Raw genomic sequence first — 71941 nt, 5'->3', positions numbered from 1 at the left:
TGATTTTTTTTTCCTGGTTTTCTATTTTTTATTTTATTGACCTCCACTTTTACTCCATATTGTTTTCTTCTTTCGGATTGCTTTGGATTTGCTTTGTTCTTTATCTAATTTCTTCAGATTATTGATTTGAGACTTTTATCCTTTTTTTTTTTTTAATGTAGACTCCGTACCCATTATGAAGCCCAGTGTGGGGCTTGAACTCACGACCCTGATATCAAGACCTGAGCTGAGATTAAGAGTCAGATGCTTAACCAACTGAGCCACTCAGTCACCCCTTTTCAATTTTATTTTAATTTTTAAATTTTTTACAATTTTAATATAAGCATTTAATGCTATAAATTTCCTTCTTAGCACTGCTTTACCTGTACCTCACAAATTTCAAATATATTTACATTTTCAATCAGTTCAATGTATTTTTAAATTTCTCTTGGAACTTTTCTCATTGATCCATTTAGAAGAGTGGGATTTAATTTCTAAGTGTTTAGTGATTTTTCCCCCATTTTATTTCTGATATTAATTTCTAATTTTACCCATTATAGTCAGAGAACACACTGTGGGATTTTATAATACTTTAAAATATGTTGAGTATTATTTTGGTTTATGGTCTAGGGTGTATAGTCTTAGTGAATATTTTATGGGTTTTTTTTTAATTTTTTATTTATTTATGATAGTCACACAGAGAGAGAGAGAGAGGCAGAGACACAGGCTGAGGGAGAAGCAGGCTCCATGCACCGGGAGCCCGATGTGGGATTCGATCCCGGGTCTCCAGGATCACGCCCTGGGCCAAAGGCAGGCGCCAAACCGCTGCGCCACCCAGGGATCCCATTTTATGGGTTTCTAAGAATAATTTTGTTATTTTTGGGTGGAGTGTTCTATAAATGTCAATTAGATCCTGTTGATTGATGGTGGTGTTAAGTTTTTCTATATTCTTACACTGAGGGAGCATCTAATTAACTGTCTGGGCTCAGTGGTCTCTGCTCCATGAACATGATACTGCTGAGTTTGGGGGGTACGGAAGAAATCTGGGGCTCTATACTGAGTTTGTCAAAAGACCTAGTTTGAGTCAGCCCTTGTGAAGTAAGGACACAGGCTTAGCACCTCTCCTACTTTGAAACCTCTATTGTGGACTCATGTAGACCTAACTTGAACCTCTGTTAACTCCTTCAAAAGTTTAAGGAATTGGGTGGGACGAAATACAAGATTATAAAAATTTTGTGGAAAAAAAAGAAATTATGGTATCATTAACTTAGAAACTTAATTTTATTTTAAAGATTTTATTTATTCATTTGAGACAGAGATACCAAGACAGAACATTAGCAGGTAGAGGAGCAGAAGGAGTGAAAGAAGTAGACTCCCTGCCAAGCAGGGAGCCCAATGTGGGGCTTGATCCCAGAACCCTGAGATCATGACCTGAACTGAAGGCAGATGCTTAATCATCTGAACCATACAAGTGCCGCTAACTTAGAAACTTTAAAGTTTCTGGTGCAAATGAAGAATATGTTAAGTACCAATGTTCTCACTGTTTTAGATCTTCACAACAATTGTGGCATCATTCTAGAGTAGGCTCCGGAACTCACATGGGGCTTGCACTCATGATCCTGAGATCAAGAGTCATGTGCTCTAGGGCAGCCTGGGTGGCTCAGCGGTTTAATGCCGCCTTCAGCTCAGGGCTAGATCCTGGTAGATCCAGGATCGAGTCCCAGGTCAGGCTCCCTGAATGGAGCCTGCTTCTCCCTCTGCCTGTGCCTGTGCCCCTCCCTCTCTGTTTCTCATGAATAAATAAATAAAATCCTTTAAAAAAAAAAAAAAGGTCATGTGCTCTACCGACTGAGCCAGTAGTTAGGTATCTGCTCCCCAGCACCCCCCCCCTTTTTTTTTTAAAGATTTTATTTATTCATGAGAGAGAGACACACACACACAAACACAGGCAGAGGGTAAAGCAGGCTCCATGCAGGGAGCCAGACGTGGGACTCGATCCTGAGTCCCCAGGATCACGCCCTGAGCTGAAGGCAGTGCTAAACTGCTGAGCCACCCAGGCTGCCCTCCCTAGCACCTTTTGTTGCCATTTAGTAAGTAAAGGAGTCATGGATCCAGGTCACATAAATTTATTATAAGGCTCAAACCCACAGAAATGGAGACCACAGAGAGAAAAGCCTGGAAATGAGTAGGTCTAGGCTCAAGTCCAAAGCTCTCACAATTTTTAACCTCCAGCTACCCACTCAACATCATGGTCTCAGTGTCTTTGCCTGAAAGGAAAGGAGTTGTGTGATTTGGTGGTTTCAACTGGTGGTCAGAGTGAAATCATTTCAGAATTATCCTTAGCCTTCCCTCCACTCTAATAGGCCATCATCCTTTGTGTGTTACTCTGTCAAGGTCACACCCAGGGATGGCACCAGAGAATTATATTTCACTGGCTGAGAATTGTAACCTATATCTGCACATAATTGTGGGGCAAAGGCTTGTGGCGGCAATAGCCGATGTAGAGTGTTCCAGGTGTGCGGGAACAATGTTGTGCTGTAAATATAACTAACTCAGGGGCAGCCCCGTGGCTCAGCGGTTTAGGGCCGCCTTCAGCTCAGGGTGTGATCCTGGAGACCTGGGATCGAGTACCGCATCGGGCTCCCTGCATGGAGCCTGATTCTCCCTCTGCCTGTGTCTCTGCCTCTCTCTGTGTCTCAAATAAATAAAATCTTAAAATAAATATAACTAAGATAAAGGAGAGGCTGAACAAGGATCAGACACTCTCCCTGTTCTGCTCACTTCGTGTCTGTTTAGAATAGTGTGTTTAGGGGCACCTGGGAAGCTCAGTTGGTTAAGCATCTGCCTTCTGCTCAGGTCATGATCCTAGGGTTCTGGGATGAAGCCCCGCATCAGGCTCCCTACTTAGCGGGGAGTCTGCTTTTCCTTCTCCCTCTCCTTCTCCTCTACCTACCCCCCCCCCACCCAACGCCATTCCACGAGTGCTCTGCAAATGAGTAAATAAAAAATCTTAAAAAAAAAAGAATAGTATGTTTAAATTGTAATACCAGAGTCATTTGGACAGATATAGAATGAGATAACCCTGAAGTCATTCAATGTAAAATAGACTAGTGATTAATGCCTGAAGTCATTTTCTTTACAGAGCTGAACTTTCCAGACCTTTCCCCGCCTACATCTCTGCTTCCTGCTTTTCCTCCTCTTTCTTCTCATTCATTTTAAGGGTAAACTACTGGTGATGCCATGTGCAGTTAATCATTCCCATCACCCCAAACAAGCAGCAATCAGTGGATATCGAGATAGTGGCTATTATATCAGTACCATCTTTCCTAACAGATATGACAGCTGTTGAAAGATAAAACGCGGGAAGACTTTCCCAATGCTTTTGATTGGCACTTCCCTTCTCAATCTCACTCCTCACAATGCCCCTTTGTGTACTTTTAACTTAGAGTGTGCAGGGTTGGGGGGGGGGGTTGGTCTTTTTCCCTGCCACAACTCTCAGGAATAAATTACCCGAAGTTAATAAACAGAAGACTCCATTGTACAGTTTTCCTCATACTTTGCTAGTGATTCCAAGTGAAGTTATTTAAATGTCAAATAATACACTACCATTGAGAGCCATCATCTCTATGTTCTTTTAATCATCCATTCTAATTTAAAAGTCAATTTGAATCAATTTTTTAAAGTGAGCCTGTGCTCTGAAACATGTATATTTATAGTATATAAACCCCATGCGGGATCCCTGGGTGGCACAGCGGTTTAGCGCCTGCCTTTGGCCCAGGGCGCGATCCTGGAGACCCGGGATCGAATCCCACGTCAGGCTCCCGGTGCATGGAGCCTGCTTCTCCCTCTGCCTATGTCTCTGCCTCTCTCTTTCTCTCTGTGTGACTATCATAAATAAATAAAAATAAAAAAAACATGTATGGATGCATAAGTATACACTCATATGTTATAAAACAAAAGAAAAAAAGATGAAATATTGTACAAAAGGTTTTCATTAATGTAACAAACTTCTAAGATATTTTAATAATAATCAGTATGGTGATTTAAAATGTTTATTTGTAAAGGCATTGGCTTATTCATTTCTTTGTTCAGTTTAATTTGATGGTGGATTTCCATGGCTCTAATAGCTGAAAAATAGCTGTAATAGCTGTATATGGGTTCAAATGGAAGAGAAATATTTTGCTTCTGTCATATATACTTTTTACTCCATCGACAAATTATTTAAATGTTTTTGCTGAAATTTGCATAGAAAATTTCCATTTACCTGGTATCAAAATCGTTTATGTAAACCAGTTAGAAATTGTTGCATAACAATACCTTTCAAAATAAATGGAAACTAGATAACTTTGAAAGAGGTTAGAAATTTCTTTTAACTTTCATAATATGTAATATGTAAATATGAGAGAATCGTATGTGAGCAATATTTTACTTCAGCAACAAAAACACAAGATGATGAATAGTTCCACTTCCAAAAACCTATTTTGAAACCTCATAATAAAGGTTCTTTTAAAACAAATCCATTTTTATTCACTGTGAACAATTTTACTCATTAAAAAAAATCACTTTTACTTTGAAGATGTTCATTTTTCTAAAACTATCTGCTAGGTAGCATACTTCTGCCAGCCACTGATCACAGAAAAGGTAGGAAATTTAGGACACTTGCCTTTATATAAAAGGAGAATGGATAATATTTTATATGCTACAATTCTCTTAAGTACTTTGACAGTTGTCAAGCAGTGAGCACCTGCATAGGACAATTTTTTTCTTTATTTTCATTTTTTCTTTTTCAAAAATAATTTTTAAAAAATATTTTATTTATTTATTCATGACACACACACACACAGAGAGAGAGAGAGAGAGAGAGGCAGAGGCAAAGACACAGGCAGAGGGAGAAGCAGGCTCCATGCAGAGAGCCTGACGTGGGACTCAATCCCGGGTCTCAAGGATCATGCCCTGGGCTGAAGGCGGCACTAAACCGCTGAGCCACCTGGGCTGCCTTATTTTCATTTTTTAAATTTGTAATTTTTTTGGAATATAGTCGACACAATGTTACATTAGTGTCAGGTGTACAACATAGTGATTCAACTTCTTTACGCTATGCTCACTGTAGGACAAATGGTTTTAAGTATTACTCCCCTTCTCATTTCAAAGTATTGCTATGTTTATACTATTTAATGGTTTTGATTTTATGAAATAAACCACAATGATGCCATCACGGGTTGCATTATGTTAAACATGCATGAACAAATACAGCTTGCAAATGATCAGCTGCGTTATTTCATGTGATTGCCATTCTTTCCCTCAGGATCCTTCCCTTACATTTATTTGTGATACCCAGACCCTGACAAACAGATGTACACTGTGCTAGCGTCACTCTTTTATATCTAAATATAGTGAAATTTAGTGAAAGCTCATTTTTACATATTTCAAGGTAAATATACAAGCAAATCTTTGCATTTTCCTCCTATATAGCTCTCACTAAAGTAACCTTGGTTCCAAGCATTGTAAATATATCTTCTACCTATACTACAAGACATACTACTTTCCTTTTACTGATGTGGAAACCACGTGGCTCTGAAAAATTAGTATGCCTACATTCCTCAGGGTAACTCATGTGAGCTGCTGTAATAACCAATTTAAATTTCAGTGGTTTAATAGAATACGTTTTTTTTTTTTTTCCTTGCAGATGTGTTTGGTTAGGTGGCTCCCCTGGGTAGTTTTCCTCCCAGGGACTACTTAGGAATAGTCTCCTCCCACGCTGCGACTGTTTCAGCTTGTCCTGCTGTCATCCAGCCAGTAGATGGGGCAATGAGAGAGCAAGTGTGTTTCAGACGATGAGGGGCACATCACTAATGCTCTTTGTCCATGGGCAAGAGCTAGTTACATGGCTGTACCTACATTTAAGGGGCTGGGCAAGCCCTTCATTGCACCCGGGGAGAAGAAATAGGTTAAGAGAGCAGACCTTTCCACAGTCTTCACAATTCCTTTTTTTTTAAATAATAGATTTATTTTTATTGGTGTTCAATTTGCCAACTGACAGTGCTCATCCCGTCAGGTGCCCCCCTCAGTGCTCGTCACCCATTCACCCCCACCCCCCGCCCTCCTCCCCTTCCACCACCCCTAGTTCGTTTCCCAGAGTTAGGAGTCTTTATGTTCTGTCTCCCTTTCTGATATTTCCCACACATTTCTTCTCCCTTCCCTTATATTCCCTTTCACTATTATTCATATTCCCCAAATGAATGAGAACATACACTGTTTGTCCTTCTCCGATTGACTTACTTCACTCAGCATAATACCCTCCAGTTCCATCCACGTCGAAGCAAATGGTGGGTATTTGTCGTTTCTAATGGCTGAGGAATATTCCATTGTATACATAAACCACATCTTCTTTATCCATTCATCTTTCGATGGACACCGAGGCTCCTTCCACAGTTTGGCTATTGTGGACATGGCTGCTAGAAACATCGGGGTGCAGGTGTCCCGGCGTTTCATTGCATCTGAATCTTTGGGGTAAATCCCTAACAGTGCAATTGCTGGGTCATAGGGCAGGTCTATTTTTAACTCTTTGAGGAACCTCCACAGTTTTCCAGAGTGGCTGCACCAGTTCACATTCCCACCAACAGTGTAAGAGGGTTCCCTTTTCTCCACATCCTCTGCAACATTTGTGGTTTCCTGCCTTGTTAATTTTCCCCATTCTCACTGGTGTGAGGTGGTATCTCATTGTGGTTTTGATTTGTATTTCCCTGATGGCAAGTGATGCAGGCATTTTCTCATGTGCATGTTGGCCATGTCTATGTCTTCCTCTGTGAGATTTCTGTTCATGTCTTTTGCCCATTTCATGATTGGATTGTTTGTTCTTTGCTGTTGAGTTTAAGAAGTTCTTTATAGATCTTGGAAACTAGCCCTTTATCTGATATGTTATTTGCAAATATCTTCTCCCATTCTGTAGGTTGTCTTTGAGTTTTGTTGACTGTATCCTTTGCTGTGCAAAAGCTTCTTATCTTGATGAAGTCCCAATAGTTCATTTTTGCTTTTGTTTCTTTTGCCTTCGTGGATGTATCTTGCAAGAAGTTACTGTGGCCGAGTTCAAAAAGGGTGTTGCCTGTGTTCTCCTCTAGGATTTTGATGGAATCTTGTCTCACATTTAGATCTTTCATCCATTTTGAGTTTATCTTTGTGTATGGTGCAAGAGAGTGGTCTAGTTTCATTCTTCTGCATGTGGATGTCCAATTTTCCCAGCACCATTTATTGAAGAGACTGTCTTTCTTCCAGTGGATCGTCTTTCCTCCTTTATCGAATATTAGTTGACCATAAAGTTCAGGTTCCTTGGGTTCCCTTTCTGGGTTCTCTATTCTGTTCCATTGATCTATGTGTCTGTTTTTGTGCCAGTTCCACACTGTCTTGATGACCACAGCTTTGTAGTACAACCTGAAATCTGGCATTGTGATGCCCCCAGCTATGGTTTTCTTTTTTAAAATTCCCCTGGCTATTCGGGGTCTTTTCTGATTCCACAAATCTTAAAATAATTTGTTCTAACTCTCTGAAGAAAGTCCATGGTATTTTGATAGGGATTGCATTGAACGTGTAAACTGCCCTGGGTAACATTGACATTTTCACAATATTAATTCTGCCAATCCATGAGCATGGAATATTTTTCCATCTCTTTGTGTCTTCCTCAATTTCTTTCAGAAGCGTTCTATAGTTTTTGGGGTATAGATCCTTTACCTCTTTGGTTAGGTTTATTCCTAGGTATCTTATGCTTTTGGGTGCAATTGTAAATGGGATTGACTCCTTAATTTCTCTTTCTTCAGTCTCATTGTTAGTGTATAGAAATGCCATTGATTTCTGGGCATTGATTTTGTATCCTGCCACGCTACCAAATTGCTGTATGAGTTCTAGCAATCTTGGGGTGGAGGCTTTTGGGTTTTCTATGTAGAGTATCATGTCATTGGCAAAGAGGGAGAGTTTGACTTTCTTTGCCAATTTGAATGCCTTTAATGTCTTTTTGTTGTCTGATTGCTGAGGCTAGGACTTCCAGTACTATGTTGAATAGCAGTGGTGAGAGTGGACATCCCTGTCTTGTTCCTGATCTTAGGGGAAAGGCTCCCAGTGCTTCCCCGTTGAGAATGATATTTGCTGTGGGCTTTTCGTAGATGGCTTTTAAGATGTCGAGGAAAGTTCCCTCTATCCCTACACTCTGAAGAGTTTTGATCAGGAATGGATGCTGTATTTTGTCAAATGCTTTCTCTGCATCTAATGAGAGGATCATATGGTTCTTGGTTTTTCTCTTGCTGATATGATGAATCACATTGATTGTTTTACGAGTGTTGAACCAGCCTTGTGTCCGGGGGATAAATCCACTTGGTCAAGGTGAATAATTTTCTTAATGTGTTGTTGGATCCTACTGGCTAGTATCTGGTTGAGAATTTTTGCATCCATGTTCATCAGGGATATTGGTCTGTAATTCTCCGTTTTGGTGGGGTCTTTGTCTGGTTTTGGATATTAAGGTGATGCTGGCCTCATAGAATGAATTTGGAAGTACTCCATCTCTTTCTATCTTTCCAAACAGCTTTAGTAGAATAGGTATGATTTCTTCTTTAAACGTTTGATAGAATTCCCCAGGGAAGCCATCTGGCCCTGGACTCTTGTGTCTTGGGAGATTTTTGATGACTGCTTCAATTTCCTACCTGGTTATCGGCCTGTTCAGGTTTTCTATTTCTTCCTGTTCCAGTTTTGGTAGTTTGTGGCTTTCCAGAAATGCGTCAATTTCTTCTAGATTGCCTAATTTATTGGCATAGAGCTGTTCATAATATGTTTTTAAAATTGTTTGTATTTCCTTGGTGTTGGTAGTGATCTCTCCTTTCTAATTCATGATTATATTAATTTGAGTCTTCTCTCTCTTCTTCTTCATAAGGCTGGCTAATGGTTTATCTATCTTATTAATTCTTTCAAAGAACCAACTCCTGGTGTTGTTGATCTGTTCCACAGTTCTTCTGGTCTCAATTTCGTTGAGTTCTGCTCTAATATTTATTAACTCTCTTCTTCGGCTGGGTGTAGGATCTATTTGCTGTTTTTTCTCTAGCTCCTTTAGGTGTAAGGTTAGCTTTTGTATTTGAGTTCTTTCCAGTTTTTGAATGGATGCTTGTATTGTGATGTATTTCCCCCTCAGGACTGCTTTTGCTGCATCCCAAAGATTTGGAACGGTTGTATCTTCATTCTCATTAGTTTCCATGAATCTTTTTAATTGTTCCTTAATTTCCTGGTTGACCCTTTCATCTTTTAGCAGGATGGTCCTTAACCTCCACGTGTTTGAGGTCCTTCCAAACTTCTTGTTGTGATTTAGTTCTCATTTCAAGGCATTATGGTCTGAGAATATGCAGGGGACGATCCCAATCTTTTGGTATCGGTTCAGACCTGATTTGTGACCCGTATGTGGTCTATTCTGGAGAAAGTTCCATGTGCACTTGAGAAGAATGTGTATTCAGTTGAGTTTGGATGTAAAGTTCTGTAGATATCTGTGAAATCCATCTAGTCCAGTGTATCATTTAAAGCTCTCGTTTCTTTGGAGATGTTGTGCTTAGAAGACCTATCGAGTATAGCAAGCGCTAGATTGAAGTCACCAAGTATAAGTGTATTATTATCTAAGTATGTCTTAATTTTGGTTATTAATTGATTATATTTGGCAGCTTCCACATTCGGGGCATATATATTGATGATTGTTAAGTCCTCTTGTTGGATAGATCCTTTAAGTATGATATAGTGTCCCTCTTCATCTCTCACTACAGACTTCGGGGTAAATTTTAGTTTATCTGATAGAAGGATGGCTACCCCTGCTTTCTTTTGAGGACCATTTGAATGGTAAATGGTTCTCCAACCTTTTATTTTCAGGTTGTAGGTGTCCTTCTGTCTAAAATGAGTCTCTTGTAGACAGCAAATAGATGGGTCCTGCTTTTTTATCCAGCCTGAAACTGCGCCTTTTGATGGGGTCATTAAGCCCGTTCACGTTCAGAGTTACTATTGACAGATAGGAGTTTAGTGTCATCATGATACCTATTCAGTCCTTGTTTTTGTGGATTGTTCCACTGAACTTCTTAAAGGGGAATTTTAAGAGTCCCCCTTAAAATTTCTTGCAGAGCTGGTTTGGAGGTCACATATTCTTTCAGTTCTTGCCTGTCTTGGAAGCTCTTTATCTCTCCTTCCATTTTGAATGAGAGCCTTGCTGGATAAAGTATTCTTGGTTGCATGTTCTTCTCATTTAGGACCCTGAATATATCCTGCCAGCCCTTTCTGGCCTGCCACGTCTCTGTGGAGAGGTCTGCTGTTACCCTAATACTCCTCCCCATAAAAGTCAGGGATGTCTTGTCTCTTGCTGCTTTAAGGATCTTCTCTTTATCTTTGGAATTTGCAAGCTTAACTATTAAATGTTGAGGTGTTGAACGGTTTTTATTGATTTTAGGGGGGGATCTCTCTATTTCCTGGATCTGAATGCCTGTTTTCCTTCCCAGATTGGGAAAGTCTTCAGCTAGGATTTGTTCAAATACATATTCTGGCCCTCTGTCCCTTTCGGTGCCCTTGGGAACCCCAATTAAACGTAGGTTTTTCTTCCTCAGGCTGTCGTTTATTTCCCTTAATCTATCTTCATGGTCTTTTAATTGTTTGTCTCTTTTTTCCTCAGTTTCCCTCTTTGCCATCAACTTGTCTTCTATGTCACTCACTCGTTCTTCCACCTCGTTAACCCTCGTCGTTAGGACTTCTAGTTTGGATTGCATCTCATTCAATTGAGTTTGGATCTAAATTCTGCAGTCATGAAGTCTCTTGAGTCCTTTATCCTTTTTTCTAGAGCCACCAGCAGCTTTATAATAGTGTTTCTGAATTGCCTTTCTGACATTGAATTGTAATCCATATTTTGTAACTCTGTGGGAGAGAGGACTGTTTCTGATTCTTTCTTTTGAGGTGAGGTTTTCCTTCTAGTCATTTTGCTCAGTGCAGAGTGGCCAAAAACAAGTTGTATTGGGAAAAGGAGAAAAAGAGAGAAGAGAAAGAAGGAAAGAAAAGAGAAAAAGAAAAAATAAAAAAGGAAGAAAAAAAGAAAAAAAAGAAGAAAAAGAGAAAGAAAAAGAAATAAAGAAAAAAGGGTGGGGGAAGTAAACAGAAATCAAAAAGCAAAAAACAAAAACAAACAATAAAAACAAAAACAAACAAACAACAACAACAACAAAAACCCGGGGGAGTATCTTCTGATTCTGTAGACTTTAAGTCCCTTGACTTCTCCTGGAACTGGTCCGTCCAGCTGGTCTTCTGGGGGAGGGGCATGCTGTGCTGATTTTCAGGTGTTAGCACTTGGGGGAGCTGCTCTGCCCCTGCCTGCTGCAGGGCTCAGCGGGGGTTGTTTACCCCGTGAGGCCCCAGGAGGAACAACCCCAGTGGCTATGGCAGCTCTGGAGCCCCGGATTCAGCCTCCGCAGGAACTACGGGGCTCTCCGTCCGCAGGGCCTGGAGGCTCCGGGCGGGGCCGCTGATGTGCTCAGCTCGGGGCAGGAGCGTCCTCGCTGTCCTGGGCCCTCCCGGCCTCTGCCTGTCCCGGGGGAGGCCGGATCCTGGGCTGTGTCCCGGCGCCCTGTGCTCCGGGGCCTGCGCTGTTGGATTCGCGCTCCCGCCCCGCAGCCCCCTCCGCGGAGCCGCCGCCCGAGCCCCTCCGAGCTGCTCAGGCCCCGCCGTGCGCGCTGCAGCCCTTAGGGAGCTCGGCGCACTCTCCCGGGGCGCAGGTGTCTGTTAGTGTCCCCGGGAGCCCGAGGGCATCCCCGCCCTCCTGGGTCCTGCTCTAACTCCCTGCGGGCCCCTTTCCGCCCGGGAAGGTTGGTGCAGCTCCTGCTCCTCCGGGACGGGGCTCTCCTGTCCTGGGGACACTCGCCCCGGCCCTAGCCCGGCTCCTCGCGGGGCCCCTCCCCCTCGGAGGCCTTTTGTTCCTTTATTTCTTTTTCCCCGTCTTCCTGCCTTGATAGAAGCGCGAACTCTTCTCACTGTAGCATTCCAGCTGGTCTCTCTTTAAATCTCAGGCCGAATTCGTAGATTTTCAGGATGATTTGAAGGTTATCTAGGTAATTTGGTGGGGACAGGTGACTTGGGGACCCTACTCTTCCGCCGTCTTGCCCCAGTCTCCGATAAATTTTTAAATATGTATTTTTTAATCAACTTATAGTTGACCATGTCTCAATAATATAGCTAGAAAAGTGTAAGTCAGAGATTTGAACCCAGATTATCTTTAATGTTTTGCCTAAATGGTCCTGAAATAAACAAGATAAAATGAAAAAAAAAAATAAACGTACAACTCATCATAGATTGTATAAGTAGAGGTTAATCATCGAGTGTTATTATTAATAGTGTCAGATAATCATACGACAACATATATAAATGCTTTTGATTTTCAAATACTTTCAAGTGTATTTTCTTATACGAATTCCACTTGAGGAGAGAGATATCTTTACTCTCATTTCACAAATAAATAAATTGGGGGGTTAGTGAAGCTAAGTTACATTTTTTACGTAGTAGGAGGAAAATTTTTCTGACAACCAGAGCTATTATGGACGCAGTGAAGAACCTGGCAGCAGGTCCTCATACGAGGATGTTTAGACAGAACTGGACGAGTGAGTACCTGCCAGAGATGTCGTCCTGTGGGAAAGGCTTCAGTGGGCAAGAGTTTGGAGCAGAGGATTTTTTTGTGTTCAAGGGTTAGGGAATCACGGGATGCAAAACTTGGCAAACCTTGGAGCTAATTTACTCCACCCTCTTCACGAGTAAGAAAACTGAGACCCAGGAAGGTCAACCCGTCCAAGCTGGCATAAGCTATGGAAGTTAGCTATAGGTCACTGATCTCAAAACTACACTGAATGATTTTATGAGAACCTTGGGAATCTTGGGAGAAAAGGGGAAGAAAGAAATAAGTGGAGCATATGGTTGGCATAATGCCTCACATCATCACATTTTTTTCCCCATGGGGAATAGGAATATTCTTTCCCAGAATAAAAGTAATTGGCAAGGGAGATGCTTCTTTTGTGGTCAACAACACTTACTCATCTCTCACTGTGTGCAGGAAATGGGTAGTACAAAGAGGTAGGAGATATGGAGCTCATGCTAAAGTCTCATCCAAGCAATGTGTGATGGGCAGAATAACACCCCCAGAGAGTTCACAATCTAATCCTTGGAAGCTGGGATTATGTCATTTTACACAATGGAAGGGACTCTACAGATGTGACAAAGATTATAGACTTTTAGATGGGCAATTATCCTGTGAGCCCAATCTAAACATCACAGGAGTCCTTACAAGCAGAGAAACTTTCCCAGTTGTGGTCAGAGATAGTGATAGAATAGGGGTCAGAGAAAAACACATGTGATGTGGGAAGGGCTAGACTGATGTGATCCATTGCTGGATCAACCGAGAAAGGTGGGAGGTGTCTAGAAGCTGGGAAAGCCAAGGAAACAGATTTTCTTTAAAAACTTCCAGGGAGGAACACGGTCCTGCCAACACCTTGGCTTTAGCCCAAAGAGGTCAGAGTTTGACTTCTGGCATAGAGAACTGTAAAATAGTGATTTTGTATTGTTTTAGCACTAGGTGTGTGGTAATTTGTTACATCAGCAACTAGATAAAGAAACAACATATACACGCGGAGTAGATACCCACAACCCACATTCCCTAGGACACACCGACCTGGGTTAAACATGAGGTCATATTGATGGTGATCGCCTGCCTTCTTTCATCTTTGTCTTTAGTCAGTTGCAGAACCTCAGATACATCTCAAAAAGCTAGTTCCTCACCTGGCCCTGGGAGTCCTCAGGGCAGTGGGACACTTCGTCAGTTCTCACCAACCCAAATCCCAGCCAGCTCCTGCGCGAGTCTACCAGTTTCCTTCTCCGCCTTGGATTCTCTCTGCTGATGTTACTGAACTCTGGAGGCCTGAGAAGGCCCAGTTAGCTTCCAGATGTGGCTGCAGTGACTCTTCTGCTGACTGTATTTACAGCCTCTCTGAAGATTGCTCTGTTTCCCTGTGGTGCAAGTTTCCAGGTAGGCGTCAGCATCCTGCTGCCCTCTTATGACGCTGGACTGCATTTTCAGAGAAAGTCAGAGAATCTGTCTGCCTCCCTTCTGTGTTTTTTTTTTTTTATTTTTTATTTTTTATTTTTTTTCCCTTCTGTGTTAAATGCCTTTGAAACAATTCCAAAGCAGCTGCTACCCAAGGTTTAATACAGTTTGTTGTTGTTGCTGCTTGGTGAAATAACTCTATGAGTCACAGGCACAGTCTCCTTTCCTTAGACCTCAGTTATAAGTCCTGACCCAACTCTCTTTTTCCTTAAAAATGAATCCTTCCCAGGAGTTTCTCTGTGCCTCGTGTAAATAGATTTCAGAAGCATCCACCGCACCAGATTTCAAGCTGGGATCCCTCATGATTGCAGAATCCTACAAAAAGAGAATGCCCCAAGTAACACAGGAACAGATGGCTGGTGCAGGAGTTCTGAGGAGAGCAGAATCTAGGAAAGTGTCGTCTGGAGTAAACTGCAGAATGAAGAGGTCCCCAGTGGATATTTCAGTGTGAATTCCTACAGTTCAACACTTCACATGAGCAGAGCAGATAATGAGAACTCAAACAAATGCTAATTGATTGAATTTTGAGGCAGAAATAACCACCTGGTAGGAATGGCGGGACTGCAGCATTGCTGAAAATGAGCCAGAGGACCAGGAATTCAAGAAAGAGGTAATAAAAAAAATTATAAGGGAATGAACACTTGGGGAGAAAAAAAAAGAAATAACAGATATCTAGCCACTTTGTTCATAAGTTCTTCTTTTGTTTGAATTGCTCAATAAAATTGGAGGATAAATTCTGGCCTCTTCCTCTGTTGTATTTTTTTTCCCAATCCCTATGTTCTAGAGATTATAACTCCCATCAGTGGTTCCTTCACAATAATGATATATTTTTTAAGATTTTATTTATTTATTTATTTATTTATTTATATTTTTAAAGATTTTATTTATTTATTCATAGAGACAGAGAGAGGCAGAGGGAGAAGCAGGCTCCATGCAGGGAGCCTGACATGGGACTGGATCCAGGGTCTCCAGGATCACGCCCTGGGCTGCAGGCGGCTCTAAACCGCTGCGCCACCGGGGCTGCCCAAGATTCTATTTATTTATTCATGAGAGACACACAGAGAAGCAGAGACATAGGCAGAGGGAGAAGCAGGCTCCATGCAGGGAGCCTGATGTGGGACTCCATCCCGAGACTCCAGGATCACGCCCTGGACTGAAGGTGGCGCTAAACTGCTGAGCCATCCGGGGTGCCCAGTAATGAGATTTTTAAACAAAATTCTGTATACTAGAATAGAGATGTAGCAGTCTAATAGGATGCTGCAGAAATTACAAATGAATAAGCTACAGCCTCTGCCTCAGGAGATTTGGATGCTTGGGGAAGCAGAGTAGAAGATGGCATAATATGAAGTTCAGGTCAGTTCACTTGGCTTTTTTTTTTTTTTTAAGAATTTATTTGTTTATTCATGAGACACACACACAGAGAGGCAGAGACACAAGCAGAGGGAGAAGCAGGCTCCATGCAGGGAGCCCGATGGGACTCCAGGATCACGACCCGAGCTGAAGTCAGACGCTTAACCGCTGAGCCACCCAGGCATCCCTCACTTGGCTTTTATTAATCAATCATGTCAGAAAAGGTAGGAAGAACAACTGGCCGATGAGACCTCATCCCTTTAAAAAAATTAATGTAAAATTCATATAACATAAATCACCCATTAACCATTTTAAATGTACACTTCAGTGACATTTAGTACAGTTCATCCGATCTTAAAAGAGCTCCGAAAGAAGAAAAACTCTAATGGAGAAGCCTCTAGAGAACCAAAGTACCTCAATTTCTAAATACTCCACATTACACTGCACCTAAATTCCTTCTGTTCTAAAAGGTGCTTCTTTCTGTTTGTATGCGATCTATCAGTGCTGAACAAACCAGCCACCTACTTAAGTTATCCGCGGCCCGCATTTCTTTAATAGAATTTGTATGAAGTGTTAGCATCTAATTTGGAATTCTTTCAGCCGTGTGTTCTCTTTTGTGTTTCCCATGATTGTACATTCCATGGGGGCAGGTCAGGTACAACTACTTTCGTTAATGCTATATCCCAGAAGAGAGCCCAGAGTGTGTGTGTGTATTTATGTATTTATGTATTTATTTATTATTTATTTATTTATTTTTTACTTTTTTTTATTTATTTATGATAGTCACACACAGAGAGAGAGAGGCAGAGACACAACACAGGCAGAGGGAGAAGCAGGCTCCATGCACCAGGAGCCCGATGTGGGATTCGATCCCGATTCTCCAGGATCGCGCCCTGGGCCAAAGGCAGGCGCCAAACCGCTGCGCCACCCAGGGATCCCGCCCAGAGTGTATTTAGAAAGCATATGCTAATGAATGATTACCAGCTAATGCTTTTATTTCCATTTATTCCTTAGGGAATCCCCAGCCAAGGCTTGAGGTTGCAATTATCCCAGGAGGGGACTCATCAGGCTAAACCCCGACCAGCTCTTTGGAGCCCTTTGGAGCACCAACGAAGGCCGCTGGGATCAGGTCGGACAGTAGGTGGTGCTGTTGCGCTTTATCAGGCCTTTGCACGTTTCACTTGGACTGACGTCTCCTCTGACCTGACCCCGGAGCCATCTCTAGGGGAGGCACTCAGCGAGTGGATCAGCGACGAGGTTTTACCGTTTCAGCAGCTTTCCTGCTGGCTAGCGTGTGGTGAGTCCCGGAAACCTCAGTGCCCGCAGATTTCCCTTTGCGGGGAGCCCGCCCCGACTCCATCCTTTGCTGGCAGCCACGCCCCAGCAGTGGGAAGGAGGGACCGAGAAGCATTTCCTTGAGACTGGCACACCTTGTCGTACCCAAACCGATGATTTTTTTCCCCCTCTGGCTGGTCCCGTTGCATCCGAAAGCAGAGTGGCCGGAGGAGGGACACTACCGGTAGTGAACTGGGATTTGGGGTAGGAAGGGTGGAGGCCGGATGGCAGTGATGCAGCTGGAGGGGTGGGGGTGGACTCGGACGTTTGGGAAGAAAAGAGGGAGGACGAGAGGGAGAGTGGAACGGTTGTGAGCGGTGGTGCGAATTTTATGCAAACGAACAATAATCACCAGGTGAACGAACCTGTATTTCTTTGGTAAAAACATCTTGTGAGTTTCGACTTTTATGTTTTATGACTGTGCAGTGATAGGCTGTTCCTTGGTGACCGGATTTCTGTTTTCTTAATTTGTCTTCTCTTTTTCTGTGCTTCTTTCCCTTCTCCCTGTCAACCTCATCCCTGTTTTGTCTCTTTCCTTTCCTTTCATTTCTAGGAGTGTGCCCCCTTTCTGCTAGGAACCCCCTCGCCGGCTGAGGTTCTCAGACATTTCAGACCAAGCTGTCTTCCTGCTACTTAGGGAGAACCATCTGTAGTGTGGAAATCACGCACTAAAGCTCCTGTAACGTGCAGCACACACACACTGAAAATGCACCTGGACCCGGTGCCCTTGACCTGACTGACCCTCCTCAGCAGTCCTTACAGCCAGCGAGGGGCTAGCTAGGCCTTTCAGTGAGGCACGGGGAGGTACAGTTGACCCTTGAACAACCGGGGTTTGAGTTGTGTGGGTGCACTTATACCTGGATTTTTTTTCAATACATTACAGTACTGTAAATATATTTTCTCTTCCTTATGATTTTCTTAATAGTGTTTCCTTTTCTCTAGCTTGCTTTATTGTAAGAATACAGCATGTAATACATATAATCTACAAAATAAATGTTGCTTGATTGTTTATGTTATTCGCAAGGGTTCCGGTGAATAGGCTATTAGTAGTTAAGTTTTGGAGGAGTCAAAAGTTGTATGCTTATTTTCTACTGCTCAGGGGATCCATGTCCCTAAACCCTGCATTGTTCAAGAGTAAATTATAAAGACATACTTCAGAGGTATTGTGGGTGTGGTTTCAGACCACTATAATAAAGCGAATATTGTAATGAAGTGAGTCAAATGAAATTTTTGATTCTGGTGCAAACAAAAGTTATGTCTGCACTGTACTGTAGTCCATTAAGTGTGGAATAGCACTATGTCTAAAAAGACAATGTGCATATCTTAATTAAAAATGCTTTATTGCTCTGGTGCTTGGGTGGTACGGGCAAAGTGTTCGACTCTTGTTTTCAGCTCAGGATGTGATCTCAGGGTTGTGATTGAGCCAGGCACCAGGCTCCATGCTCAGCATGGAGTCTGCTTAAAACTATATTTCTCTTGGGGTGCCTGGCTGGCTTAGTGGGTTAAGCATCTGCCTTGAGCTCAGGTCATGATCCTGGGATCCTGGGATGGGTGTCCAGCACTTCATTGGGCTCCACGCCCAGCAGGGAGTCTGTTTAGCTCTTTCCCTCTGCCCCTCCCCACCACTCTTGCTCTCTCTCTCACTGGAGCTCATGCTCTCTCTCAAAGAAATAAATAGAATTAAAAAAAAAACTTTCCCTCCCTCCTCTAAAATAATTAAATAAATATTAAAAAATATTTTATTACTAAAAACATGTTAACTGTCATCTGAGGTTTTAGGGAGTCATAATCAGATTGCAGACCACTGTAACAAATATAACAACAGTAATAATAAAGTTTGAAATATTGTGAGAATAACCAACAGAGACACAAAGTGAACAAATGCTGTTGAAAAAAATATAAGGTTAGGGGCACCTGGATGGCTCAGTCAGTTAAGCATCTGCTTTTGGCTCAGGTCATGATCCCAGAGTCCCTGGATCAAGCTCTGAGTAGGGCTCCCACTCAGCAGGGGAGGGGGTCTGCTTCTCCCCCAGTCTTCCCCCTTGCTGTGCTCTCTCTCTCTCAAATAAATAAAATCTTAAAAAAAAAGAAAAAGGAAAAAAATGCAAGCTTGATACACACCTGCAATTTGTAAGAAACACATGATCTGTGAAGCACAAGAAAGCAAAAGGCAATAGGACAAAACACCTGTTTTGCTTCAGTGAAAATCATACACTCTTTCTTCAGAGCCTTAATCACTATTAGTTTGCTAGGGCTGCTCTAATGAAGTACCACAAACTGAGTGACTTAGGCAACATAACTTCATTCTCTCACAGTTCTGGAAGCTAGAAGTCTGAGTGGCTTAGGCAACATAACTTCATTCTCTCACAGTTCTGGAAGCTAGAAGTCTAAAATCAAGCCCGCCCCCCCCCCTTTTTTTGGCTTGGAGATGGCTGTCTTTATTTATGTTCATATGGTATCCTTTCTGCATACGTGGCTTTCTTCAAATCCCCCCCTTTTATTTTTTATTTTTAAAGATTTATTTATTTATTCTTGAGAGAAATACAGGGGGAGAGGGAGAGAGAGAGAGACAGAGAGAGAGAGAGAGAGAGAGAGAAAGGCATAGACACAGGCAGAGGGAGCAGCAGGCTCCATGCAGGGAGCCCTATGTGGGATTCGATCTCGGATCCTAGGATCATGCCCTGAGCCAAAGGCAGATGCTTAACTGCTGAGGCACCCAGGCATAACAAATTCTCCTCTTTTAAAAGGACACTAGTTATATTGAGTAAAGGTCCACTTTAATGTCCTCCTTTTATCTAAATTGCCTCTGTAAAGACTGTTTCCAAATAAGGTCACATTCTGTGGTACAGCATATGAATTTTGGGGTGGCCCACTTCAACCCATAACAGTTCCTTGTTCTTGAATTACATACACACTCAAAGTTAGTTGAGCACATCTATTTCAGTTGTCTTCTGTAGAAACTGTGTTTTCCACCTTTCCCAACTCCTCACCTCACAACCAGCTTCCACAAGCAGGTGCTCCAAACTCCTACTGGGAGTTTTGTGGTTCTGCAGCTCTGTTTTTAAACTGAGTATGTTAGTTTCCTTTTTTTTTTTTTTTCAAAGAAGAGGAGGAGAGGGCATGTATACTGAGTGGGGGTGACAGGGGTAGGGGCAGAGGGAGGGAGAGAGAGTCTTAAGCAGATTCCATGCCCAGTGCAGACCCTGACATGGGGCTTGATCGCACAACCCTGAGATCATGACAGGAGCCAAAATTAAGATTCAGATCCTTAACTGACTGAGCCACCCAGGAACCCTGTTAGTTTCCTGTTGCTGCTGTAACAAATCACCACACATTAGATGGTTTAAACCAACACAGATTTTTACCTTATAGGTTCTAGAAATCAGAAGTTTAAAATGGGTAGCAGATTCCTTCTGGAGACCTTAGGGGAGAATCCCTTTTTTTGCCTTTTTTCAGGTTATAGAGACTGCTTGCATTCCTTGGCTCACGACTCCTCCATCTTCAAAGCCATATCAAGGTTTTCACACATTCCCTATGCTGGGAATGACACTTGTGCCTTTTCTTCCACATTTATGGTCTTTGTGAGTATGTCAGACTCACCGGAAAATCCAGAATAATCTTCGTGTTGATTAATTCCAACTGCAATCTAATTCCCCTTTGCTACTTTAACACTATTAAAAACTAACATATTCACAGTTCTGGAGATTTGGACAGAGATGTCTTTGAGGGGCCATTTACTACCAGTCACACAGAGCTTTCAAATGACTGGGTTTTCTTTATTGGATTTATCGTTCTCTTTTCACTCTGAGGGATCAATATTTTGCTTTCTATGTGTAGCAAAGAATTTTGTATCCCTTTTATAGAGAAAACCAGTACCCTGCTTATTGATACAACTACAAATGTGTTTCCATTGAGTAGAGACCTGGGTACCTTGATACTTCCTATCTAACACTGTTAAAAATGACTCCCCAACCCTACTTGTACTTTTAGCATTATAGTTTAATTCTTTATATCTAATTAATTTGTATAGGTTATTTTTCTATGAAAATTTCTTTTGGATCCAATGTTATTTTTATTTTTAAAAAATATTTATTAACTTATTTGAGAGAGAGAGAGAGAGAGAGAGAGAGAGAGAGAGAGAGAGAGAGAGAGAGAGAGAAGGGGCAGAGGGAGAGGGAGAGAGGGAATCTCAGGCATATGCCCCACCAAGTGGGGAGCCTGATGCAGGGTTCCATCCCATGACCCTGAGATCATGACATGAGCTGAAATCAAGAGTCAGACCCTTATCTGCCTGAGCCACCCAGGTACCCCCCAAGCTATTTTTATAGATAATTTGGCTATTTATTTATTAAACAAGCATATGAATTTTGATATGTGCCAGACACTGGTCTAGGTAGAAGGGATATAGCAATGAAGAAAGTAGCCAAGGTCCTTAAATCCTTGTTCGCATGAAGTTGTCTCTCTCCCTTCATTCTTGTCCTTCCTAACCAGCCTAGATTTAGCCAGTTTCAATTCCCCACCATACCTCTGACTTCAGATGTGGCTACGCCCTCTGCCTACTTCTGGGCTGGGCTAATGGAGATGCTAAGAAGCTAACCATGCCCTCAAGGAAATTACCATCTGGTTGGGAAGACACAGATAATAAGAGGAAAACCAATTAAACACTGAGTAAGCATGTTGAGTATTCAACGCTCTGTATTAGCATGTCATCTCTTGGACACAGTTTCTAACTGGAGAGAATGAAAGTAGAAGGAAATGAGTGCACACACAGACACAAAGCAGCTACTTGCACAGGAATTAGTGTGGAATGGAAAGAATCCTGTCCTGAGTGCTGGGACCTGAAATCTATTTTTAAACTCTGGCACTCTTTTCATGAGCAAAGAGCAAGGGACTTACCTCAGTGTCCTTCAATCTTTTATTAAAATCTTGGGCAGGTATGAGGTAGATTTCCAGGGGCTAGTCCAGACGCATAAACAACCCAAAGACCTGGCAGGCAGAAGAAACTATGAAAGTACACATACATAATGATTTCTAAAAACTAGGATCTTTTTCCTTATCCTCATCCCTACAAAACTTAACTGAATAAAAAGGGATTAGACCTCTAGTTAGCTTTATGAATGGTGGCAAATGATAGTGAAAGAGCACCAGGTGGAGATTCAAGACTCACACTAGTAGTCTTAGCTTAAGGGCTAATTAACTGTTGGAAGATACCCTTCAATTGTGTGCCTGAGTTTCCTCATTGGTAAGTTAAGGAGGTGAGGTTTTTTTGTTGCTTTTGGAGGGCTCTCTGGTTGTTTAGGATTCTATGGCGTTTGTGGAGAAGGTGTTGCACTTCATAGCATGCTTGTCAGATAGAATAAGAGATGGAAGGCAGGGTTGCTGTTTTTATTATTTCTTTAGCAGGGAGGTGTGGCTATAGCAGCCCAGAAGGTACAGCTATGGTTACCTCATTTATAGCACAGGAATCAAATGGCTTTTTGATATTGAAAGTTGAACCTGTTGTATTTGCATCCTTTCTTGAAGCCTAAGCATCTCCCATATCACCGGGTGACTTTGATTTCATTCCCTGTTGTTCTTGTCCTCACCCACATTCCATTCTTAGGATGGTCTAATCAGGAATTCAGGATCAGGAGCTTTCACTTCTGATTAGATCTTCTGACCCTGGGTAAGTCATTTTATCACTCAGAACTTAGTTTCCACATGTGAAGTTGTTAAGACAGTCGTGGAGTATTCTGAAGTGGCTTTCTATTATAAAAATGAAAATAACTTTGAGGAATATTCCGATTCTGTAGGGTTGGGAAAAAAGAAATACAAATAAACCACATGTGATTTTATGATTATCTATAAAGTACCACCCCCTCACCACCACCACATTTATCTTCCCAAGGTTGCTCTTCTTGGGCTGATATTAAAATTGATTATTTTTAATTCACTGAGTTAGCATTGACTGGGGAATGGACGCAAGCTGACGTAAAAATGGAAGTACAAGCTTATGTTAACTACAAATCAACAGCCAATAAAGATTTGATAGTATCAGCAAGGCCACAGGTTGTGAATTTATAGATATTCAGATAGCATGTGAGGTAAGTCACTCACGAAAAGAAGTTCTTTGAACCCTGGGATAGAATTCTCTGTGCTAGATAGAAATTCTTATATTTTTACACAGGAGATGTAGGATTAAACAGTGATATTGGGGGCTGCTCCTTTGTGGCTTTTATTTAAACCTCAATCAAACATATTTTGGGTGCCCAGAGAGCACTGTTCTCCATAGGTTAGACATGAAGAAGCATTTATATTGATAGCAATCTAGAGAGATGTGTTTATTTGGATATCTTCTCTAGTACCACAAATTTGTGACAACCTGAGAAATTAGATTAACTCAGGCTCCTGAAAGAAAATAAACTGGAGGACACCTGGGTGGTTCAGAGGTTAAGCATCCACCTTCGGCTCAGGGTATGAATCACGGGTCTGGCGATGGAGTCCTGCATTGGGCTCCCCTCGGGAAGCCTACTTCTCCCTCTGCCTATGTGTCTGCCTTTCTCTGTGTGTCTCTCATGAATAAATAAATAAAATCTTAGAAAAAAAGAAAAGAAACTGAGTTCTGACACTAAGAGGTGGAAAACGTGCTGCTCTATGGTCTGTGCATTTATCCAAACATGAGAAGGACCAGCAGTGGCCTTTTATTATGCTATGGTATTAGATATATGTAGCATGTCTGGCCAACCTGTAAGAGGCATTCACTGTCCAACCTGTTCTAGAATGGATTTTCTCAGAGACAGAACATTCTGTGGTATTGCCAAGTCATACACAAAATTTGGCTTAACCTTTAGAGGCCATGGAAATGTAAATGTTAGCAGTGACAACAAATGAGACTTGTACACTGAAAACTACAAAATATCATTAAAAATTAAAGATCTAAATAAATGGAAAGACAGTCTGTATTCTTAGGTAGGAAGACTTAATATTGTTAAGATGGCAGTATTCCCAGAGTTGATCCACATAGTTAATGTAATCTCTACCAAAATTCCAGATGGCCTTCTTTACAGGAATGGTCAGGCTGATTCTAAAATTCATGGTGGAACATAAGGGTCTTAAAATATCCAAAACAAACATTAGAAAGAGAACCCTCTCTTCCACAGAGTTACAAAATCTGGATTACACTTCAATGTCAGAAAGCCAATTCAGAAGCACTATTATACAGCTACTGGTGGCTCTAGAAAAAAGCATTAAGGCCTCACGAGACTTCATGACTGCACAATTTAGATCCAATCAGGCAGAAATTAAAAATCAATTGAATGAGATGCAATCCAAACTAGAAGTCCTAACGACGAGGGTTAACGAGGTGGAAGAACGAGTGAGTGACATAGAAGACAAGTTAATGGCAAAGAGGGAAACTGAGGAAAAAAAGAGATAAACAAAGAACCATGAAGACAGATTAAGGGAAATAAATGACACTCTAAGGAAGAAAAACCTACGTTTAATTGGGGTTCCCGAGGGCGCCGAAAGGGACAGAGGTCCAGAATATGTATTTGAACAAATCCTAGCTGAAAACTTTCCCAATCTGGGAAGGGAAACAGGCATTCAGATCCAGGAAATAGAGAGATCCCCCCCTAAAATCAATAAAAACCGTTCAACACCTCGACATCTAATAGTGAAGTTTGCAAATTCCAAAGATAAAGAGAAGATCCTTAAAGCAGCAAGAGACAAGAAGTCCCTGACTTTCATGGGGAGGAATATTAGGGTAACAGCAGACCTCTCCACAGAGACGTGGCAGGCCAGAAAGGGCTGGCAGGATATATTCAGGGTCCTAAATGAGAAGAACATGCAACCAAGAATACTTTATCCAGCAAGGCTCTCATTCAAAATGGAAGGAGAGATAAAGAGCTTCCAAGACAGGCAGGAACTGAAAGAATATGTGACCTCCAAACCAGCTCTGCAAAAAATTTTAAGGGGGACTCTTAAAACTCCCCTTTAAGAAGAAGTTCAGTGGAACAATCCACAAAAACAAGGACTAAATAGATATCATGATGACACTAAACTCATATCTGTCAATAGTAACTCTGAACGTGAATGGGCTTAATGACCCCATCAAAAGGCGCAGGGTTTCAGACTGGATAAAAAAGCAGGACCCATCTATTTGCTGTCTACAAGAGACTCATTTTAGACAGAAGGACACCTACAACCTGAAAATAAAAGGTTGGAGAACCATTTACCATTCAAATGGTTCTCAAAATATACCCTAAAAACTATAGAACACTTCTGAAAGAAATTGAGGAAGACACAAAGAGATGGAAAAATATCCCATGCTCATGGATTGGCAGAATTAATATTGTGAAAATGTCAATGTTACCCAGGGCAATTTACACGTATAATGCAATCCCTATCAAAATACCATGGACTTTCTTCAGAGACTTAGAACAAATTATTTTAAGATTTGTGTGGAATCAGAAAAGACCCCGAACAGCCAGGGGAATTTTAAAAAAGCAAACCATATCTGGGGGCATCACAATGCCAGATTTCAGGTTGTACTACAAAGCTGTGTTCATCAAGACAGTGTGGTACTGGCACAAAAACAGACATATAGATCAATGGAACAGAATAGAGAACCCAGAAGTGGACCCTGAACTTTATGGTCAACTAATATACAGTAAAGGAGGAAAGACGATCCACTGGAAGAAAGTCTCTTCAATAAATGGTGCTGGGAAAATTGGACATCCACATGCAGAAGAATGAAACTGGACCACTCTCTTGCACCATACACAAAGATAAACTCAAAATGGATGAAAGATCTAAATGTGAGACAAGATTCCATCAAAATCCTAGAGAAGAACTCAGGCAACACCCTTTTTGAACTTGGCCACAGTAACCGGAGAAGGACAAACAGTGTATGTTCTCATTCATTTGGGGAATATGAATAATAGCGAAAGGGAATATAAGGGAAGGGAGAAGAAATGTGTGAGAAATATCAGAAAGGGAGACAGAACATAAAGACTTCTAACTCTGGGAAATGAACTAGGGGTGGTGGAGGGGGAGGAGGGCGGGGGGTGGGGGTGAGTGGGTGACGGACACTGAGGGGGATGCTTGACGGGATGAGCACTGGGTGTTATTCTGTATGTTGGTAAATTGAACACCAATAAAAATTAATTTATATAAAAAAAGAGAACAATATTGGAGGATTCGAATTTAATGATTTTAAAACTCATTGCAAAGTTAAGTACTTTAGACTGTGTACTACTAGCATAGGATAGACATATAGACCAATGGAGCAGAGTTGAGAGTCTTGAAATAAACTCATACCTATGGCCATTTGATTTTCTACATAGTGCTAAAACAATTAATTGTATGGACACACTGTATATTCATGTACAACACTGAAACACTGAAATTGCCTTGAAACAACTGGATATCCATTTGCAAAGAATGAAATTGAATGTTTACTTCATAACATGCAGAAATTAAACCAAAATAAGTCAAAGACCTAAATATAAGAACTAAAACCATCATTCAGCCACAAAAAAGAATAAAGTACTGATTTATGCTACAACATGGATGTGATGGTTAGGAGGTGAACTTAAGATGGTGGACAAATATGGGGACCTGGGGCTTTCCTCATCCCTCAACACAGTGTACTGAGGTCAGATCACACCCAAGAAATAGATCTGAGGTTTGGAAGAAGGATTTTCACAGTTGGAGGCAGGTGTAAGGTGCATGGACATGAATTGGGGGAGAGAAGAGCTACTGTGTTGGGGAGAAGCAGGAACACTTTCTGCAGGGAGAGAAAACGCTTAGGGAGAGAAATGGCTGAGAGAGAGAAAATTGAGAGATGTGGGGTCAGGTTTTCACAAGAATAAAATCTCTTGGATGGCAGACTGTGTTGGTTAATTTGATGTGTCAATTTGACTGGGCTGAGGAATGCTCACATAGCTGGGAGACATTCTTTCTGGTTGTCTCTGTGAGGATGTTTCTGGAAAAGATTGGCATATGATTCAGTGGACTTTGTAAAGATCTGCTCTCACCAGTGTGGGTGATCATCATCCATCCTGTTGAGGGCCTGAATAGTGCAAAGAGGAGGAGGAAGGGTGACTTTCTCTCTCTTGAGGTAGGACATCTTGCCATTCAACATTGGAGCTCCTGGTGGTCTGGTCTTCAAGCTCTAGGACTTCTACCAGTGGTCCCCAGTTCTCAGGGCTTCAGCTCACACTGAATTGTACCACCAGCTTTCCTGACTTTTCAGCTTGCGGATTGCAGACTGTGGGACTTCTTGGCTTCCATAACCTCATAAGCCAATTCCTATAATAAGTCTCCTCATATATCTGCATATTCATGTATATCTACATCTATATATCTTATTGATTTTTTTCTCTAGAGAACCCTAAGTATTACAATGAGTGACCTTAAAAATATGCTAAGTGAAAGAAACCAGAGAGAAAGCTACAAATCGTATGATTCTATTCATATGAAATGTTCAAAAAGGCACATCCACAGAGACAGCAAAAATGTTAGTGATCGGCAAGGGCTGGGGAGAGTGGGTATTGGGTAGTGACTGCTACTGGTATAAATTTCTTTTGGGGGATGATGAAAATATTCTAATACTAGCAATGATGGTTGTACAACTTTGTGGATATAAAAACCACTAAAAAACTTTAAAAAGAGTGAATTCTATGGTATATGAATTATATCTTGGTAAAAGGAAGGCAATATTGAAGGTAATTCTAGTTTTTCAAAAAAAAAAAGAAAAAAAGAAAAAGATTTTCAAGAATTTGCTACGAAGATGGTATAACTGAAGAAAACGGATTCCAAACCCACACAACCTGGAAATTTCAAATCTCTACTACTAGCTATGTGATCTGGAGCAAGTTATTTAACTTCTCTGTGGCCCCGTTTCTTTATGTGTATGTAAAGTGCTTAGAACAGTTTCTAACACATGGGGAGCACTATATGGATGTTTGTTATTGTAATTGTATGCCATAAAATGTGCTAGGCTGTAGTGGGAGGCAAAAACCAGCATCAAGGAAGCTGTGCTACCTGTAAATGACTGTTAAGGAGGAGCAGAGCAGGGCAGAGTCCAAAGCAGATTGTTTCACTTGGTTTATTGGCTGAACTCTGTTCCATGTTGACTCATGGAAGGAAACTGAGTTTAATGGGAGAGGAGGGAGAGAGAATGTGGGTCCAGGATACAATACCTATATCTAACCTTTCCTGGGTCCTGAAAAAGATCCAAACCTATGTTAGGAGAGAGGGAACCAGAGCAAGGGATGGTGGAAAGTACCAAATAAACTTTCATTGTTCAATTTAAATATATATTAGGCAAAAATCTTGAGGGTTTTCCTCTGGATTTGGACAATAAACTTATGATCTTTGTTCTCTTCCTATCTCTACTGGGATCTTGTTGCCTCTTTCATTTCAAAATAAAATCAAACAAATCTTTAAAGATTTTATTGATTGATTGATTGATTGATTGAGTGTAAGGGGAAGGGCAGAGAGAGAATCTCAAGTGGAGCACAACATGGGGTTCCATCTCATGACCTCGAGATCATGACCTGAGCTGAATCACAAGTCAGATGCTTAACTGACTGAACCACCCAGGCACCTCCAAAGAAAGCTTAAAGTTCATTTCCCTGCCACATTTTTATTCCCAGGACAAATCAAGAAACCAGGACCGTGACTGGTATTTCTAGCAATATTCATTCACATCCCTTTGTTTTATTTTAGTTTTTATTTTTTAAAAGATTTTATTTATTTATTCATGAGGGACAGAGAGAGAGGGAGAGACATAGGCAGAGGGAGAAGCAGGCTCCCCGCCAGGAATCCAATGCAAGACTCTATCTCAGGACCCAGGATCACGCCCTGAGCCAAAGGTAGACAGACGCTCAACTGCTGAGCCACCCAGGTGTCTCAACACATGCCTTTGTTTTAAACTGCTTTCTGCATCTTTGCAGGGTGCATTTACTATTCCTAACTTTTCTGTAGATCTGATTCTTTCTGTCAACATATTGCAAAGAAGGACTAGGTCACATAGTCATTTTGAGGGGATGATAGAAGGTATTACATTTTTTTAAAAGGATAAAGAAAAACTCTGAATTCTCTTTTCCTATGTGAATGTATATTGACAGTACTTATGTACTAAGCATGAATAACTGGATACCCCTTGTGAATAATAATCAATCATACATTTTCTCAGATTGGGGAGTACAGTAAGAATAATGGGGAGAAGAAGCTGAGACTATTGGTCTCCTTACTGCCTCTATCAAGATTGGTTCAGGAACTGGGTAAAAATGTAGCCAGCAGATAGGTGGTATCAACAGAACCAGCCAGAAGGATTTGAGAAATTTAGGGACAGAAGGTGAATTAACTAACTAATTAACTAATAATATATCACTATCTGACATTCTGTTTTATACCTTAGTTTACAGCATTATGCTCTTTGATCAGTCTTATTTAAATATCCCTTCCTCAACATGTTTGTCAGATTCAGAGACCTCCTAACAGGTATGATACTTAGACTGTCAAATCATCTCTAGTTGATATGAAGAGTTTTAAAACCCACACTAACTTTATGATTACTTTAACTTCCTCTTTACACACAAGACTAAAATATAGTTAGATCTACAAATATTATAAATATTTTGACAATGGGTGTTTTGTTTTCTTATTTGGGGTTATTTACATTTACTGATTGGTACAGCTATTTGACAACCTCCCAATCTCCCTGGAGATTGGCACAGGATGGAGGGAGGTCGGGAGAGATTATCATATATTGATCATCTGTCATGGGCCTGGCACTATAGTAGGTATCTTACATCAGTTATCCCACAGAGCTTTCAACTGCCTCGACAGGCAGATATTGTCTCTACCTACACGTGGAAAAACAGAGGCTCAGAAAAGTTAGAATAAGTTATCCACAGGCATGATGGATGGTGGACCTGAGATTCAAACGGAAGTCTGCCTCCAAATCTCCTTCTCTTACCACTAGCCCATAGGAAATTATAGGCAGGGTAGGGATAGGGATGAAAATTGAGAGTTCCTTGGGCTGCTATGATATGGGTAGGAAGATACAGATATGAAGGAGCCTTTAGAATTTGAGTGGTAAGGTGGGATGGCTGGTTGAGGGGCTTGCTCATTGCCCTGACCCTCTTCCAGTGAGATTCATTTTCTGCTGTGCTCTGTGGTTCTTCTCTGCTCTCAGGAGAGAAAGAAGTGTCCTGCTCCCTAAACTAGGACAGGAAGGCATGACAAGGTTAGGTGTTCTGCCTCTGGATGCTTGCTAAATCACCTATTAAACCCAAACTAGAACTTCAAAACTTCTCTTTAACAGCAGGGAGCTGGTGCTGTTATCATAGTACCAGCTCCCTGCTGATCCACTTCTTCCAATTTCCAGACTGCTCAGCTCTGAAGCACAGGGACCCACTTCTAACAAAGGGATGGGCTGCTTATTCCTTGTTGTGCAGAATGACATTCCCAGAGGCATCTTTTTTGTCTTGCCAGGTGTTTGTTGTTGTTTACCTAGGATTACCTTCTGTGTATAGAATCTTTACAGGGACACACCCTGTAAGACACAGTACTGAGGTAAAGGCAATTGAGCTGATTTCCTGATTGTGAAATCTCCTGCCCATTTGTCTCTCAAATGGGCCTGCCTGGATCTGGGACTCATTTATCAGAGTATGAGAAAATATGTGTGTTTATGTGTGTGTGTGTGTGTGTGTGTTCTTGCAATCTTTCGCAGAATATCTTCCTTCTGTCATTTTCAGTATGGCTTTCCTCTCTGCCAGAGGGCAATGTGCTAGAATAGGCTGGAGGAGTGGCAGGACAACATAGAGTTCCTCATTTATGGGGGAAACTGCCAATATTTTTGAAGTACCAGAATCTCCCCACCACCCCTGAATGAAAAGCCTGGCAGAATGAGTAGCAAAGTGGGGGACTGGTCCTTGGAAATACAATGTGACTGAACAATAGCAGCGAGTTGTTTGAGAGAAGCCCCAAGCAGGTGTCTTCTGGTGTTTCCATAAGGTATGAAAGGAGACACAGATGCATCAGGAACAATTCTGTGTTTAGAGGAGGGTAGTAGTTGTGTGTCTTTGGCTTTTTCCTTATTGAGAATACCTTTTCTGGGCTGGGAAAACTGTTGTTGATTAGTGATCTTGGGAAGAGAAAACAATCAGTGGGAGGATAATTTGAGATATATGTTATTTCTGAGCTTTTTAGGTTTGAACATGGTAGATGGAGAATTATGTTATCAAGAACATGAAAAATAGAATGGTAATTATAATAATATAAAATGTCTTGAATTTGTATAACATCTCAAAGGAAATAAAATTAATCTCTGTGATCATATTCAAAATCTGATGGGCTATGTAGTGTTACTGCAATTCTTATCTAGATGTTAGGGGGCCTGTCTTGCAATCACAATGCTCCTCTATAAAGCAAACTTTTCAGGAGGTGCTAGGATAGAAAGTAAGATTCTTCAATTCATCTTTCTTATGTAGCATGTGTTTTAGGAATTCCTGTAGATACGTAAAAATAAGAAACAAGAAAAGCTGATAACAGTCTCATTGTTGAAAGACACTTGTTTAAACAAGGTCAGGATTCCCAGGCACCACAGGAGACTCTCTTCCAACCATTTCAAAGTGCTTTTGAAGCTCTGGGTTTCTAGGAAGGTGGGGGAGGATGAAGATCAGAACAACCACAATTCTTCAATATCTGAGAAGAACAGGAGGACAAGGGATTCCCTGTGGGTAACCTCCTCTTCTCTCTGCCTCATCCACACCAGGAGCTATCACCCTGCACAAGGCAAGTTATCTACATTAGTCAGGTTTTCTGGATTGAAAGATGGTCATCTCTTCAGTGTGCCTTTCCCTTTACTCTTTGTCCTCTGACAAGTGTGCTTCAGGAGAAAGGTGGAGCCTTGGGTGTTGCATAGTGATCCTACTTCTTTAGCCTGTGCCCTATCTCTTGGGAATTCTATCCCTTTCCTGACCCTCATGCTCACAGTGAAAGATTGCTGGTCCTGGAAACTAGACCCTTTCCCTCAAAAAGCAGAAGGTAGAAATAGGATTGAGATCAGACCCAGGAAAATGACCAAACAAAGAAAATGATCCAAGATTCCACGATCTGGTGAGTACTGGGAAAAGTTTCTGATTTTACCTTTATTTTTTTAATACAGTTTGAAGACAGACATGCAGACATTGTGCTCCTATAAGATCCTGGAGAACACACGTACAGGCAGATTCTGTCCTTCCCAAGTTGTGTTGTATTTATTGGTGAAGTTTGGTTTCAGCATTATGCTTTCTATGGTTCTTTTGGATTCTGACATAATTCCTTCTTGACACTATTGGTCTTGTCCATTTGAGTGACAAGTACAGATGTGTAGTAGTTTAAGGAATACTGGGTTTGTAATTAAGAGACAGGGGTACGAAACCTTGCTGTTATTTACTTGCTTTTTATGTTTTTAATTTTTTTAACCCTGGCTTATTCAGAACTTAATCTTTCTGAGCCTGTTTCCTCTTTTGTGTGAAGGTGCCTAGCACAATACCTGGCACATTGTAGTTGCTCAACATATGTTTATTAGAGCTGAAAATAGGAAGGACAAATTGCTTTTCAGAATGTTGAAGATTAAGTAATTGTGGAATCCTGTAGATAGATCTGAACAGTTTTCTATCTCATTTCCAATTTCACATGTTTTTTCCATTAAATGGTTTTTGGTTTTTGTTTTGTTTGTTGATTTTGCTAAACAGCTCAAGGATAAAGATGAAAGGGAGGGGAGGAGAAGTTAAGGTGAGCTAGAAGGCAGACTGCCTCAGTCTGGGGGCTGTTACCTCCATATATTTTACCCTCCGCACCTGAAGTCTTTGAGTCCTTTGCCCCATAGCCCATAGTTATTAATAACTCCCTTACCTGATATGGCATCTATCTGGGCAGATGGGTCATTTGTCTTCATAAAAAGAACATGCTGGCAGACCTACTTGTGTTGATACACAGGCGGTAAGGTTGAGGGTGAGGCTGGTGTAATATTTAGTCATATCTTATGGGAATGGGACCAGGTGTTAGAGGTCAATGAAGGAATTTCTCACAATGTATTGTATGGAATACAGGAGAGGGGATCTCATTTTTAATGTTCTATTTGTAGATGTATTTTGGTATGAAGAATTTCTTCTGGACACTCCTGGGTAACTTGCTGCTCTATGAGACTATATTGTGCTCACTTTATAGAAGTGTTGCTAGTGAGGGTTGTGTTATTCTTGCAATGAAGGTATTTTTGTGTGTAATGAAACAGATACAAAGATGTGGCATGGCATTATGCTTGCATTGTGCTTATGTGTGAGAGTTTGGTGAGTTTATGTTCATAGTTAGCTTAATTTTAGTTAGAATCATTCACCTGTTTGGTCTCCAGACTACAATCTTGCAAATATTTGGGCTGGACTTTACCCCTGCTCCCATTTCACTCTCATTCCTTCTTTGTTGTGTTATTTCCTCCTCTAGATTCTTAGTTCAAGAGGGAAGCTAAACTTTTCAGTATGCCAACAGAAAGAAAAGATTGAGAAGAGAGAAAATAAGGAATGATAACCACAAATGAGGCAATGATATTGTTTTAATTAGAGCCCTGCCTGAGGAGATTTGGCACTGTTAGATGTAGGTATGTGTAAACTATAGGTGAACTGTGTACATATTTTCCAACCAGTTGGATAGAATTATCAGAATAAACAATTTCCTAACTTTACTGGATTCTTGATTCCAGTGGTTTGAATCTAGTAATATATGGCATCAAGGAGAGAAGTGTGGGGTACTGTTTTATATATGTAAGGACTTTACAGTCTAGGTAAGAGAAGAAGCAGTGACCAATATACATTTTTTTCTTTTTGAAGATTTTATTTTTTAGGTAATCTCTACACCCAACACGGGGCCCAAACTCACAACTTTGAGATCAAGAGTCGCATGCTTTACTTACTGAGGCAGCCAGGCACCCCTACATTTTTGTCTTAACACAGTGAGAAAACTGTCTAGATATAATTAAGAGGGATAGAGTATTGGTCATATTGTAAAGAAGTGTTGGTCAAGAACATTGATAGGAAGAGTCATTTTAGAAGGTTTTGGCATCAAGGCATGTCTTTTCTCAGGATGACACAGTGAGCAGGCGAGGTCACGTGGTAATTGAATATTAACTGCAGAGAGAAATGTGATGTTGAGAGGAATATCGTTGCTATGAGTGAATCTGAACATCTGACAAATGTGCTTTGGTGGGCTCTAAAGGTAGTAAGGTTTCCTGTGTAGGTTTCCATGCCTATGTGGGTGGGTATGCCTGGTGTGTTTACCTTAAAAATTCTAGACTCATTTGGTATATTCCATATGACTCTAGTCAAACTGTAATAGTTGGAAAGAGCTTATTGTACAAATGCCTGGAAAGTGATCTACTGAGTGGTCCTCACCACAGCCCTATACATTTGTTTCCTTGCTCCAGCATCCAATTACATTGGGCTTCTAGTTGTTAATAAACCTAGATTCTTTAAAGTATCCATGCACAAATGAACCTTGTTCAGGAAATGTAATAGAAGGTCATACTGTATCTAAATGATCACATTGTGCTCTAATAAGTATGATGTGTAAGTGGAAGGGAATAAGCATGGATTTGAGTCTTTGGCCATGTGCTTATAGTTGCATTTGGCTCACAATGAGCAGTTCCAAGTGAGGATATATGTGCACACAGGCCTTTAAATTTCTTCCTTCAGAATGTATTAGTGGGTGTGTAGTTTGGTTTCTGGGCAGAGCTTCCAAGTTGGAGCTGGCTGCTGACTGACTTTTTCTTCCACTTGTACTGTGGTTAAGAGAGATTATGCTCACTGAACACACCCCAGAGAGCCAAACTCGTTCAACTGGCTGCTCCCTGAATGAACACAATTACATCTGATAATGCACTGAAAAGGAAGTAAGAGGAAAGGAAAACGAGAATGAGAATGGCAGTGAGAAATTTTCAAACAGCTTTTGAATTCTCCTGACTATGCTGATGTTTTATTATTTAAGATCTTCTCCTTTTCCATCCTCTCAAGGCTTTCTGATTCTTGCCCTAGCACCAGTGCTTTTCCTTCTATGTGGTCTTATGGAATTGTGGAAACTTTTTCAATTACCTTTTGCCTTGCCTTTTTTTGGCTTATAAACTAGATGGACTTTGTTATAATTTATTGACTTCATAGATCCCTTGTTATGTACAAACCCACAAATAAGAAGGCGCCTGTCCTCTCCCCAGTTTTCCTCTTGGCTACTCCATTTGTATACATGAGCTTCTGTCAACCAACCACCTGTCTTTCTCCTGAGTTATAAGAAAATTGTCTAATTTTTATCTCTCCATACATAGAGCTCCAGGAATAATTAAAAGGGGATGAAGCTGGAACCGGAAGGTTTCTCTATATGTGTTTCAGGAACTAAGAGACTCTGCCTCATTAAGTCACATTATGGTTATTAGTATCAACAACAGAGCATAACATATGATAAAAGACCACATAATGTGGTAGATAGCACATATGTATAATATCATACAAGCTGTAATTCTGATTTGTAAAATTTTAGCATGTTATCAAATTACTACAAAACTAGATCACATACTTAGGATCACCTAGATAGTGAAAAAAAAATCACCATTTTTTTTCAGATCAGTCAGAATTAATTAGAACCAGGGAAGACTCTTGTAAACTAAGGGAAAAATAAAGTTATAAAATATAAAAGTTATAAAAAATATGTTATATAAATATAACATATATGTTATACATATATAATCATATATACACACATATATAATCATATATAATTTATGTATATGATTATATATATTATATATATCTATATATATTATGTGTATATATATCTATATATGTATATATATATCTCTGAAGTTGTCTTCAGAAAGAAATAACCAGTTTTTGGGAGGTGTAATTTCAAATATATGCTGATCATATAGAATTACGGTGATGTACATAAAGAATCTCTGGCCCAGTAAGCAAGAAAATACCTTACTTGGAGAATTGGGAACTGAATACATGGAGAAGGATGGGGTGGGAGAAAGATTTTTTATGGTATATCACTTTAGTTTTTTATTTTTGAAACTTATGAATATATATGAGGGAATATGAGCATCTTCTAAGGGCTTTGGTGGGCTCTAAAGGTAGTCAGGTTTCCTGTGTATGCTTCCATGCCCCCTTCTCTCTTGATTATCTATCTATCTATCTATCTATCTATCTATCTATCTATCATCTATCTATCTATCTATCTATCTATCTATCTATCATCTATCTAGTTTAAGAGAGAGAGAAAGAAGATGGCTTGATTCTGATATTCCCTTTAACCTGTATGCTGGTAGGAATGAATGCCTGTTTCTGTCTATATATAATGATCAGGGGAAGCTCCAATTAAAAAATAAGTAATACACAGAAAAAAATTAAACCTGCTTGGGATTATAGGGTAGTTAGGTCATTTCCATATAACCCACAGACCACAATTGCTCAAACAGGTGCTGTGAACATGAACTTAAACATTGGAGCAGGGGTCTTGGGTAGGAGGGGAACCTTTAAAATAATTTGAGAAACAATGGCATGAAAGGTAAGGCTGGATCAGGGCTATACTTTCTGTATAGTAGAAAAGAGAAAAATGCCAGGAAAAAACAAAATTCTTCACACTTGAATATCAGGTAGATGGAAAGAGATGAATGGTTGACTCAGAAAATTCCAGGCAGCCATGTACTTAATATCTAATGATCTTTGGTGGGATTTTAAAATTCTCTGTATGCTCCATTTTATTTTTTTCAGAGTACGTCAGTCCTTGGGAATTATTCTCAGTGGTGCTCTGTGCATTCTCCAAGGGCCAAGCAAAGGAGCAGACAGCTGTGTTGGCCTGGGAGATGAGAGGAGCATGGCACGAAAGCTACTGGAATGCAGTCTCAGTGACAAGCTGTGTGGTAAGGACCTATCTACTGATCATCACATGCCTATCTACTGATTCTAGGATGACAGAGACTAAGATCTGCATAGATTCTAGAAGGCCGATGAGTTGACTTCTAGTAGAAATGAAGACAGCATTAATAAAGGGTTGAACACTAAAGGTGTTCTTTGAAGAGTGGTAAGTGCCAATCAGAGATCCAGATGCTGCATTCTTCACCTCAGTAGGAAAAATGAGATACAGAGCTCGCTTGATAGGCTAATATGTAGGGACACTGGGGTTTCTGATTAGAGAGGTGCTCCCAATACTGGCTCCACTGCATGGAGTGGAGGGGAAGAAAGAAGAGATGATCATTTCATGTATGAGGAGCTGAGGACTGGTGGATAGGGGAAGTTGTGTGAACATCAGATTGAGATTCTTCAATCTCTTCCTGCTTGATTTCCTACCCAGTTGTCCGGGAGCAGCAGTATGAGATCATCATCATCCCAACCATTCTGGTAGGCATCTTCCTCATCCTTCTTGCGGTCATCCTGTGGCTTTTTATCAGAGGACAAAGAGCTCAACAGCCGTCTCCTGGACTCCGAGGTAAAACTTAAGCTGGAGCTGGGGAGAGGTCCAGGGAAAATGGAGTAAGATCCAAGTTTCAGTGAGCTCAAGTCTAGAAGGTGAGGTCCCTGCTATGGGAGGGTGAGGCCCCCCCCTCTTGTGGAGTTGAGGCAAGGTGAGCTCTTTGAAACTCAGTATATGCTTGTTAGTTGAAACAGAAGTAGGCAAGAGAGGCCTCATGTGGCCTGTTTCTGTCTTCTTTTTCCTACTGCATTATCAAACATTTGGCCATATGAGTGTCAACGTATTGGGGAGGAAGATTAGTGGTTAAGGCCTAAGGCTTTGTTACCAGCTTTGAAGGATGACATTTTACTCTGTAATACATTCCAGCCATCCTCTGTGCTCCTGGACTCTATAATGAAAAGGAGTAGCCTTCATAACAGTCTTTGAAGCATTAAATAGGAGATGATGTTCTGTTCTGAAGTACCACTGAGCATATAATGAAAGCAAATTAGCTCTCATGAAACTAAGAGTTAAAAGACGGAAAAAAAAAAAAAAGCCTGACAGTGATCAGAAACTCTATAGTGACTGATCCCCATTCCCTCTCAAAATAGTAACTGGGTGATGGCCATTAAGGAGGGCACATGATGTAATGAACACTGGGCATTATAAGCAACTGATGAATCACTAAATTCTACCACTGAAACTAATAATACACTATATGTCAACTAAATTGAATTTAAATAAAAAAAATTTAAAGATCCCAATTCTCTTCTAATTTACTTACAGAAAAACTTCTGAGGTATCTAAACTCACTCTCATGACTTCTGCTTGTCACATTCTCTTCTGAACATACTAAAATAAAGCTCTTCTCCCTACCACTCCACCAAAACAATTCTTTCCAAGATTGCCAATGATAGCTATATTGAGTCCTCATCTTAGCCTGTCAAAAGCATTTGAAACAATTTTGCCCCTTCTCCTTATTTGAAACACTTTATTTTCCTTTTAAATCTGCAGTCACTCCTTAAGTCTTATGGATTCAAACACTCTCTATTCTGATTGTAGACTCCCTTGAACTTCAGATTCATATACTAAACCACCTATTTGGCAGTTTGGATCCAATACACATCTTATACGTAATATGCCCACAGCAAAGTTTCTGAAATTCCCTCACACATGTCCTCTGGCTTTCTAGGGTTCAGTCTAAAATCTTGAAGATGTCATTGACTCCTCTTTCTCTCATACTTTGTATCCAATCCATTAGCAAATCCTGTTATCTCTATCTTCAGAATAAACTCAAGCCACTCTCATTTCTCAGAGATCATTGAAATACGCTCCTATCTGGTTTCCCTACTTCTCTCCCTATCCCTTTATGGTCTGTTCTCCACAGGGCAGCAGAATGATTCTTTTAAGGCCCACATCAGTCCTGGCTATTCTCTGCTTGGAATTAAATAAAATAACAATATTTTTATTTCTTGGAACAAAAGAAGACAGATTTCTTTCAATCACCTTCCATGATCTGGACCTTCTCTGGCCTCATCTCTTATAATTCTCCAACTATGCCACATAGTTCCAGCTGTACTAACTTCATTTTTCTTCCTCAAATATGCCAAATATGCTTCTTCCTCAATACCTTTGCTCTTCCTGTTCCCTCTGTTTGTAATATCGTTCCTGATTCCAGACGGTTTATTCTGTAATTGTTTCCAGGCATTTTTCAAATGTCATCCTATCAGAAAGGCCTTTCCTGACCTTCACATATAAAATAGCATCACTGATGCCTCTAATTCTGCTATTTTCCTTTATAACACTCATCACCTGGTATGTTATCCGCTTTCTCTCTCCTACCACTAGAAAATAATCATCAGAACCTAGACTTTGCCTATTCCCAACACCTAGAACAATTCCTGGCATGTAGGATATGATATTTGTCAAATAAGTGGATAGGTTAATGAATGAATGGAGATTTAATGAGAAGAATGAATTTATCTTTTCCAGTGGAGGAAAATTGAAAAGAGAAAAGTGCCAAATTTTTTTTTGGACTGAGATTCTAGGAAATATGCCATAATTTGACTTTGGGAACATCATAAAGGAGGGGGAATAATCATGGCTTAGAGTTGAATAGTTATCCATACCTTCCCTCCACCTTTAAAAGCCATTTGATTGATTTAAACATTAGTTCCTGTGGGTAGTTACCACCACCTTTTAGATGTCTGTGGTTTGAGTACCTACCCAGGAACTTGCTTAATTGTCTCCATATTATACATATAATCCTAAGAAAGAGAGGAAATGTCATTACCACTTTCCAGAGGTCCATCCTGAGTTGTCTTAGAAGTAATAGGGTTATATTATAAATGTTTTACAAGGTTGGTATTGGTGCTGGTTCATAGAGAAGCATCAGAAGTTCACAGAAGCATCGGCCAGAGAGAAAATTGCTAGAGGAACTTCCTTGCCAGTGTGTTCCAGGCTCTGCTCTCCTGGAGTCCCTACCTAGGGTAGGGAATAGATGACTGGTATGATCCTTGTTCTAGGCACTGGCCCTGTGCCTCCATCTAGGGGCCGAAGCTGGGAGGCAGCAGGACATGGAGGAAGTGTGTTTGTGCCACTTACGGAGAAATCAATGGAAAGTGTCCTACAAACTACCACTCATGCTCTGGCTAAGCTGCAAGTGCCCCGAGAGCAACTCTCTGAAGTTCTGGAGCAGATTCACAAGGGTAGTTATGGAGCTATCTATCGAACCAAGATGCACAGTGGGGACACTGATAAGCCAAAGAGTGTTATCCTCAAGGCTTTGAAAGGTAAAGGGAGAGATGTTTGATTTCCCTTTCTTTTTCTTTTTTACTTTTCCACTGGAAGCCCCAAGCCTGGGTGGTTGGCAAGCTTGCAGACACTTAGATGTTAATCAATAGATAGCTGTGATCACAATCGCGTGCAGAGCAAGATGGGAATAGAAAGTGAAAACTTGAGGCAGAAATGTTTTTCTTGGGGGTCTTTCAGTAGCTCAGTGTTGCCTTTTGAGGCTGATATAAAAACTGGGCATTAGTGCATGAGGATTTGAGGTTGTTCCTTCATTTGTCTGCACTATCACTTTCCCTAATATGCAATAATTATTGCAACTATTTCCTCCCTCCCTCCCTTCCCTTCCTTCCTTCCTTCCTTCCTTCCTTCCTTCCTTCCTTCCTTCCTTCCTTCCTTCCTTCTTCTCTCCCTCCCTCTTTTCTTTTTTTTCTCTTTATATGGACCAGTAGTAGTGGATACATAAAACAGCACAAAGCTGGGGTAAGCAAGAATACTATTCAAAAGGCTTAGGCAGTGATAATATTTGAATGTGAACTCTTGTCTATTTAGGCAGATTAAAGTCTATCCAGTTCTAATGCCTATGATTCTATGTTGCTTTGACAAAAAACAAAAAATAAATCAGTGACATTGAGAATTATCTTCTAATCAGCTCCCTTTCTCTACTTTTTGCCTATACTTACTCTCCTTTGGAGCCTTGAGAATTACCATCTGAGGTTGCTTCTTCCCTCATACCTCCCATTTTATTGGTAATGTTCTGACTGTTTCCCATGGCTCATCATCTGTCCTCTACAGAACCAGCTGGGCTCCACGAGGTGCAGGATTTCTTAGGGAGAATCCAATTCTATCAGTACCTGGGGAAGCACAAGAACCTGGTACAGCTGGAAGGCTGCTGCACAGAAAGGCTGCCACTCTATATGGTGCTGGAGGATGTGGCCCAAGGGGACCTGCTCAGCTTTCTCTGGACCTGTCGGCGGGTGAGCAGGGTAGAGGTGTTAGGAAGGAAAGGCTTGACCTGGCTGATAGTTGTTCACATGTCAAATAGCCTGCTAATGACAAAGCAGAGAGACATTATTGTAATAAAATAACAATGATTATCACCATCCAATAGAACTTTTTATGATGACAGGAATGCTCTGTATCTGCTCTGTCCACAATAGTAGCCACTAATCACTTGTGGCTATGGAGCAGTTGAAATGTGGCTGATGTGACTGAGAAACTGAATTTTAAATTTTACTTAATGTTAAATAATAAACTTTTAATTAGCCACATGTGGCTACCATGTTGGGCAGACAGATTTAGAGTATGAACTTCAGGATTTATTTTCTACTAGCTATGTGACTTTGGGCGAGTCACCTCTCTGAGCCTGAACTTTCTGAATCTGTAAAATGGGAATAATAAGTTATTATTAAAATTAACAGAAACTATGTATGTAAAAACTATTGTTAGTACTTATTGTAATTTCATTGCTGTTAGTCTTAAGTGTGTCCTCTATTCTGTAACATCACTCTAGTATGCCAGTCTTGAGGAGAAATTCAGCATGAATGTCTTTTGTACTTCAAATTCATTTTTAAAAAATTTAAATGTTAAAAAAATTTAAATGTTTAGAAATTTCTAGACTATAGTGCAAGTCCTTTTCCTTACAATCTTCCTACTTCTCTACATATTGCTCTTTTTGAAGTATTGCATGTTTCCATAGTTAGTTGTCACTTACTAATGAATAAGTTCAATATTAATCAAGCCTCCTCAATAGACTGATTATTTTGCTACTAAATGTGTATGACAAAAAGACCCTGTTAATGCCTTCCATCTAGTGGTGCAAATAGGATGATGTGCAAGTCTTTAGGCATTTATACCTTTGTAAGAGGTTATCCATCTATAACTTGTTCTCGGCTCTAACTTCACTATTCTATTTTTCTTTTTTTCATTTTTTTAAAAAAATAACAAATTCCATCTCTACTTGTTATAGATCTATTCAGTCTTTTTTTTTTAAAGATTTATTTATTTGACAGAGGGAGAGGAAGAAGCAAGCTCTCCACTGAGCAGAGAGCCCATTGTGGGGCTTGATCCTGGGACTCTGTGATCATGACCCGAGCCAAAGGCAGATGCTTAACTGACTGAACCACCCAGGCACCACTTTGCTTCTCTATTTTAGACCATCTGCATGCTTTTTTCTTTTTTTTTTTAATTTTTAAAAATTTATTTATGACAGTCACACACACACACACACACAGAGATAGAGAGAGAGAGAGAGGCAGAGACACAGGCAGAGGGAGAAGCAGGCTCCATGCACCGGGAGCCCAACGTGGGATTTGATCCGGGTCTCCAGGATCCGGCCCTGGGCCAAAGGCAGGCGCCAAACTGCTGCACCACCCAGGGATCCCTGCATGCTTTTTTCATCACACCAAACTTCTCTTTCTTTTTTTGCAGTCATTGTCCACTCATCCTTCCGATCTTTTTTTTGTCACCATAATATGCTCTCTTTTCCATGTCCTTCATGGGGCTTGTAGATATGTAACCATATATTTATGTATGATTATTTGATTCCAGTGTCACACTTTAAGTCGCAGAGGCAGCTGACATGTTTATTTTGCTTACTCTTGTGTTCTGAATCCCTAGTACTGGAACCTGGCACATAGTAGTCATTCAATGTGTTGAGTTAACATGTTTAATTAATATCACAGACACACAGTGCCCCAGGAAAATTATTGCTTTATTCAGGGACTATATATAGTCATATATATTTGTCTTTCTTTCCTGCTATTCTGCTTTTCCTTTATCCTATTATTCATCTACCTTCTTTATTGTCTTTCCAGGACAATAAATCATTGTACTTTGCATATCTGAGAATCTCTCATATTAGCCTCTCCTTGAATCTTAGTTCCTATGTTTTGCATCTTTTCTTTAGCCTTGATATCTACATTTAAGAATATCTCTGCCCCTATTTTTTCAAATATGTTCATGTCACTTTGACATAATGCTTCTTTCTTTGTCTTTTTAGGATGTAATGACCATGAACAGCCTTCTCTATGATCTTACAGAAAAACAAGTATATCACATTGGGAGTCAGGTCCTCCTGGCTTTGGTAAGGCTGAGCAAAATGCCAACAGATGGTATGGATTTTTCTTGTTAGCTTGATATTTGACATCATATTTCTCATATTTCTATTTCCAAATGGGGTATATATTATAAAGAGACTCAGATGGAAGTTAAGGGGCAGAAATTCAAGCACTAATAAGCTTTTCTATTCTTTATGAAATTACTTAGATAAGACACTATAACATTGGTAATTCTAGGCTGAAAGTCATCAACTTAGGGTTTATAGAAGGAACAGGAAGGGTTTTAAAAGGTTTCTCAGTCTTAAAGTTCAAAAACCATGGCCAAGAGTTAAATGCTTGACACTCTTACTTTCCCACATGTACTAATATTAAGAGGTGTAAAATGGCGAATAGCAAGCGAGTTGGGAGGAGATGTGGGAAGAGAAACCAAATAGATGAAAGGCTGCAGAGCTAGAAGGAAGTGCACAATATTATGCCTGAAAAACAAGAAAGATGAGTTCAGAACATGTTTGGCTGGAGACTTGCTTTGATACTGAATGTGATGGAAAACAGACTTTAAAAAGAACAAGGAACAAGTGGAAGAGAAGAAATAAGAGGGACAACAGCAAGATCATTCATTCATTTTAAATTAAATAAAGATGTAGGAGAAATAATTCAGTGTTTAAGAGAAAATAAATGTACCTTTACCAGAGTAAGGAAATATAGATGGCAATTTCTTTGAAGTTATTTAGATAACTGTGTTTAAAATTAGCATTTGCTATTTAGAAAAATCAGGCTCTTTGAAGCTATTTTAAGTATTTGATATACCACTCAAAACTGTGTAACCTTATATAATCATTTAGATTTATCTAAACAATACTTCCCTATCTTATCTGACCTAGTTATTTTAGGGACAAAATGGGATGATATAAATTTATTATTATGACACACAATTTCACTATAATGTATATATATATATATCTTGTTTAGGGGACTGTGGCTAGAAACTTGAAACCTGCTTCCTTTTGCAGGGTCTAGCTGGATCCTAACTGAGAGAAATGTAAACTCAGGCAGAGGTCAGGGCTTGACACAGTGGGTGATCATACTTTCCAAACTCAGTATTAATGCTGTTTAGATTATTTGCTCAATTTAGTAGTCCTAAACAATGCAAAAATGTCTGATTCATTATGGTGACTTGGAAGTGTTATGTCATTATCAGTGAGATTTGTTCAGTCAAAAACGTTCTTGTCTTTTTGAGGATTCCTAGGACAGCTTCTCCTTGTCTGTGACTTCAGCCACAACCTCAGATAGCTAACCCATATTTGATCTTATGCTGACAGGAATTTCTCCAGGATAAGCATCTGTTCCATGGGGATGTGGCAGCTAGAAATATCCTGATCCAAAGTGATCTTACTGCTAAGCTCTGTGGACTGGGCCTGGCTTATGAAGTCCATGCCCGAGGGGCCATCCCGGCTACTCGCATGGTACCTCTCAAGTGGCTCGCCCCAGAACGGCTTCTGCTGAGACCAGCTGGCATCAGAGGAGATGTGTACGGTTTGTTTCTGCCCTTTAGACTTCGTCCCTTCTTGACCTAGGTGTCCTCTGGTTCCTGACCATGACTGCATCTGTTGTAAATTCTGTGTGATGTGAAATCTCAGAAGTCAGACTCTCCAGGAGAAATGTGTGTTTTGTGACAGAGCTCATATTTGGCATCTGGCTGCGATCCCTTTTAGTGCCTTTTAAAATATTCTTTCTGTATTAGATTAGCAGTCTTCATTAGGAAAGACAAAAGAAAAATGAAAAGATTATTCCTACCAATATCTAAAGGACTAGATAGTACAGTCCTTTTTACCTGAAGGAGGTGGGTCCACTTAATCAAAAGTTCAGTTAAAAAAAAAAGTTCAGTTAAACCAGGGATTATTAAAATTAAAAAGTAATATACATACTTCAAGTAATTTATTTTGACTTCAAACATATAAATATACAATTATTTGTTGATCTTTGGAGGAGGGCCAAGGCCTTTTTTTTATGAGGGTTGACCCGCTAAGTGAGCTAATACATTGTATTTCTTGTATAAATATAAATAGCATTCATAACACATTATGTTTGAGTTTCAGCTTGCGATGATTCTGAGTGAAAAATTTGAAAAAAAACAACAACAGTTGTGAAGCAATTTAACTGCAGACATTTATTATTATTTTTTCCAATTTTCTACTGTTAGCTTACCCATGCAATTTGACAACGCTTTCTTTTTCAGTAGTGTATTGTTATAGAATACGTTCAAAGCATTCAGCCGAGTTTTCGGGAGCTAGTACTTTTTTACATTTATATTTAATTGATTACATAATAGCATTGTTACATCTGATAGTGTAAATAGTATTGTAAAGAATCACAATTGACTTTTGGTAACCATGTGATTTAGCAGCTTGGAGAAGCACATGGATATAACATAATATCTTACTAGCATAAATGTCATGAGCAGCAGAGGAAATTTAGAATATCAGTTAATATGGTGAGTCAATTAAGAGACTTTCATTGCTGCTTCACTGACATCTGCTTTTCAGTAGAGGTCTGAGAGTAATAAGCATAACTGTTGATCGTTTAGTGGTGATATGATAGAAGAGTGAAATAAGTATGCCTTAAATCATACTGCTCTGGCAAATATCTAGCCCTGTTATGTGTAAAGCTTATTCTGTTAGTGTTTTTCCTAGGTTGGGCAGTTAGATCTATTGAGGAAATAGATAAATGATAAACCTCTCTGGGACTTGTGCTAAGAATAAGGGCTAAAATTTCAGCAGGAGTGAATGGAAAGGATGAAAAAGATGCAGAAGGTAATTTCTTTGGGTAGATGTGCTTGTGTTTTTGCATGAACACATACACACACAATTTAGCAAATTATAGTAAACATCTATGAATGTGAAATATAGAAGAAAGGAGACATAAATCCAGTCTTTAAGGAGATTAAACTTGAAGGGTATTGAACAGAAATGCTTTCTAATTACTTTGCTTATGTTACAAGACACTTTCAATTCCCCTTCATTGCCTTTATATGATTCTTACTGAAGGACCCTGATAGTTTAAGTGAGCTCTCTTTAGGAAAAAAGGCAGAAATAGAAATTAAGTAAATGGCTTTGTTTCTTTCACAGCTGGTCTTTTGGGATCCTGCTTTATGAGATGGTGACTCTAGGTAAGGCGGATCCCTAAAGTAGTACCTGTATGCAAATAAACAAGTATGTTTGGGGGATGGCATATGTTATGGAAAGAGGTTTAAACTGGGCTTACATGAAATCACTCTCCTCTATTTACCTTTCTAATTTTTGCTTTCCTTTTCTTTCTTTTCCTCAACACTTTACCAATTCCAAAGATGTTTTAAAATCCTAATAATAATTCCAAGAGTGATTTTGTATAAATACATTGTCCTTAGATTTATTAATCTATTTGATGGAGAAAATGCAGTACTTTTCCATGTTTGGGGAGTGGAGAGCTGTTCTCATTTCTCACTTTGCGTTATTACTTTCATAAAGACTCAACATTTTCTTGAATGATCAGTTTTTTTCCTCTCAAACACCTTTTTTCATCCCCCAAATTCTCTAAGTTATTTTCTTCCTTGATCACTAGGGAGCAGCTATATTGTATCTAGTATCTTTCCTTTGGCTCTACCTTTTGCAAGCAATTAGCTTGGTGGATGAAGTGTCATGATATAGTTTATATTCTAGAGGACTTAAAGTTCCTTTCCTACTCTCATTTTTTTCCATCCCAACAGGGGCACCACCATATCCTGAAGTCCCTCCTACCAGCATCCTACAGCATCTCCAGCGAAGGAAAATCATGAAGAAACCCAGTAGTTGCACACATACCATGTAAGTGGCTTTTAGGGCCTACTCTTCTCTTATTATGACTCCCTTTTTTTTTAAGATTTTATTTATTTATTCATTAGACACACACACACACACACACACACACAGAGGGCGGGGGAGAGATAGATGCAGAGACACAGGCAGAGGGAGAAGCAGGCTCCATGCAGGGAGCCTGATGTGGGACTCCATCCTGGGTCTTCAGGATCACACCCCAGGCTGAAGGCAGTGCTAAACCGCTGAGCCACTGGGGCTGCCCAACAACTCCTTTTTGATCTCCATCAACCATGCCCTTTTAAAGTGGCTCAGATGATCCGTAGTCCACCTTTATGTGCTAATATAAAGCCTTAGACAAACCTATGCAGTAAAATACATCTGCTCATATATCATATATATATATGTCCTTAAATCTGTATATATGTATGTGTACACACACACACACACACACACACATAGTGTTGAGGCAACTACTGAAAACTATATCAGCAATCTAAGTTGATAAAATTTAGTTCTTCTAGAAGCTTCTAAAATAGGTAAGAAGTGGACCAAATCCAATGCAAATACATTAGTGTTTTGTCTAAATGTTATCAGTCAGAGACTGCCAGCCTCAGTTCTAATATAGCTGCTATAAAATCCATTATTCTAGAGTAACTCACTGGCTCTTATTTGGTATATAACTTTTATAAAATATTGACTGTTTTTCCCATTTCTGAGCAAATTAGAAGCCAACCAGAAGAAGGAGGGGTAGAAGAAATTAGAAGGATGGGAGGAGCATCCAATAATATCAGCAGAAGGGGACAGCTGATGAGTCAGTGCAGAGGCAGAAAATGGAAAAGTTAAAAATTATACACAGTATTTTGTAACCTATAAATTACAAAAAGGGATTGTTATAGAATATAAGAAAAAGTTAAATAAAATGTAAGAAGTCAGAGGAGAGTATATTAATATAAATTTCTGATAAGATTTTTGTTATAATTTTTCAGCCTTGAAAGGGTAGATTTCCATCAACTGAGTTTCCCACCAATAGTTACTGTATTGAGCAGATTATAAATGTCAAATGTCATAACTATATACATACATATATATATACACACATGCATATATATAGTATAATACTGCCTGGGTATACTAGAATGATTGTTGAAACATATTTTTTAAAGATTTTTTTAAAATTTTTTTTATGATAGTCACAGAGAGAGAGAGAGAGAGGCAGAGACACAGGCAGAGGGAGAAGCAGGCTCCATGCGCCGGGAGCCCGACGTGGGATTCGATCCCGGGTCTCCAGGATCGCGCCCTGGGCCAAAGGCAGGCGCCAAACTGCTGCGCCACCCAGGGATCCCTAAAACATATTTTTTATAGGCTTTATTATCTATGTGTAAAAATCTGTCCTTTATATTAGGGGAGGGGAGACATTTAACCAATAAAGTATCTGCAAAAACCTGGGGTAGCCTTGTTTTACTCCAGTCCTGTTCAGCTGAGCATCTGCCTAATTTCACCCCATCAATCTGACATGCACAGATTTATAGGACTATTACTGGATTTTGGAGAATTTAATATTTGGATGAGGACATATCTGAAACAACCTTGAAAAATCAACATAAAGTGGGAGGCAACATAAAAGAAAGATTTTGAAAAGCTCAGACTCACATCATAGGGGTAAAAAGACACTCCTAGTCCTGCTACTTTATGGGACATTGTTTGCTTATCTTAAAATAGGTATAATGATGATAATCCTACCTCAAAGTTATTGTGAGGCTAAAATAATGCATGCTCAGTTTCACCACCATGCCTTATAAAATAAGTTCTTGCTAAATGTTATCAGTGTTATTAAATTAGCATCTCTTACACTGTCTCACTGTACTCTTTACTGCAGAAAAGAGTGTGGGAGACACAGTGTGGGCTGAGGCTTATAAGGGAAGGTTGCATAGAAGGATTTAGATCTAAAACAAAGCTGTAGGAAATGACAACCATGGGAAAGATACTCAGGCAATTGAGCATAGCATGAGCAAAGACAGAGTTGGGTGTTGACAGCCACATCTTAGGCATAGCAAGACACTGACTTGGCTGGGGGAAAGGGGTTCAGTTAGGCAAGGTCTTTGAGGATAAGAAGGAATATTATTATCTGGGAAGACTATGAGAGGACAATGAGAAGTAGATTAAAGAACTGCAAGGGTTTGTTGTTGTTGTTAAGGTTTGTTAGGAGAAGAGACATATTCCTCAAACATTTGTCTTATCAAGGAAGTTAGTTTCTCTTGTTCCCCTTTCAGGTATAGTCTTATGAAGTCCTGCTGGCGCTGGAGTGAGGAGAACCGCCCCTCACTTCAAGAGCTACACTCACGCTTAGAAACTGCTGCTCAAACTGCAGATGACAAAGCTGTGTTGCAAGTACCAGAGTTGGTGGTGCCTGAATGGTATGCAGCTGTGGCTGGTATCAGCATGGACAGCCTCTCCTATAGCTACAGCATCCTTTGAAGATCCTGGGGAAAGAATATTTATGTATGATCATATACTATTGGAATGAATTCCTCTGAGAAGAGAGAATAGCTTTCTAGTGAGACATAAAGGGAAAAATAGGATATTCCCCTACACATTTCCCTAGTTATCCAAAATGGTGCTAGATCAGGAAACATACTCCATATACATGCCCTGGAGACTGAGAAGTCCAGTTTCATTTCTGCCACCCCAATCCTGAAGACCCAGAGTAGATGTGGTGGAGAGTATCAATGCAAAGAAAGTTTAGAAATCTATGTGTCTGGCATTGCTAAATAAGCTGATCTTCCCACACAGGCTGGTTTCCTCTTGAAGCATATTTTTATTTAGATTATTATTGGGTCCAGAGAAGTTGGAATCAACTGAGGGAATAGAGAGCTGATAAAGAAGTTGATGAGAAAGAAAATCAAAAGTTATTTTTGCTCAGGAGTATAGACATGGATCAAGGTCATCCTTCAAACAGAAGGTGGAGGAAGGAGATAAAGTTCTTCAGTCCTGGTCTGTTCATGCAGGACAGGAGGACTATGAAAGAAAACGTACGAGTTTCCTTTTGGGTATAGATTAAGAGATAGGTGGTCTCTTTTTTCATCTAATTATGAGACAAGTGAACTCTGCTGGTACTACTTTAACTAGAAGAGAGTCTATTAGGCTGGTAATGAATATACAGTTGACCTTTGAACAACATGGGTTTGGACTGTGTGGGTCCACTTATACATAGATTTTTTTTCTTGATAAATACAGTGCAATCCTGTAAATATATTTTCTCTTCCTTATGATTTTCTATTTTCTAGATTACTTTACTGTATGAATACAGTATATAATACATAGAACATACAAAATATGTGTTGACTGTTTTTGGTAAGGCTTCTGGTAAACAGTCGCTATTACTAGTTAAGCTCTGGAGTCAAAAGTCATATGCAGAGTTTTGACTGTGCACAGATAGGCACACTTAATCCCTGTATTGTTCAAGGGTCACCTGTACTACATATGGATTTAATAAGTAAGAAATGTGAAAGCCAAGCAAGAATGCTTAGTTGTCTAGAAAGCCTTTAAAAGGGTTAGAAAATGATGTAATCTGAGACAGAAGGCTGGTAGTTTCTGATTCAAACATTCATTAATGTATTGTGAAATTTATTTTGTTAAATTAGTATTTATTGAATAAAAGTTGGATTTTCTAGTATACAGCTGCCCAAATCTCTACAACAGGGAGGAGAGAAGTAAACAAATGGAAGTTCATGTCAACAGAAAAATTCAAGACAATCTACATTGTCAGAAAACTGATTCCTTATGTGTAAAATGGAGATAATACCTACCTCACAGGGTTGTTGTGAGGACTGAACAAGAATATATATTGGTATATATTTGGCTCATATGTGCTCAATAAATGGTGATTTTCTTTCTTTTTCCCTTCCTCTCCTAGAATATTTCATATCTTTTACATTTAGAATCTACTGTAGCCAGGATGCCTGTGTAGCTCAGTTGGTTGAGTGTCTGTCTTTGGCTCAGGTCATGATCCTGGGGTCCTGGGACTGAGTCCCACATCAGGCTCCCCACAGGGAGCCTACTTCTCCCTCGGCCTATGCTTCTGCCTTTCTCTTAAGAGTCTCTCAAGAATAAATAAAATCTTTGGGTGGCTCAGTGGTTTAGCGCCTGCCATTGGCTCAGGGGATGATCCTGGAGTTCTGGGATCAATTCCTGGGATCGAGTCCCACATCAGGCTCCCTGCATGGAGCTTGCTTCTCCCTCTACCTGTGTCTCTGCCTCTCTCTCTCCCCTTGTGTGTCTCTCATGAATAAATAAATAAATAAAATCTTAAATAAAATCTTTAAAAAATGTATACTGTAGCCAAAAAGAGAATCTCAGTCTGTCAGTCACATACTGAAGGATGGTATGGGACAAGTACCACATGACTAAAAAAATAAGCTCATCATTTTATATGAGATCCTGGATGATGATAGTAGCCTCCTACTATTTAAAAATACTGAAAATACCATGACGATGACAATTTACTTGGACATGTGATTTTAAAGAATACTCTGAGTGCTCTGGGAGACACCTAAGGCTGCTGTAGGAAAGATAACTGGTAGTTGAAAATTTTGTAGACATTAGAATCCTAATGAGGTCATGATTAATCATCCAACTGAATAATGATTCTGGCTCCCGTAGGAATACCACACTAGTAAGGATTTAAATGCGTGGGTGTTAAGTTGCAATAGGGAGAAGGGAGGTAGAGTGGCTTGGTACAAAACAATCAAGTCCTATAGAATCTCACTGTTGTTGCTTGGCTGTTTGATTAAATTTACAAAATATTTATGTATTAATTCAAATATTTTAAGAAAGGTGAGTTAACATTAGGGCCAACTGTGCCAGACACTGTTCTAGGTGTTGGGCAAAACAGAGAGCTTTGATTACAGTCTAGAAATAGATTTTACTTATATATTTGAGTGGGTATAATACAAATAGTGGTAAGTGCTATGAAGAAAAACTATAGTAGAAGGAAAAGTAAAATGTAAAATGAAGACCTCCCTGAAGAAATGGCATTTAAACTCACACCTTAGGGGTAGGTAAGTGAGCCTCATAAAGAGAGAGAAGAGCCATCTGGGAGAGGAGAGATGGACTATGTGTGTGAAAACTCTGGGGCAAGGAAAAAAGCATACTTTATTTGAGGAACTGCAAGTAGGGAAGTAGGTGGGGGCATAGTGAGGTTAGGAAGAAAATGATGCATAATGAATGAGAGCATTGCTCTTTCATACTGTATGTTACTAGTTATTTTGGTAGGAGGGAAAGCAGTAGATAATTGCTATTTAAATATTTTTGCCCTTAAAATAATAAATATTTTTGCCCTTAATTTTGTTGTCCTGGATTAGGCTGAGAAAAATGGATACAGTAATTGTTTAATCTAAGAAAACTGGGTCTTTCCCTTATTTTTTTTGTCTTTTTTTTTTTTTTTTTTTGTCTTTCCCTTATTTGGCCAGGCTTTCTCCAAAAGCGGGATTATATTTTTGGCATTTTAACTGGTCAGCCAAACCAGGTGTTTCTGAGCTAAGGAATGGAAAAGAGAATTAAAATATTTACCATTCAATTAAGTTGAATTTGTGCTAGCATTTGTTTCATAGTTTTGATTCCCCTCTCCCCAGATCTTTCTTCCAATTTATCCTTTATTGGTTAAAAAAGGTTCTAACATAGCTAGGAACTGAGCAAACACCCATCTGGAAAAGTGTCTAATTGAAAGTTGAAAATGTAGTGTAACTTAGAATAGTATGAACTAGTAGTTTCAAATCACGCTTATGCAGAACACTAGGGTTTTCCATGGTAGATTTAAGTGTTTTGTTATTAAAACTGAGTAATTTTTTCACTAGTTTTGAAGAAAAGTAAGCTAATGGATAGAATGTTTTTTTAAAAAGATTTTTAAATTTATTTATTCATGAGAGACACACACACACACACACACACACACACAGAGAGAGAGAGAGAGAGAGAGAGAGAGAGAGAGAGAGAGAGAGAGGCAGAGACAGGCAGAGGGAGAAGCAGGCTCCATGCAGGGAGCCCGACATGGGATTCCATCCTGGGTCTCCAGGGTCATGCCCTGAGCTGAAGGTGGCGCTAAACCGCTGAGCCAACCCCTGAGATAGCAATTGTCTATCTGCCTGGATAGAATCTTCTTAATCTTTACCTTGCTATAATAATTTTTATTAAATTTTTGCTTTATCATAGCTCATTTAAACAAATACGTATGGCAAATGCTATGGAAAACTGGGAGGATAGCCTATTATACTTAATTTAGAGACTGTTTTTACTTGTTTTGGAAGAGTTAGTAGTCATGCTATGTGTTAGAAGTGTATAGCATTGTCATATACTGGAAAAAATCATTACTTTGAATACTGGAATTAAATATATCATCATATCATAATAATCTAGCAATAGTGTTCACCACATATGAACATATCTGGGAAAAATGGTGTGAAAATTTTGGTGTTTCTGCATGACAGTGTTTTAAAAAAGTAATATCATCAAGTGGTTAAAAAGACATTATGGTTAAAATTTCATAGAGAAGTCTATTTTATTTTATTTTTTAAAGATTTTATTTATTTATTTATTTGAGAGACAGAGGGCATGCGCGCATGAGCAGGGGGAGGAGAAGAGGGAGAGGGACAAGCAGACTCCACGCTAAGCATGGAGCCCAGACAGGACTTGATCCTCTGACCTGAACTGAAGTCGAGTCAGACACTTAACCGACTGAGCTACCTGGCTTCTGGAGAAGTCTGTTTTAGAAGAAAGAAGAGAAAGGTGGGTGGATGGCATAAAGGCTGAAACAGACCATCTCATTCTGACAATAAAAATTTTTAAATTAAATCTAATTTAAATCTAATTTAAATTAAATCTAATTAAATTTTTAAATTAGAATGTGGTTTTAGATTATATAATATTCTTGATTTATTACTCTGATCCATTTAATGGAATGAGATAGCCCTGGCAGCTTTTGTTCTGTAAATAAAAATTCAAACTATTCAAAAGCTACTGATAAAATACAACAAAGCCTATCCTCTCCAGTATTTATCTCAGGAAATTCAGAACTTATTTCTGAAAATTTTAAGTAGGATTTATTTGATAATTTTAAATAATGAGGCAAAAGGCAAAAGAAAAATCTGAGGACAGAGATCTGAGAGATCAAAGGAAAAGAGAATTTTAGTTGCAGGTAAAATCAGAATATTTTAACAGACTAACACTTATAAGAAATAATCATCTCTGACCATAGCCCTCTGACTTGATTCATTACTGTGAAGCTGAAAGCAATAAACTTAAAATCTCAGGGGAAAATAATTATTTTTTCAATGAATATTGTGTATTTGATTAAATCATTAAGCCTTAATTTTGGCTAGAGTTGGAAATCAAATGCGTATTTCTTGGCTATTATATTTTTAAAAGATTTATTTATTTATTCATGAGAGGCACAGACTGAGAGAGAGAGGCACAGACACAGGAAGAAGGAGAAGCAGGCTCCTCGCAGGGAGCCCAATGCAGGATTTGATCCCGGGATCATGACCTGAGCTGTAGGCAGGTACCCAACTGCAGAGCCACCCAGGCGTCCCAATTGCAGGATATTTTAAAGCTAACCACAGATAGGTTGCCTTAGCGAAGACAGAAGTAGTTATTCATTTGGCTTCATTTAAGCTGCCCAAACATTTATTTTCCTAAATAAACTCTGGTAATATTAGTAAATATGCTCTAATTTGAACCCTACAGCAACTGAGATGGAGATTTCTCAGTTTGAAATATATTTTCTGTTTCCAGCCCAAGTTAAAATATATGAAATGGTTCTTACAAATGAAATATTTCATTGAACTAAAAATTCAGTTCCTGATCTCACCAGCCACATTTCAAGTGCTTAAGAGCTATTCAGAACATTTCCACATCTCTGTTGTGTAACACCCAAGAAGACCACAAAAAACAAATGCTTTATCACTTTGCAATCCTTATAAGATACAAGAGATAGTAAGGCTTATTATTATTTTTTAAAGATTTTATTTATTTATTCATGAGAGACCCAAAGGGAGACAGAGACACACAGGCAGAGGGAGAAGCAGGCTCCCTGTGGGGAACTCGATGTGAGACTCAATCCCAGGACTCTGGGATCACACCCTGAGCCAAAGGCAGATGCTCAATCACTGAGCCACTCAGGTGCCTCAAGGCTTATTTTATTTTATTTTTTTATATATAAAGGATTAAGTACATATATTTTCACATTTCATTTTAAAAACAGAGAGGGTTAGAGAGGATTAGTCTTTGCCTCAGAAGTCTTTATAGGGGATAAAAAAAAGTAAGCGGCCTATAAAGATCTTAACACTGTGCATTCCACACATGCTACCTACATAGTCTTAGTTCTAGTACCTGTAGCTCTCTTACATAAGCATGAAGATGAACACTGGCATGTGTGCCAAATATCTGAAGAACATGCAGTAGGGAATCTAAAGATATTGAATGATGCTCCCTGCAAAAAACCAAGCCAAATGGATTACTGCTTGTATTTTCAGAGCTACTATGGAATATTGTGGCCAAATTTCTGTGGGCTATTCTTGTGGTAAGTACACTGACCAACTCATCCCAGTTTGCCTGGGACTTTGCGGGCTTTAAAACTGAAAGTTCCACATCCCAGGAAACTCTCAAATCCTGGTCAAACCGAATGGTTAGTTGACCTTAACGATAAGGGATAGTGCTTTATGTGTCTTGTTTATTTTCCATAATGGCAGAACTGAATGGCAGAACTGAATGGCAGGGACTGAATGATTTCTATATTAACACTTATACAATGATTAATACAGATTTCTATATTGACGATATATATGTTAATACAGATTCAACATAATCTGGCCCAATCTGCCTTTCTAGTTTTTCTACTCGCAAGAATCTTATGTGTTAACTATAGTGAATTTCTTCGCTTTCCCAAATCACACACTATGCCTTTGCTTAGGCTGTTTTTTTGCTTAGGCTGTTTTCTGCCTGGAATGCTTTCTTTCCCTTTGAACATATACCAAATTTATTCAAGGAGGTCTAATTTAAATAGTAGGTCTGGTCATAAGCCTTCCTTGATACTTCCCTTTCTTCAGTTTCCCCTAGTCCCCAATAAAATGACTTGCTTCTGCTGTACTACCAGCATTTAAGAACATCCTTTCTTTTCTTTTTTAATAACTGATAACCAATTTATTAAAAAGGTTGATGTAAGCATCTGCAATGGTGACTTCAACCTCACCTTCTAGCTCAATACTGATGGAAGTAATTTGCTTAATAATTTCAGAAGGGCTGTGCAAATCTATGAATCGCTTGTGGATCCTCATCTGAAAATGATTCCAAGTCTTAGAACCTGGACCATAAGGAATTTTTCTTATAGTGATTCTCAGGAGCCTTGGTAGGCATCTAAACTGGTCCTTACACTTTGAGATTCTTTTCCTTTGTGCCTCTGATCAAGTCAGTACATACCTTCTCCAAAGACTTTAGGTTGCAGCTGGTTAGGTAATTCTAATTCTGTGAATTGCTACCTCTGGTTCCACGGGTGTTTTCCCGATGTCTTTAAAAGCCATGACTGCAGCTTGGCTCCCTGATGAACTTGTTCCTTTGGGACAGGGAACAGCAGTGAGTCAGGAGTTGAAGCTGGGTGTACAAAGTTCTGCTATTATTGCACCTGTAATCTTCTTCAAAGAGCTAAAAATATTCTTTCTTTTAAGGTTTGCCTCCTCGTGTTAATACATGTCTACAGGATTGCTTTCTTCTCTGGACTAACAGTATAAAGGGGTCTATTATTATTACCAGTGTCTGTCCATTTCTGGCACATAAGAAATGCTAAATGTTAAAGTCATTATGTGTCTTACAAATTTTAAAACTTATTATACATTTATTATCTCATTTGATCTTCTCAGTAATTCCTGAGCTTGGCAAAGTTGATTGTAGGATATTCACTCGGTTGGTGAACAAACAGGCGTCAACAGTGACTAAGTAAACCACGGTTAGTAGAGGTAAGTGATGGGAATGAATCCCAGGTCTTCTGACTGCCACTCTTTCCTCTATATCCTGCTGAAGGTTAAAGGTCACCCAACAGAATTACTCTGATGGTAAAAACAGGGTGATCAATAATATCTGAAAAGCAGACTGTGTATTAAGTTTCTTTCCACTTCCTCCAAAACCCATTCTATACTGGAACACTACTTTAACCTCCCCAATTTAATTCTTTCTGGTAAGAATCGTCGGCTGGGGCGCCTGGGTGACTCAGCCAGTTGGGCATCTGCCTACCGTTCAGGTCACGACCCTCAAGTCCAGGATGCAGTCCCAAACTGGGGGGGGGGGGTCCCTGCTCAGCGGGGAGTCTGTTTCTACCTCTGCCCCTCCCCCTGGAGAAATAAAATTAAAAAAAAAAAAGTGGGCTAAACCATTTGATCTTAAGTCACATTCCCCAAACTCCACAGGCTACCACAAGATCAACCCTTACTGAATGATGGAAGTTTTACTATTAAGAGGAACTCTCTTAATACAGTAAATGTCAGAGATTTCTAGTTTCAAAGCGCTTTTCAAATTTCAGACCTCTTGTCTGATGGATTCTTTCTACTTCGCCTCTGTATCTATTCTAGGTTCAATCATTGTATAAAGGGGAAAGCCCCGGTTAAGAATCTAACTTCAGGAAAGGGCGCTGGTCCGGGTCTACCATTCTGATTCTGGGCTGTTTCTTTTTCCACCAGATAAAGGGGAATGATGCCACACCCACCTCGTGAGGACGGGAGGCCGCGAGAATTAGAGATTCGAGAAGGAAAAGCGACTCGCAAACCTTCATTCTAAACCCTTAAAAAATTATTAGTTTTGCCAATATAATATGATCTACTTAATTTTGGGGGCGAAAATGGTCCTCCAACCTTACTTAGTTAAGCAAAGTTCCTATCGCCCCGGCGCCTCTGAGCAACTAGAGAGTCCGCCTCCCCACGGTCCTCCAGGGACCGGGGAGCGGAAAGGCGCGCCCGCAGTGACGCATTTATCCCGCGCGATGACGTGGCTGCCAGGCGCCCGGCGGCACGTTGGCCAGGCCTTGGGCGGGCTTCAGGGGGCGCAAACATGGCTATGGCCAGCGATTTCTACCTGCGCTACTACGTAGGGCACAAGGGCAAGTTTGGACACGAGTTTCTGGAGTTCGAGTTTCGGCCAGACGGTGAGCAGCGGAGCGGGGCGCCGCCGCCGCCGCCGCAGCCTAGCGCGATGCGCGGCTGGGGGAAGCGGGGCGGAGAGGACTCCGAGGAGGCGGGGTGCGGTGAGCCAGCGTCAGTGGGCTTGCAAGTCTGTCGTGGGGGCCGAGGTCACTGCTAGAGCCGGAGTAAATACGAACTGAAGACTCTGAGAAGCATAAGTTGGTTCTCTGCATAAAAGAAAATTCACGGGTGTAAATGAATTCAGAAAATCTAATCCTGCCAGGTACTGAAACCTTGAACATAGGATAATGAGAATCCTACGTTCAGCGCACCGGAAGAGACCTTAAAGCCATCTAGTTTACTTGACGTCATCCTTGAACATTTTAAAGAACATCCCACCACGCCCTGGTCCAATGGATGCTTAAAATCTTTCGGGGACCGGTAATTCTCGGACTCCCCATTCAACCATTGTATTCGTTCAGGCGCTGTCTGTAAGGCCACGTGTCTAGGAATAGGAATGAGACCCACTCTGAAGAAGGAAAAGCTCCACCTATGGAAGAATGGGTAGAATGATGTGGTTTGGGTGATTAAGTATAGTTGTTCCCATAGGATGCGTTAAGAATACAAACGAGGGGAACGGTTAGGGCTACATGTAGGCGTCAAGGAAAGCTTCCTAGAGAAGGTAACAGTTGAAATTGTAGCTGGTATGCAGGGCTATTCTGGGTTCCCAAACAGACCAGATTGGGGGCGCGCCGCTGATAAAAGCCAAAGGCAGAGAATCTACTGTTGGTGAAACAAGAAAGGAATTTAGTTCAGAGAGGCCGGCACCAAGGAGACCATTGACTAGAGTCTCAAACACTCTCTCTACATGCCAAAATGCCAAAGATACTTGCCAAAAAAAAAAAAAAAAAATGTGGGGCAAAAGTGGGTTTGAGATCATGGTGGAGGTAGCCCAAAACCTCTTTCAAGATGAGTCTTGAAATGAGAATAGACATTTTTTTTTAAAGATTTTATTTATTTATTCATGAGAGACACAGAGAGGCAGAGACACAGGCAGAGGGAGAAGCAGGCCACATGCAGGGAGCCCGACATGGGACTCGATCCCAGGACTCCGGGATCACGACCTGAGCCGAAGGCCGACGCGCAACCGCTGAGCCACCCAGGCATCTCCAGAATAGCGATTTTCTTGGCCTGTGAGGGAAAAACAACAACAAACATTCAGACCGTTGGAAGTAGCATGAACAAAGGATAAGGTGGAAACTGCTGCCTTGTAGGTGCAGCATATTTTGTTTTGAGAGCCCTGATTCTCTTTAGAGAGTTATTGTATATTGAACTCTCCTTAGAACCAGGACAGTCCACCTGGGTAGATTTTTCTGTCTTTGAATGCCCGTTAATATGCTGGGCAACATGTAAATACAAAAATTGAGGGTACAATAATGAGCAAGTCTCTTCAACTTCTCTGAAGGAGTTTTGCTTTGGGTAACAAAGATGTAAAACTAGCCATAAAACAGTGTGGATATTAAATGATGTGTTATGCTTTGGACAGAGTTCTGTGAGTGAAAGATAAAGCACAGAAGCATCACATATTAGGGAAGGGGGAATAGTATCAGACATATAAAGAAACTCAAAGGAACTACAGCCCTGCAGTTCAGAAACCTTAATCACTATTCTCCTATGTTCTTGCCATGTCTCTTCTAAATTTAGCTAAGGAGCCAAATTTACCTGAATTCTCCATCTAATCTTTTCTTAGGTGATACTCCTTTTAGTGCCTTTGCTTGTGAACAGCTTTCAGCTTGCCTAGATCATGTTTAGTCACATAAATTAAGTAGTCTCATTATCAGGGAGAGTTCATGCCAGAACAGTGGTTTTCATCCAGTTGTCTGCCACCACACCATTCCATATACTTCCTTCAGTGATCAAGGGTCACTGCACGAGGGTAACCTATCATTTTAGAGATCAGGACCACATTACATATGTATATGAACAACTGACTATAGCTATGAGGAGAAGCATGCATCAGGGAGTACAAAAGTCATGGATTAAAGTTAAGTGTAGGTCAGCTAACAAACTGGCCGACTTTTATCTAGAAGCAGTACATAGTTTTGTATCTTAGCCACAGTGTTAAATAGTAGCATTGCCATGCATAGATTAATTTGAAGGAGATAATTAAAAGAACACTTTGGAGTAGTGGGGAAAACGTGAGTATTGGGAGAAGGTAGACCTAGAACTGAATCTTTGTGACCCTGGGCAAGTTATTTAACTCTGTTTTCTCAACTATGAATAGTTGAGAGAATAAAACCTTTTAAGGGTTGTTTTACCGATTAGATCTAATGCTCTGGGTAAATGACTTAGGGCCAATAGAGACCTACTACATAGGCTTTAAAGAAAATATTAATTCCTTTTTCAGAGTCCCTGTCTAGTTCATGAGATAGCTTAGGCAAATGAGCCTTAAAAATGACCCCTCTATTATATTGAATTATATTGAAGGCATGAAATATTTAAAAATTATGTTAAATATTTTAAAAATCTATTGAAGGCGTGAAAGTTTTGAAAATGACTGGCTTCATCTTTAGCCAACTTTTTACCAACAAATATTTGAGTGTTTACAGGTCTAGCATTGATCTTATGCTGAAAGGGCAGAAATATTAATGAAAATAGTATAAATCGTCTTTACCTTCAAAATTGCTTACATTGTCATTTATTTATTTGTTTGTTTATTCATTTATACCAGTTTTTGCAGTTATAAATTGAATTTTTTTGTATTCCCCACAGGAAAGCTTAGATATGCAAACAACAGCAATTACAAAAATGATGTCATGATCAGAAAGGAGGTAAGTTCTTTTTGAATGTCTAATTTTCTACATTTAGACCATTTTCTTCATGTCATTTTTGAATTTACAAAAATATACCTAAGGCTGTATTGCTGTAAAGAAGCCAATTTATAGGTTGAAAAGGGAGTCTTTAAATTAGATATAACGGTAGCATGTGTAACAGAAGTAGATGCAATCTGAGTATATTAAGTTGTAGTCCCACTTTTGAACATATAATTTCATTCATTTTATAATTAGTTATGTCTCCTTATCCCACTCCTTATTAAACTAATGGATAGTCAAGATTTAAACACAGTGAATTTTGCATGAAAGGCTCAAAAGTTAGGGCTAAGTAAGAAAAAGTTCAGAGCAGTAACTGGGATATGTACTTGTATTTGCCTCTGTTCACCACACAGATTTTCCAAATCACCATTAACCATTCAGATGTATTTGAGTCCCGTGTTACAAAGCAGATCCAAAGTTTTAAAAGGGGGCTAGTGGAAGTTATTAATTTATTTATTTTAATTTAGTAACAGATATATATTAAAGGAAAGGGCAAGAGAGTTAATAAAGTTGTAAGATGAGTGATTCCCTCCCAACTTGTACTTTTGGAATCAGTATTAGATTTTCCTGTGATACTCTCTGAATATTTAGGTTTTGTAACTTTGTATTATCATTTCATCCTGAGTTGTGGGAAGAAATAGACATTGTGGAATTTTTATTGTAACTTGTTTTCAGGCTTATGTACACAAGAGTGTAATGGAAGAACTGAAGAGGATTATTGATGACAGTGAAATTACAAAAGAAGATGATGCATTGTGGCCTCCCCCTGACAGAGTTGGCCGACAGGTTCGTGTTCAGTGGTTCTTTAGGCATGGTAGTAGAAACTGGTAATATAAATGTTGTGTTTCTACTTATTTATTTAGAATAGATCCTCATTGATTCTTTGGTTTTCCATTTATGTAGTAGGCATCTGATCAGTACTCTTTGATTTTATTTCACTTAGTCTCATTTTCTGTCCTACTTCTGAATAGTAAAGGAGTCAGTGCAGAGCTCTGAATTTAGACATCTTCCTGACGAGTCTTCTATGTAGCTTCATGAATTAAAGTTATGATGTTTTCACACTGTTATGAATAATTTCTATTGTATATTAATTCTATTAAGAAAAAGTACAGTGTGAAATTCAAGACAAGATTCTTATTGACTATAAAATTCACTTTCTTGGGGATCCCTGGGTGGCGCAGCGGTTTGGCACCTGCCTTTGGCCCAGGGCGCGATCCTGGAGACCCGGGATCGAATCCCACGTCGGGCTCTCGGTGCATGGAGCCTGCTTCTCCCTCTGCCTGTGTCTTCTGCCTCTCTCTCTCTCTCTCTCTCTGTGACTTTTAAAAATTTAAAAAACATAAAATTCACTTTCTTCATTTTTATAACTTTGAGAACTCTTATTTGCACCCTTAGGCCCAAGAGAGGGATTTGATTGCGTCTTTGTGCAAACTGACCACCGCATTTGCCTCCTGTTGTTCCCTTCGGAGTAATTAATGTTTCTCAAAGGGCTTCTGGAGAAGTTTGAAGGCTTAATTTCCCTCTGTAGAAAGACAGTTTGATTGGGTCTTTTCAACTCTTGGAGAATTGAAATACAAATCCTGGAGGAAGAAACAGTTAATTTCATTTTTGTATATTCCTGAGGATTATACTTTATATCCCCTTCCTTGACTGGAAGAAAATATGGAGAAATCAAATGCTGATGTTCTGTGCAATCACTTAACTCTTCTATTTAAAGAGGCATTTTTTAGGAAAGCAAAGGTAATAGTTAATAGTATTTATGTGACGTAAACAGTTCTGAAAAGTAACTTTTTAAATCTTGGTTTCTTTTATGCAATAGGTACATATGTACTAAAAAACAGACACTATAACAGCAAATCATTTATCTCTTTTAGACTCAGAGAGAACTCAGTATTTTCATCTACCCACTTGATGATGGGTTTATGTGTTTTGGTTAGTAGGGAGGGGTAGGCATGTTCCAGAAATCATTTATTGGATTTTTAAAAAATTAATTAATTTATTCATGAGAGACACAGAGAGGCAGAGACAGGCAGAGGGAGAAGCAGGCTCCCTGGGGGAACCTGATGCGGGACTTGATCCTAGGACCTTGGGGATCACAACCTGAGGCAGGCGCTCAACTGCTGAGCCATCCAGGTATCCCTATCAATTGGATCTTTAAGTCAAAGATTCTATGATAGTTTGAGAGCCTTAGTTAATTCTCCATTTTGTGCATGTCATAAACTGTGTATAATTAGGTTTCTTGGTCAAAACATAGCTAAAATGTTCTTTAACGGCATTTGGTATTTTACCTGATAAATCACTACACACATAGCCTCTTAATTATTGATTTTAGATTTGCAGATAAAATCTAGGGAAAAATTTATACAATAATTGGGGCACACTAAGAATGTCTGTAATATGTTACATTTGCTTTAGTAGGTATTAATTTTACATGCTTTGTGAAGTCAAACAACTCTGAGTCTCTCAGTCTTAACAGCCCAGGACTCTCATATCAGTACCATCATTTGCTTGTAAATATCACTGTTTTCATAAGCTTTATGAGTCGTTTATGTGTCACTCTTACATACATCATTTATATGTATAGTGTCTTATTTATAATATCTGTGGAAAACAGTCTTAGTTGATCCTAATATTGGGGACTCCTGAGCAGTCAATGGGATTTTTATTTTACAGAGTTTTTATTTTACATAGTTTATGTCTATCAGATCAAGTTTCTTTCTTTTTTCTGTTTTTTTTTTTTTTTTTTTCTCCTCTGACTGCTAGAAAACTTGCAGCTAAAATTGGGATCTCTTGACAACAAGAATTCAGATGTCTCTGAAATGGAGTTTTATATTAACTACATTAATCTATTTTATTTTTTTCAGGAGCTTGAGATTGTAATTGGAGATGAACACATTTCTTTTACCACATCAAAAATAGGTTCTCTTATTGATGTAAATCAGTCAAAGTGAGTATGCTAAAGTATTTTGACTAAATTGATGTAATTTATTTGACAGACTCATTTTAGAAGGAATGGTAGCCATAATCTGGAATTATTTCAATAGTAACTTACCAGTTTATTCTCCAGATATAATTCTGACTTTTATGTCATTAAAGACTTGCTTTGCCTAACCACTTTGACAGTGACTAACAGCGTATTTTTCTGATTTTAAAAAAAAAATCTTAATTTGATCACTATGTATAATAGTGACCAATTTTTTTTTTTTTTTTTGTGACCAAATTTTAATAGCTGTTTTTGGTAAAAATCTGGATAAAGTTTCATAATCTTGTAAAGAAATCCTTATTGATTATATCACCTCAGTAGCTTAATATCACATCATTTTTCTTCTTGAGTTTAACATTTGAAAGAAATTTAATTAATAAATTAATTACTTAGAGGAAGGGAGAAAACAATTAGAGGAAAGGAGAAAAGAATGAATGCATAGTAACTGTTATATACAAAAGGCTAGGTTCATCAAGCCCAACCAGATTTTTGAACTATCCATTGATTTTCCCACAGTTAGGGAGGATGTGGCATTCATACCCTAACTGGGATCTTAAATTGGTACAGTTTTCTTTGGAAAGCAGTGTGATGATTATACATGAAAAACTGTTAAGATTGTAAACTCATCTTTGACTTAATAATTTCATTTCTGAACATCTATTTTAGGGATATACTGTCAAAGCAATGAAAAGGCTTTATTATTCAAGAAAATGGTCACTAAAGTCTTATAATTGGGAAGAAATCAAAAGGTCTTAACAAAGAATTGTTAATTAAAAGTCATTTGTGAATTGTTTTTAATGTAACCAAAAAAGTAATGTTAAAAAGAGCACAGGGAATGATTTTAGTTATGAAAATAGAGAAATGCCAAAATATTTATAGTTATTCTGTGAGGAGTGACATTTAATAGTATTATGAGTATTATTTTTTCTATCTTTATAATTTTATATACTTTCTCTGTTCTTGATATGTATAGCTATTACTTTTATAAGAAAATAAATACTTAAATATGTAATGAATACTGGTGAAGAAAATTTATATTTTTTTTGTAGAAAATCCAGAGATAATTGTTTAGTTTGTTCATTTTAGTTGAGACAGATCCTTCCTTTCTCCTGAATGCCTTTGTTTTGGTTTTTGTTTTGTTTTGGGAATTAACTTTAAAATTAAGTGTTTTATTTTAGGAACGAAATAATAACTTTTATCTTTTTAAATTTTAGGGATCCTGAAGGCCTTCGAGTATTTTACTATTTGGTACAGGACCTGAAATGTTTAGTATTTAGTCTTATTGGATTACATTTCAAGATTAAACCAATCTAAATTGTATGTTTTTGAAGCTGTTTTTATATTTAATTAGGGGTTTGTCATTTACACTATTGGGATTTTTATAAATGTGAAACTTTTTTTTGTATGCCAACTAAAAATAAGAAAATACATAAATAGGCTAATGGTTATTCTCACTTGGGTCCAAGTGGTTAGACAGTCCTCACACATGAAATTCTGTAAATAAAAGCAACCTTTTGTTGAGAGTTTGCTCTAATAAAACATATCAAAGCCTGAATGGAGAGTGATTTTTTTGCTTTTGTTCTTTTTTTCACAAGGCCAAGTCTGTTTATTCAGTTTAAGATAATAAAGAGTTGTTTTAGTAGGTACATCCTATGCCAGAAGTTCTTTCAGGCAGAAATATTTTGCTAGATTTTCATTCATTAAAGGCAATTGTAATCTTCCTTTATTTCTTCCATACCTAATGGGACTTAATTTTTGGTGCCTCTAGTAGTTGGTTTTTTTTTTTTTTTTTTTAAGATTTTATTTATTTATTCATAGACACAGAGAGAGAGAGAGGCAGAGACACAGGCAGAGGGAGAAGCAGGCTCCACACAGGGAGCCCGATGTGGGACTCGATCCTGGGTCTCCAGGATCACACCCCAAGCTGCAGGCAGCGCCAAACTGCTGCGCCACTGGGGCTGCCCTAGTAGTTGTTTACAGCAGGTTTTTACATTTATCACAACCTTACAGAAATTATTGGAATTTAAATATTTTTGGCATAGTCAGTAATTGCCTACAGTATTACAAGAGTGAAGTCAGCACTCCAAGTTAAACATATCTTTTATTATGCCTTTATTCCTTTTTTTTTTAAGATTTTATTAATTTATTCATGAGAGACACACAAAGAGAAGCAGAGACACAGGCAGAGGGAGAAGCAGGCTCCATGCAGGGAGCCTGTTGTGGGACTCGATCCTGGGACTCCAGGATCACGCCCTGGGCCGAAGGCAGACACCTAACCACTAAGCCACCCAGGGATCCCCTCCTTATTTCACAAAAGATTTTATCAATAAGATATTTCACAATATATTGTATTTTTGTAGGAAATAAGTTCTCAGCATTATAAGTTATTAAAAATTGAGACTTTAATGCACATGTTCGTGTCTATGTATTCTAATTATAAATGAGCATAGGTTCAACTCATGATTTTCAGTTCCCTGCAACCTCTTGCTGATAGACTTGATCTTTAATTACTTCCCCTGTTAGTAACTATGCCCCAGGTATTGTTCTTCCTCCATCTGAACCTCTACTTTTTAAAAGTGTGCCATCCTGGTAGTGATAATTCACTTGCCCTGTGGTCAGTCCGGACTTACTGGGTGACCTCATTGGTAGAATTGGTCTCTGAAGGTTTGCCAGTACTCCTGAGCTTTGTTCTAGTGACTGTCCACTCAACTTCTTTGAGAAAATAGAGATGTTCTGCATCTGTAGTCCAATAAGGTAGCAACATAAGTACTTGAGATGTGGCTAGTCTAAGTGAATTTATAGTCCTATTCAATTAAAAATATTTTTCAAAATTATGAAAGATTTCAAGTATAAAACTTGTTACAAGAATTGTAAAATGAATACAACCACTCTAGATTCTATACTTAATAATATTTACTGAAGTAAATCTCTTCTAAATCCTGTCCTGTTGATTTTTCACTTAAGAATAAAATAACTGGTGTAATTGGTGTCAACAGGCCACTTTTTAGTGCTATGTAGTTTTGATCAAATTTAGATAGCCGGTGTGCCTTGTGCCTATCCTTTGGACATTGTAGCTGTAGAGCATTTCTTGGTATCCTGTTTGCCATGTAATCCTGTTTGATCTTGCACATTGAGTGAAAATGTATAGCCGTCATCCAGGTTTGCCCTGGAAAGTTGCCTGATCTCCACTGTGCAAGATGATACTGTTATCACCTCCAGGTCTCTTATGAAAAGAAACATTTCTGTTCAAGTTGTAGACATTGATATGCAGTGTAAAATCATGTAATTTTCTTATACTTAGGTGCCAACCTCAAGGAGAAAGGGAGAAACAAGTGCGCTTTTAACCTGTGTGCCCACAATGTTTGGTTGCTCCTCAAAATAACTGTTTTGTGGCTCCTGAGTAAGACATTGATAAGATGATCAAGCTGGAACAATGTTGGGAGTAATAGTCCTTAGATTAAAACATCTTTAACGTGTTACTCCTTGTCTTCATTCTCAGCACTTCCAGTGCTGACTTAACTTGTTATGCTCTGTCCCCACTGTCTGCTGAGTTTCTCCTATTCAAACCAAGATTGGAGGCTAGGTCAGTAAGATAAATATTTTATATTGTCTCTGATTTATTCTTTCTTTCTTTCTTTTCTTTCTTTCTTTCTTTCTTTCTTTCTTTCTTTCTTTCTTTCTTTCTTCTTTCTTTCTTTCTTTCTTTCTTTCTTTCTTTCTTTCTTTTTCTTTCTTTCTTCTTTTTTCTTTCCTCTTTCTTTTTCTTTCTTTTTTCTTTTCTAAAGACTATTTATTTGAGATAGAGTGAGGATGAGTGGTGCAGAGGGGCAGTGGTAGAGAGAGAAGCAGACTCCCTGTTGAGCAGGAAGCCTGAGGCAGGACTCCATTCTAGGACATAGAGATTATGGAGCTGAGCCAAAGGCAATGAATGCTTAACTGATGAGCCACCAAGGTGTCCCTGTCTCTGATTCCTATACCTTAATTGAACTGGCTCTTACTTGATTTTATGCTGTTGTGGACAGTGATCACTAACAAATTTTGTATAATGCTAGTTTTGTGTGAAACTAGAATACTACAGCACTCAGGTCCACAGATACGTTTTCCCTTCCCCTCCTCCCCATCATAAAGAGACTTCTTGCAATAATCAAAACTTATTTCCCAAGTATTGGTTCTGTGCCCCATCCTTCCTTTGCTCCTTTATGGGTTGGAGTGTTGCTTCCCATCACTTAGCACAATATTTTCCATGAAGTAGGTGCTTTGCAAAAGTTGACATCTGGTTGTCTTTTGTACTTACTGCCATCAGATTATTTGCCTTTGTAACTTAGTCTGATCTGGGTGATTAATTTCTTTCGTAATGGAAAACCTTTCAGTTACATTGAACTTTGCAAATGTGCATACTCCTGCCACAGAGTTGTATATTCAAACACTTTGGATAAGGTTGTGTCTTTTGGATGTGGTCCAACTGTGATCCTAATTTTTTGAGTAGAGCACTTTAATGTTGCTTAACCAAAGCAATAGATGATGGCACAGCAAAGAGGAATGGTGAGAATTGGGATGATCTGTCAGCCTCTACCATTCTATTTTATTTTATTTTGAGTTTCCAGGTTTTGTGCCTCTGCAGCTTATAGTTTAGAGTGCAGGCAGGTATTTCGTTGATACCAGGCTGAGGGTATACATATGATCACTTTAAGTATAAATTTAAATGATAGCTAAATTGTTATTTTGTATATCCTATTGCTAGACTATTTTGTTTTGAAATACATGAAACTTGTGAACATGGGTTGTACTGTAAGTTCAACCACTAATCCCTGTGATGTTTTTTTAAAGACTTTTTTTAGGAGCAATTTTGGGTTCATAGAAAAATGAGAGGAAGGGACAGAGATTTCTCATATACTCCAATGTCACCCATCCATAACCTCCTGTTACCAACATTTCCCACCAGAGTTTTATATTTGTTACATTTGATGAGGCTCTATTGACTTCATAATCACCTAAAGCCCATAGTTTTCATTAGGGTTCACTCTTGGCAGTGTACATTGTATGGGTTTGGGCAAATGTGTAATGATACATATCTATCCTTATGGTATCAGGGCTAGTATTTTCACAACACTAAAATTCCTCTGTGCTCCATCCATTTCTCCCTACCCTCATCCCCTACCCTCATCATCACCACTGTTCTTTGTATTGTCTCCATAGTTTTATCTTTTCCACACTGCTATATAGTTGGAAATCTGCAATATGCAGATTTTTCAGATTTACTTCTTTTATTGGTAATACACATTTAAGTTTCCTTCATGTCTTTTCATGACTTGATAGCTCATTTCTTCTTATTTTATTCATTTATCCAGTGAAGGACATTTTGGTTGCTTCCAGATTTTGGCGATTTTAAGTAAAGCTCCTATAAACATCTATGTGTAGGTTTTTGAGTGAACATCAAATTTGTTGATTATTTTTAATAATTGGCTTCCTAGCATTATATGGTAATGAGCTAGAAGATAAAATCCACAAAATTTTTTTTTTAAATCCACAAAATTTAATAAAAGATAAGCAACAAAGGTAAATGAATGATTTAAGGGTCTGAACTATTTGAAATAGTGGAGGGAACACTAATTGAATCATCAAATTCATAATTATCCCTCTACTTTGCAGACCTGTGAATAGACAGGTTTTCTTTTAGTGGCAGAGAGCCCAAATAGCCCTCTGTAGAACTTTGGTTGCCATACTTTTCTCAAGCTCACTTATTTCCTAAGGTGGTCTTCTCATTTAGTTATTTAGAAATTGGAGGAAGGGTGCATACTATTTGACCCCTGAAGGGAAGTTGGGCTCTTATAAAGGATTTTAACTCTAGGGCACTTGATAAGCTTTTATTGTAAAAAAGGAAGGAGAAATGTAGTAGCTAATTAGGGGAACTGGAAACTCAAACAAGGGCTGTTGAGTGTTTACAGCAAGAACCAGAAATTTAGCATGTCATAAAGGTTAGGCATTGAGTCTAACTGTGGAGGTGGGAAACTGGCTAGGTGAGGTTCTCTTCTCACTTAGAGGGATGTAGACCATCTTTCCCTGGGAGCCAGTGTTTCTTCTAGACATCCTTCACTTTGGCCTACAAGTGTAAGAACAGCAAGCTGCTGTGAAATGATAGGCCTTTGTGGTTTGAAGGTGTGACCAGAAAACTTTATGGTGTGATAGAAGCTGTGAACTAAGCTAGCTGACAAAGCTAATATGGTCAGTAAGGGTTGCTGTAAAATATCTGGTGTCCCAAGTGAAAAAAGGCTTTATAGCAAAGCAGCCAGGAAGTAAATAAATGAATGCTTTATATATTCCTAGTGTGTATATGTGTTTGCACGTAAGTGAATTTGGAAGACAGTACAATCAACATTCAAAATATTCTTCAAATTTTCATTTTCTGTTTTATAAACTAGTATTTGTGACAGATGAGGTTTGGTGCTTCCAGTTTTGTGCTGCTTTGATCAAAAGGCCATGCTAGGAGTTTCAATTAGTCCCCGCTGAAGTCGCTGCCATTATTATCTGATGCTGCTTGTCTTCTCTTTTAAGAATAAATTTGCTTCTTTCCAGAAAGTAGGTCTTAGTAATAAGACAAACAAGCCAAACACCTAGTTCGGAGGGAGCAGCTACACAATTTGGCTTTCCAATCATTCATCTTAATTATACTCTCTACAACTGAAAAATCTAGATTTTATAGTCAGTTTCTCTGAACTTGAACAACCTGTTCATCATGTGCACATGTGGGCATCACATCTCTTGTCTATGCTGTAATTATAGTAAGGAACTAGACCGACATGGTGCTTGACTTACAGTGTTTACGTAGAGAAGACAGACCACTGTGGTAGTGTAAAACAGTATCCTGTACCTGTCTAGCCTCCATCGTGAGAACTAGTCACACTCTCCCTGACTCGATGTAAATCAAAACAGAATAAAGATTCAGCATTACTAGTATCTGCATGGGACAGCAACATAGGAATAATTGGACCTGAGGTCACAGAATGGTTTTTCTAGGGAGTCAGGAGTGAACTGCCATATGTTCCCTGCTCCTAAATTGTATTAATGTGCCCCCTGCCCCTCCTCACACACTTTTTTAACAAGCATCGACACTGCAAAACTGACATGTGAGGAGAGATAAAGTAGCTCAGCCTGTTAGCATTTCCGGACTGCCGTCCTGGCTCTTCCACTATTTATAGAACCTTAGGAGAGAGGGGAAAAAATGAATAGTTATTAATTTTGAAGTCTGGAAATCATATCTAGTGCTAATCTCATTGAATTCCCAGCCTATGAAGTGAATGATATTCTTACAGACATATGGAAATAGTCTTGAAGATTGAGAGACTTGCTTCACATTTTTACAGGTAGGAAGAATTTGAAACTTGGACCTCAAAAATAATATTTAACATTCAATGAACCTGATTTTAAACATGGGTCAAGAATTAGCAATAATGTGTCTTTTGGCAAGTCAACTTCTTAACATTAGTTTCTTCATTTGTAAAATGGGGACAATAAAAAACAGCTATCAGTGTTGGGAGGTTTTGATATGGTTTTATATCCAGTGGATCCTTCAATAAATGACAGTTAATGACCATTAATATTTCTCCCATTCCCACTTCCTATGTTGTCTCAACAGACATAATTAATAATAATTAATAATTAATTAATTAATTAATTATGGTGTTAGGATAGAAGGCTAGGATTTCTCTGTTTTGAGATTAACAAAGCCTAATCAGGATCGGAGAGAAGAAAATGCCCAGCAATGGGTTTACTGAAGTGTCCAGACTCCACTCATAAAACTTTGCTTATATAATTGAATTACATCAGTCTGGGAAATATTTCAGATGACTGCTTGCACATGATGATTAGTGGAAGACTGCTTTGGGGGGTGAAGTGGGTCAGTGGAGGGTCAAGGAACAGCAGCATAACCTACACTGATCCCTGTGGTCAGAATATTCAGTAGCTCTGTTTGGAAAGTAGTTTGGA

At 39.3% G+C, this 71941-nt stretch overlaps 2 protein-coding genes across 5 annotated transcripts; both read left to right on the top strand.

Moving 5' to 3' along the window:
• Window positions 1-16682: 16682 nt before the first annotated feature.
• On the top strand, window positions 16683-50845 carry STYK1 (serine/threonine/tyrosine kinase 1). Of its 3 annotated transcripts, none has more exons than XM_055336833.1 (10): window positions 16683-16763; window positions 36589-36737; window positions 37169-37303; window positions 39793-40059; window positions 40853-41034; window positions 43059-43142; window positions 44436-44644; window positions 46242-46282; window positions 46859-46955; window positions 49217-50845. In XM_055336833.1, exons 2-10 carry the CDS (start codon window positions 36692-36694, stop codon window positions 49419-49421), a joined length of 1266 nt encoding a protein of 421 aa, XP_055192808.1. In that variant the 5' UTR covers window positions 16683-16763; window positions 36589-36691; the 3' UTR covers window positions 49422-50845. The 3 variants fall into 3 exon arrangements, with proteins under 3 accessions (XP_055192808.1, XP_055192805.1, XP_055192806.1); XM_055336830.1 differs by lacking the exon at window positions 16683-16763 and adding an exon at window positions 16820-16985; XM_055336831.1 differs by lacking the exon at window positions 16683-16763 and adding an exon at window positions 31601-31912.
• A 4522-nt stretch (window positions 50846-55367) lies between these two features.
• Window positions 55368-65506, top strand: MAGOHB (mago homolog B, exon junction complex subunit). Of its 2 annotated transcripts, XM_055336777.1 has the most exons (7): window positions 55368-55518; window positions 56852-56947; window positions 57665-58125; window positions 60875-60933; window positions 61651-61761; window positions 63840-63922; window positions 65173-65506. In XM_055336777.1, exons 3-7 carry the CDS (start codon window positions 58032-58034, stop codon window positions 65270-65272), a joined length of 447 nt encoding a protein of 148 aa, XP_055192752.1. In that variant the 5' UTR covers window positions 55368-55518; window positions 56852-56947; window positions 57665-58031; the 3' UTR covers window positions 65273-65506. The 2 variants fall into 2 exon arrangements, with proteins under 2 accessions (XP_055192752.1, XP_055192753.1); XM_055336778.1 differs by lacking the exons at window positions 55368-55518; window positions 56852-56947; window positions 57665-58125 and adding an exon at window positions 58144-58385.
• The last annotated feature ends 6435 nt before the right edge of the window (window positions 65507-71941 follow it).

Source organism: Nyctereutes procyonoides, unplaced genomic scaffold, assembly GCF_905146905.1.
Source record: "Nyctereutes procyonoides isolate TBG_1078 unplaced genomic scaffold, NYPRO_anot_genome, whole genome shotgun sequence".
Taxonomy (NCBI): Eukaryota; Metazoa; Chordata; class Mammalia; order Carnivora; family Canidae; genus Nyctereutes; species Nyctereutes procyonoides.
The sequence above is the reverse complement of the archived record's forward strand: the minus strand, read 5'-3'. Positions and strand labels throughout refer to the sequence as shown.

What these genes read in the sequence shown, in the direction of transcription:
- STYK1 (XM_055336830.1), top strand. Translation starts at nt 16,915, where the DNA reads ATGATTTTTTTCCCCCTCTGGCTGGTCCCGTTGCATCCGAAAGCAGAG. An exon ending in TATCCTCAAGGCTTTGAAAG is followed by an intron (nt 40,060 to 40,852) that starts GTAAAGGGAGAG and finishes TGTCCTCTACAG; the next exon opens with AACCAGCTGGGCTCCACGAG. An exon ending in TTCTCTGGACCTGTCGGCGG is followed by an intron (nt 41,035 to 43,058) that starts GTGAGCAGGGTA and finishes TTGTCTTTTTAG; the next exon opens with GATGTAATGACCATGAACAG.
- MAGOHB (XM_055336777.1), top strand. Translation starts at nt 58,032, where the DNA reads ATGGCTATGGCCAGCGATTTCTACCTGCGCTACTACGTAGGGCACAAG. An exon ending in GTTCGAGTTTCGGCCAGACG is followed by an intron (nt 58,126 to 60,874) that starts GTGAGCAGCGGA and finishes TATTCCCCACAG; the next exon opens with GAAAGCTTAGATATGCAAAC. An exon ending in CTGACAGAGTTGGCCGACAG is followed by an intron (nt 61,762 to 63,839) that starts GTTCGTGTTCAG and finishes TATTTTTTTCAG; the next exon opens with GAGCTTGAGATTGTAATTGG.